The 72,089-nt window shown below is 35.5% G+C and overlaps 5 protein-coding genes across 6 annotated transcripts in view; 2 read left to right on the top strand and 3 right to left on the bottom strand.

Moving 5' to 3' along the window:
• LOC129264667 (probable ATP-dependent RNA helicase DDX28) overlaps nucleotides 1-3,533 on the top strand; it is a 17,864-nt gene extending 14,331 nt beyond the window's left edge. Inside the window, exon 13 of the mRNA XM_064102349.1 lies at nucleotides 2,261-3,533. Coding sequence (XP_063958419.1) covers nucleotides 2,261-2,377 — 117 coding nt within the window. The 3' untranslated portion in view covers nucleotides 2,378-3,533. The remainder of the gene's footprint in view (nucleotides 1-2,260) is intronic.
• Nucleotides 3,534-5,803: 2,270 nt separating this feature from the next.
• Nucleotides 5,804-25,145, bottom strand: LOC129265884 (zinc finger FYVE domain-containing protein 21-like). 2 transcript variants are annotated; one of them, XR_010294146.1, is made up of 8 exons: nucleotides 24,915-25,145; nucleotides 18,772-18,822; nucleotides 16,214-16,382; nucleotides 15,716-15,788; nucleotides 14,656-14,783; nucleotides 12,539-12,666; nucleotides 10,288-11,164; nucleotides 5,804-8,476 (listed from the first exon to the last, which is right to left on the bottom strand). XR_010294146.1 is itself a non-coding variant. In XM_064102350.1 (7 exons), exons 1-7 carry the CDS (start codon nucleotides 25,035-25,037, stop codon nucleotides 11,111-11,113), a joined length of 726 nt encoding a protein of 241 aa, XP_063958420.1. In that variant the 5' UTR covers nucleotides 25,038-25,145; the 3' UTR covers nucleotides 9,071-11,110. The 2 variants fall into 2 exon arrangements, 1 of the variants encoding a protein (XP_063958420.1); XM_064102350.1 differs by lacking the exon at nucleotides 5,804-8,476 and having other exon boundaries at nucleotides 9,071-11,164.
• Nucleotides 25,146-30,590: 5,445 nt separating this feature from the next.
• On the bottom strand, nucleotides 30,591-35,750 carry LOC129264664 (uncharacterized). The gene is made up of 5 exons (XM_054902580.2): nucleotides 35,331-35,750; nucleotides 34,462-34,855; nucleotides 33,756-34,139; nucleotides 32,323-32,483; nucleotides 30,591-31,214 (listed from the first exon to the last, which is right to left on the bottom strand). The coding sequence occupies exons 2-5, from the start codon at nucleotides 34,832-34,834 to the stop codon at nucleotides 31,008-31,010; spliced, it is 1,125 nt and encodes a 374-aa protein (XP_054758555.2). The 5' UTR covers nucleotides 34,835-34,855; nucleotides 35,331-35,750; the 3' UTR covers nucleotides 30,591-31,007.
• LOC129264663 (tRNA (adenine(58)-N(1))-methyltransferase, mitochondrial-like) lies at nucleotides 34,816-45,083 on the top strand. Its single transcript, XM_054902579.2, has 8 exons — nucleotides 34,816-36,073; nucleotides 39,057-39,897; nucleotides 40,242-40,344; nucleotides 41,126-41,316; nucleotides 41,893-41,984; nucleotides 42,428-42,621; nucleotides 43,424-43,495; nucleotides 44,506-45,083. The coding sequence occupies exons 2-8, from the start codon at nucleotides 39,076-39,078 to the stop codon at nucleotides 44,559-44,561; spliced, it is 1,530 nt and encodes a 509-aa protein (XP_054758554.2). The 5' UTR covers nucleotides 34,816-36,073; nucleotides 39,057-39,075; the 3' UTR covers nucleotides 44,562-45,083.
• A 3,539-nt stretch (nucleotides 45,084-48,622) lies between these two features.
• LOC129265881 (speedy protein A-like) lies at nucleotides 48,623-55,908 on the bottom strand. The gene is made up of 6 exons (XM_054903796.2): nucleotides 55,467-55,908; nucleotides 53,318-53,376; nucleotides 51,990-52,075; nucleotides 51,213-51,384; nucleotides 49,052-49,364; nucleotides 48,623-48,751 (listed from the first exon to the last, which is right to left on the bottom strand). The coding sequence occupies exons 1-6, from the start codon at nucleotides 55,744-55,746 to the stop codon at nucleotides 48,696-48,698; spliced, it is 966 nt and encodes a 321-aa protein (XP_054759771.2). The 5' UTR covers nucleotides 55,747-55,908; the 3' UTR covers nucleotides 48,623-48,695.
• Nucleotides 55,909-72,089: the final 16,181 nt, after the last annotated feature.

Below are 72,089 nucleotides of genomic sequence, written 5' to 3' on the forward strand. Positions count from 1 at the left end.
TTTTGTAACAAAGAGCTCATTAATTCATATGCTCCATTAATTCTCTAAGTGCTAAATCAATACTAAAAAAAAAAATCCCTTATTCTCAATATCACCCTAGAAGAATGATATTTCTATTAGGAAATGATTCAATCAGGTACATGTACTATGGATTAGTTTGATACTTTAATAGATGATTGGCTGAATGCTCATCTCAAGCTGTGTCTGTGAGCAGTGAAAGCAGAGACATACTCAGAATAACAGCCTGATGTTGCCACTAACAGAGGCATTATAAAGTCAACTGACACCAACAGAAATTAATCCAATACACTTTCTGCCCCAATGCACAGTTTCTAAAAATGTCATTATCTTTGACAGGGAAAAAAAATAATTATTTTTCCTAGGGCTATTTATGAGCTCACCAGACGAAATTTGCCACACTGTATTAAAGTTTACTGTGTAAATTTCAGGGGCTCCTTTTTAGTTTTCCAGGGCTCTATAGGGCATTTCAGGGGCAAATTCGCCCTGAGCCCCCGTGTAATTTTTTCCCTGATCTTTGATGTAAAATCCTTTTTTTTTCCCAGTAAATATTTGACAGTACATGTATGTAAGAAACCACATTAGCCAAAACATTCAAACCAATCAATAAACGCACTACTGAAATATTTGATTGATTGATACTTGGTTCACGTAATTGAAATTTAAGTTCACTGATTGATGGGATGGAGTGCGCTGGGAATGTTGGATTACCCGGTAATCACAGCCCAAATGAGTGAACCAGTGAACCAGTGATCAAGCTGGGGCTATGTACCATTTAACATTAGGCAACCCACATAACATTCCTATTTTTTTATTCATAGTACTCACAGACCATTAAGGCATAAACAAATTCTTTGTGACAACACACAATTAGCCTTCACAGTGTATCCAAAGTCATGTGCAGTTAGATATTTCTACTGTTTGGATTTACATCTCTTAACTCTTTCATTTACTTGGTGATTTTCTAGATATGATCGATATGGTTTTTGCAATGTTGTTAAAGTTTTTATTTCAACTTTAAGTTTGTTTCTGTTTTTTATAAGTGCTTAAACTTTTTCTTGCTCGTATAAATGGGCTTCTTTGTGTTTATAGTTTATTTTTCTGCCCATGATTTCCTCTCATTATTACAAGTATTTGATTTGACATCTCACCATGCATCCTGGTTGCATTCTAATCTGAACACATTTGGATCTGACATCACCACCCCCCATAACCAATGAAAACAGTTTGAATTTTTAAAGAAACAGGTTTTGTTACCGTAATGATTCAACAATATTGACTAAATATCTATAGAATAGTGAGATTTAATTACCAAGTCATGCATGGGTTAGCAGTATTAAAGCCAAATTGGATGAAGGATAAATATTTTGAATTGTGCACACTGAACTATAAATATTTAAAAGGTGTAAGGAGAGGTGTGGGGTAAAACTATCTGACAAAGAGGGACATTCCTTGTCAATTTACCCATTGGGCTAAATTGTACCAACTCTAAATTTACTCATATTTGGTATATAGGTTAATTGACATAAAAAAAGCCTAAATTTTCATTTTTAGCACTGTGCGCCTTCAAAGTTCTTGTGCTATGACGCACCCTTATTTTGCATTTTCGGTCAAAAAGGTAAGGTCACCCATTTTTGCAATGGTTTTTGCGCGGCAACGGGTGATCCAAATTTCATGCAAGTGGCATTATTGGAAAGAGAATAAATAAATCTAAATAACTTGTTACTTTTTACAGAGGGTTGACTTTGAATACATTGACCTTTAATTCAACCATGTGTTTCAGATTATTTTGGGCTGAAACTCATAATTATTAGTGGTGGATCTAATATTTTTGCTAAGAGGGGGTTATGACAAGTTGTCCCAATAATGATGAGCTGCAACGTAATTCGTCCTTTGTAATAATAGCAAAATTCTCGAATGGTCGGGTAAACTGGATCCAATGTTTCGGGAATCTAGGTGGTCCTCTTCTCAAATGGTCGGGTATACGCGATTGCCCAACCCGACGCGATAACCCGATGTGATGGCACAAGCCTTGAAATATGCATGTTATATTAAACATCTTCAGCCAGTCTTTAATGAGTGGAAGTATTCATAACACTTAAAGATATAAATTTCTATTCTTCTTTATACAGTCATAAGTAGATAAAAGAAGATATTTTTATCTTGAATGTGCAACAGCCCAATCAATGGTGTTTGTAACTGTACTTAAAAAAAAGAGAATTTTGTTTTTATTTTATTTCAGAGAGCTGTAAGGATCAGAGAAGATCTTCCCAGAGTGGATGCAAACATCAAACAGAAGCATAACAAGAGAGTGATAGACCAGGACCTACAGGATGTAAAACAAGCTCTGAAAGGTTGAGGATAGTCCAGTAACAAGCCCAGTAAAGATCTGTATGATCCACATTCACTGTGAGAAACCGAATCAGATGGTCAAGGCCAAGTTTTTTCAGCATCCAAACTTGAGGTCTACACTACAGGCTCAAGAAAGATCTGTCTGGTTTTGTACTGGCTCCTGTGTGAGATAGTACCAAGATTTTGCAGCAAGGATGCGATTGTCAATTTGCTTGTATACAGAAAATCAAGACTGAGAAAGAAAATGATGTACCCAATATATGATATTTTTTGGCAAGGACAAGTTGTCATTTGTTCAGAGACTGTATTTGGCAATACCATTTAAATATTACAATCACCGAATGGTAATAGCCAATTATTTGTTGCATGCACGGTTAGTTCAAATCTCTGAACGAAACCAGTCCGAATTGCTCTCTCATATCCTGAATCTATTGCAAACCTATGTGATATGGGATCCTGACTTCAATCACCCCTCAAAAGATTCTACGCATGATCAGAGGAAGGTCATTTGTACTAAAGTGACATGGTGGTTTAAAATCTAATGAGATAAGCACCAACTTTGATGTCTTGATTATTCATATATTCTTTTGAATTGTGGTTTTCATTTACATCCACAAAAAACAACAATGCGTCCACGAACGACTGGTATTTCACAGTTTGCCAAGTACATTGTGCAACATGCTATGATATGCATTCAAAGTAGGAATGCAACAAATACCTTCATAAAGTGTTCATTGGTGTGCTATTCTAGTCACCTGGTCTATTCAATTTCTTCATCCTGCTATGTAAGGCAAGCTTACGTAATATCTTGCTTTGAAATCTGCCTATCATAATGAAAGAAATGAAAGGTCATTTGACCAAAATTGTTCATGAAGTAACTACGAACTGGTCTCTTCCAATGATGAATGAATGTTCCTTTAAACATTATGCATACATGTATCATCCAACTGTTGTTAATTGGGAGATCTATATGGCTCATTCATGATGTGGAGTCTTTTGATTTGGGAAATCTGCCTTATTGTAAGCATGAATAAGGAGAAGATTCTGTGTCATGGGCTAGGTTATGAAATCTATCGCTCCCTTAAAAGGCTAATGGAGAGAATGGAAAATACATATTTTTACATGGTGTATGCTGCATTGAATAAAATATATCTATATTACAATGGAAGGCATAAGGGGTTTATATTTTTGTCTCAATGACCTGTTATGATTTCATCCATGTTCTTTGGCTCACAGGATAAAAGTAATGTCTAGCACCAATTTGATGGAAATTGGATTTATTTAAAGGACATCATACAAGATTCATTCTCAGATTATAATATGTTATAATAATGTTCCATCTTTAATATATGAAGAGCTCACTTGCAAAAGGGATTAGGTCCATTTTTCATCAAATTTGATTTTTTTTTTGTCTCAATGTATAGATTTTTAGTAGCTCTATAAGATGATAACAAAGAAAAGTTGAAATTCCCATTAAAAAGAGATCTAAAATGGCAAAGAAAAATCACTTTTTTTTCAAAAGGGGTTAGGTCCATTTCAGTTTGCTTGCAAAAGGGGTTAGGTCCACACATAATTTTTTTTGGAAAAGAATATTTCAAACAAGTGGAGCGCCTCTGGCAGTCTCACCTGCATCACGCGATTCAATATAGCAGCAGTGCTGACTTTGAAAACTACTATAAAATAATTATTCACAAAAAAACACCATTCATATAATGATACAATACTTTGTTCGTTGACAATAAAATGACATTTGACCTTGATCATGCAACCTAAGACTTGTCAGTGATACTTGATTACCCCTATATCCACATTTTATAAACTAAATCTATAAACTTTGAAAGTTATGACAGCAATCTAATAATTACCTCCAAAATGGCCAAAGTTCAATGACCTTAAATGACCTTTGACTTCGGTCATGTGACCTGAAACTCACATGAGATGTTCAATGATACTTGATTACTCTATGACCAAGTTTTATGAACTAGATCCATACACTTTCAGAGTTATGATGGTTATTCAACAAATACCCCCAACATGGCCAAAGTCTAAGTTCATTGACCCTAAATGACCTTGGTTATGTGACTCAAAACTCAGGCAGGATGTTCAGTAATACTTGATTAACCTTATGGCAAAGTTTCACGAACTAGGTCCATATACTTAGTTAGTTATGCTGTCATTTCAAAAACTTAACCTTTGGTTAAGATTTGGATTTGACGCCGCTGCGTCGGAAAAGCGGCGCCTATAGTCTCACTCTGCTTCGCAGGTGAGACAAAAATGTGAAGACAGGTAGATTTCTTTTATACCCAATTTTATGATCTAATGGAAGGGAACCATGATATTTTGGTTTCGCATAAGAATATTGCAACCGTTTATCTAGAATACTCATGAATATTCATAAGAGGGATATAAAAAAAAATATTTTCTTGGATTGGACCTAACCCCTTTTGCAAACAAACTCTTCTGAAGAGCCCATTTGTCAAAAGGGGTTAGGTCCATTTTTCATAAATTTTATTGTTTTCTGTCTCTAAACCTCTAAATTTTAGTCGCTCTGATGAAAACAAAGAACATTTGAAATTCACATGAAAACGTGAATAAAAGTGGCAAAAAAAATCGCATGGGAACATGAGCTGATTGACCATCCATTCTATTAAAAAAACATGCTATACATATATGGTATAAAAATGAAGCCTTAAAATAAATCAAGTTCAAAGAATTATCATGTCCTTTATCCTTGAATTATAAAAATGTGTAAGTGTCCAGTATTGGCAAATGGTGTTTCCCTCATAGACTGCTAAGTTAAATGTAAGGTACCACAGAACAGGGTTCCCAGCTTTTCATGAAAACAAATTCCCTGATGAAGTTTGAAAATTCAGATAATTATTTAAACCCATTCCCAGTTTCGCATGTTTTCTAAGTTGTTGCAGTGAATAAAATGTATTTTTAGTATTAAAACAATAATGTAAGACTAATTAGTACCACCATAACTAGTCATTCAATGGATGTAATGTTGTTTTGATATGCAACAAAATATAACGGAGTCTGACTACCGTTAATTCGACTTTTGGGCGATCAAAATTCACAGATTTTCCCTCTTTTGAGGCATTTTCCCCCGATTTGAGGTATTTTTCATTTTTCCCTGACTGGAAAAAAAAAATACCATTTTGTTTACTCAAGTCGTTTTATTTTTTATGAAATACCTCTTTTGGGCTTCTTAATTGTAATTGAAACACTGAAACAACTTAGATGTGCAAAACAAGTGTCAGATTTTTATGTCAGGTCATGCATAGAATTGAAGAAAAAAAAGGATCACTCAATGAAAATACCCAAGACACTTTTTATATTTTAACTTGGCAATAATTAGTTTATTTTTAACAATAAAGTACTATCAGACATTACTATTTTACAGCTACAATAAATGGATAAGACTTGTACATTACATTTTAGAAAGTTTAATTGCTAATAATAGTGCAGATAAAATATAAATAATATTGTTTGATGCCTACATGTAAATGGCACAATTTAACAGGTTAGCCAACAAATTATTAGACGTAATTGGGTAACTTTGAGACTACAATATTAACAATTTACTGATAAGTTCATCTGATCTGATATTAATTTCAATTAATGAACTAATAAAACGTATAATGTAGAAACAAAATCAATTTCATCATATGATCATTCAAGGGTGTACAAGTTGATTTCACAATTGACAAGTCTGTACCAATTTGTGCTCCTTTAGAATATCAACACTAGGCTAAACCACAAATTTCTGGCTGTCTAATGGGTTTTAGACTGCAAGCTGATAGTGACAGAAAGTAGGTAGGCCATGGTCCCGTAATATAAAGCCTAAGGTTAACGATTATTCATGGGGCTGGTTTATATGACTGATCATACATAATAGTATACGTACAGTAATTAATCCTAGAAATAAGCCCCACAATCGCTAAATAGCTTTATGTTAGGGGCCCATTCTGACATTGTACTGGATTTTATCTGCATTTGAGTACAGAATTTATTTTGAAGATAACACTGAAGATATATATATAAACATTATACAATGGTTTATTGGTAAGTATTCCTATTAAAATGACAATATATCTATGTCACGACTTTGAACATGACCAGATGAGTGTTCACAAAGATTTAACTGTAACTGAAAGTCGCTCTTAAATTGCTAGATGCATGATGAATACTATACTGTGCAGATTGATGTCTAAGCATGCCACACTTCATTCTTTCTGAAACAACTCTGCATCCTTGTTTCGCATCCCAATTTGCTCCACATTTTTAAAAGACTTACACAAAAAGTCTTTTGTGTACCAATTGTTTTTTATTTTTTACAAAGGACTACAGAACGTAGTGGAGAGCTTTTCTCCTATGACCAAACACGCTAATCAAATTTGGAAAGCAAAATTATTATTTGAACTATAATGGTACTCGAATTCAAATGTCTGACACAAAAGAAAAAGAAATTAATAGTGCACATAAACCTTCAACTTATGTATTATCTCTCCATACATGATCAACATTTATTTCATACTGCCATTACAATCTGTTACTTGACTTGAATGTAACTACATGAACATTATTGAACCTATAGGAATCCGAATATGAATGTGAAATAATCCCTATTCTGTAAATATACACCACTGCCAATACAAAATAATGCATAAAGTGGTATTCTATGGATATAAAACAAATGCATAGCAGCTTAAATAGAAATTCAGCAGTTGTCTTGTTGCCACATAAATTGGTGAATACCAAAAACTAGAAATTTAAGATTCAGACAAAATCATACTAGGTATCTAGAAAGGCACACATAAACATTGCCACGATTGAACAAAATTAAACTGAAAAATAAGGCATTATTGTGCACCATCTTCCTCCAATGTGATAAAGCATGCTCTATTTTTCAAAATATTTCCAAAAATAATTAGAATTTGAACACAATGAATATAGCATATATATCATAAATTGTATTTACAGGTATTTCATAATCATATTTATAACCTTTAAACAATAAACCAATAGTAATGGTTAATATACAAACAAATATCTTATCGGCATTTGCATTTTTAGTTTATATTCAATTGAATTTTACAAGCTGTTCAAACATTATGCAATTTTTTACTACTTATCCAATCAAACATAATTCCCAACTTTGCAATATTTATATCAATTAGAAAATTATGATTAATCCGGGAAAAGTAGGATAAAAACAATCCTAATCATGTAGACTTTATATCGTTCATGTCTTTTGAATACAACTTTCTTATACAACTTTCTTATATTTTCATGTAGAGTCATTTATATTTCCATAACTGACAAACGGACATCTACAATACCTATTAACGTGATCTCACAGGAAAAATGCTTTTTTTTTTTTTCAAAAGGTATAATTAAGGAATTATTCAGGTTCAATTAAATAAACTAATTTGAATTTTCTTAAATATTTCAAGACAGTGCATATGTTTTATACTATCATAATAACTCTCCACAATAATAGTAGTGACTGAGTTTAGGCATAAAAACCCTCTTTCAGATTCTTGCAAGAGATCACAAACAGACATCTACACTGCCTATTAACGTGATCTCACAGGAAAAATGCTTTTTTTTTTTCCAAAAGGTATAATTAAGGAATTATTCAGGTTCAATTAAATAAACTAATTTGAATTTTCTTAAATATTTCAAGAACAGTGCATATGTTTTATACTATCATAATAACTCTCCACAATAATAGTTGTGACTGAATTTAGGCATAAAAAACATTTTCAAGATATCATGATCACAATGAAAATATCTGAGAACTGATGTTACATGCAGGAAATAGTAGACCATAATCGTATTATTTACAACAAATACATACATCCCTCAACATTCTTCCTACAAAATCCATACAGTAAGAATGTTTGATAACAAGATTTGCCTGGTTTAAGAAAAAAAAGCCTGGGTAAATGAATATGGGCAATCAACCATGCAATCGATTTCTACAATAGAGCACTCCTAGATGACATCACAACAAAGAACAAAACAATAGCAAACCTGTCTATCATAAAACAATGATTATCGCAATTTTCATGCACAGGTCTTTAAAGGAGAATGAAACCTTTGAAAGATAGCTTATGTGAAAACAGAAAAATCAAAGAATAGGATCAACGAAAGTTTGAGAAAAATTGGACAAATAATGAGAAAGTTATGAGCATTTGAATATTGCGATCACTAATGCTATGGAGATCCTCAAATTGGCAATACGACAAAGATGTGTGATGTCACTTGTGAACAACTCTCCCCATTAGTTTAGTATATATTTCACTTAAATTGCCTCTTTTATCACATCTATCAGTAGATCATGTGTACTTTCTATAGGAGGGCATGTAATACAGCTTTTTGAAGAATACATCATAGATAAAGAGTTTGTATCACCATAAGAAAAAGCAAAAAGATACATTTTGTGGGTATTTTATAGTCCATCAAAGGGAAAGTTGTTCACATGTGACATCACACATCCTTGTCGCATTGCCAATGTGAGGATCTCCATAGCATTAGTGATTGCAATATTCAAATGCTCATAAATTTCTCATTATTTGTCCAATTTTTCTCAAACTTTCTTTGTCCTTATTCTTTGATTTTTCTGTTTCGACACACGCCTACTTGTTCCAAAGGTTTCATTCCCCTTTAACCATTAGTCCTCCAAAATGGCTGCTCATGAGAACCCTTAATTTTAATTTCACATAGTAATCAATGCAATCGATTGTAAAATCAATCCCACAATCAATCATGAAGCTTTTGTTACTGGGACAAGGTCAGTAGGTCACCAAGAAAAATTCAGGATCATCGTTAAGCTTGTGCTAATGTTTTATTCTTAAAAAGTGGTAGGGGCAGACCCAAGGATAAAACATCCATTCAATAGTATTACTATATTACAGACACATGGACATCCAGCAACTCCACTGCCAAATCAAAACAAAGGGGGAAACATTTACAGTAGTAAAATAGAAATCTCCCATTTACCACATTACAAAATTCCACTGAAATGAAACTTCTGTTTATGGTATGGCAGTCAATCTCTTTTTACGGGTTCATTACATTCCTTGTTCATTCTAATATACAAAGAAAAATACAAACTTGACAGATTCACCTCTAAAAATGTTGATGCTTGTGTCAAAGTTTTCACAGGTGAATAAAGTGTGCACTGTGAAATGAACACTCAATCAAATTTAATACAAAAACCACAGAATCTAGATACTAAAGATTCACAGAAAATATGGCAAGAAAGTAATTATTTGATTTCACACTCCTGTTTTACACACTTGTTTTTGTTCTGGACCTAAATGTGACTCGGTGTAGAGCATGCAATATAAATGTGGTATGAATCATTGTTAGAACTCACATTAGGTGCTGGAGGCGAAGAGCGAGTGAAGTTTATCAAATTTGTGCTTCAATATAACACTGATAACACCACCGACTTTACTGAGAACACCACCGAATTTGAATGGAGTTAGCCCAGTGATAACCAGCTTTTTGTATGTAGCGTGTACCAAATTTGTAGGTTTTCTCTTTTTCTCTCCCCTACCCCCCCCCCCCCCATTCCTCACAATCCTCTTCCTACTCATTTCTTTCTCTCTGTGATCAAACAGTAATTTTGATAGTCCGTCTAGTTTATATTTTTCTTTACTTGTATCAAACCAAAGTTAAATAAATAATACTGCAATTATCAGAAAATAATGTGGAAATTATGAAATAACAGTCTATTATTCCAGTAATAACTTTCAACCACATAACATATAGGCCCACTATTCATCTACAGAGTTGTTTAATGTTATACCAGAACGCATTACTCCAGGCATTTGTTAAGCAAATAATTGGCAGTTTTATAACAAAAGCCAAGAATAGAGAGACAAAACTGGAAATGAAAACTTTCATCTACTGTAAAGAGATACACACAGGCAATACACTTCATTATAGCGTTCAATATTTTCTCTCACTTTACATGTACATTACACCAGAAACAGAAGCGTTCTTCCTCACAAATGCACTGATTAGAACACCAGAGAAGAATAGAATGGTCTCCAATCACTTCTCTCACCGCCATCATCATTGTGGAGCTGTATGTGATACCCTGTGCAGTGTTTCACAAAGAATTTACCAGTCAGAAACACAGGGGTGTGACGCTGGACAGCAACAGAATGGTGTCCAATCATTTCTTACACCGCTGCTGCCAATGCCCACCTGTTTGCAATATCCTCTGTGTAGTGTTTCACAAAGGGTTCACCATTCAGAGATACACACATACAGGTGTCGGATGCCAGGCAGGAATTAAATAAAGCCTGATTGTTTGTTATCCTGCTGTGGCAATATCCAGTATGAAGTACTCTTATCACCTTTCCCATTCAGAATTAAATATTCAGAAACATAAACACAAAAGTATGTTGTTACACAGAAGTGAAATAGTGTCACATCTCTCTCCATATCACCACCATATTGCAGCTTTCCAGTGTCTTGTATCCACGCACAAAGAAGAGACACCGTCCAACAATCCATTCCCAATAATTCTTCTGCAAGTGTTTGTGTCTAAAGCTGACATAGGATGAACGTGAATAAGAAAATAAAAATGGTCTCTGCTTATTTCAATGCTCAGCTATATAAACTATAGTTTATATTTACAGATGATAATCTTGCAGGAGATGAGTTGCACAAAAATGGCCATGCCTGGATGAAATGTCTATTACTGTTAGTGCTTTTAAGGGCTTGGGAGCTCTTCTCGTCTCTTAGCTTCGTTCAGAAGTTTGTAAGCCTGTTGATCAAACAAAAACAAAAGTAATATTTCATCAAGAAATTATTCTACATCACAACAAATTCACACAAATACATGTATATTGCATCCAATATGGCATTTAGGCCCCTACGTGAGATTTACACGTATAATAGAGATTGAGAAGTCATTGAGTATAGTGTATGTCGGGACATGTTGTGATGTAGTCTTGAAAAGGAGATTTTTATAGAGGGATGAGGAAGAGCCACTGATGTGAGAATCTTATGCCTAATGCAGGAGACTTGTAGTGTCTGGCATATCGACAGTGTTAAATGGGTTCAGTAGGAACTAGAACGAATTGGATGATGTAGGATAAACCTAAAGATCCTGACCACAGCGAATAAGCTACATAATACAACCAAGATTTATGCATATCTACTGCTTGCCAGCTGAGTATTTTGCCCAAGAGTAACTCAATTATTGTTATTATTTTTTATTGTTGACTTATATTGCACTTCTCACCAGTGTGAAGTCAGTGACATTATTCTGTGTCAGGATTTTTGTGATTACAAAGGTTCTTACAAGGAAAAACTGTACTATTTTGTATTTTCCAGATTATACATTTGATTTTCTTCATGATTGTCAGATGGAGATATCATGAGTAGAATTCAGTCAAGCTTAAAATGATAAGACCTATAGCTGTGAACTACTTTATGTCATGCTTAATTCCTGCCTATTTGGTTCAGCTTTCCATTTCTATTTGCATTTAGATTATACACGATAGTTTTTCCTGGCATACCAATCTTGGTAAAGAGCTGCAAGTCTTTATCCATTTTAGCACTAAATATTGTCAGTGTTATTTTTGTCTACAAATTGTAAAAATATAAATTGTAATCTAGAAATCAAGAAAATAATCAATCTTTTGTATGTACAAGCCTATGTAATCAAAACCCTCCATAAACAATGTGACGGCATGTGTTTCAGGCTGTAAAGATGCACAATAAAGTTTACTTTCAAAACCCACTTATTTTATAGGCAAAATACTCAGCTGGCAAGCAGTCAATATGCATACAAATCGCATCGTTGTGTTTTGTAGTTTATAGGGTTCTGATTTGCTAATTTCACTTTTAGCTCCGGATGGGGTCTGTAATTTTGCCCAAATCACAAAGGAGGATTAAACAAAGAGCAATTACAAAACCATGGACCATGCAGATATTGTGTATAATTCAGCATGTACACTGAAAAGGTCCAATCGTAAAGACATGCTTTTTGCAAAGGGTGCTACGATAAGCCCGATTATAAATAAAATCTGCATAGTCCATAGTTTTGTTCCCCCTCCTTGTTTAAAACCCTTTTATAGTGAATTTGGCATATATGTATTGCATATAAGTGGTAATTCACTGAGAAAAATTATACCTTTTGTAATGCGACAATCCAAGCAATGGATTGTTTCCTGGATGAATCATCAGGGACCGTCATAGTAACCTCTCTCATCTCATCAATATACTTATATAGAATGGTCACAGCTTTAGGAATCATATGACCTGCAAACATAAGATCAAGAAAGAATTCATGGAAGTTTTGATTTTAACTCTATCTTGAATTATATATAGCCCTGAATTACAATGTGATGGGTAACAAAATCATGCTATGCTATTTTGATTTTCATTGCATAACAAAACAAACGTGAACGTTGCTTATAATGCGCGTGTGAAATGCAAGGAATGCTTGAAAATATTGCAAGCAATTACATGCACTAGGACAAATACAGATATCCACATTTGGGGCATGGCATAATGAAATAAACCATAAAGGGTTTTTAATAAATAACATGAAAACTAGCCAACACTTCACAAGTCAAAGAAATTTGGGGGAAGGAGGATCTTATCAAATAAATGGGTTGAATAATGCACTATCAGTATTTTTCTAATTTTTCAGTAATAATAACTGAAAATAAGTACTACTTTAGCAGCTCATAAGACGCACTGCTAAATTTGAAAGGAACAAGACATTCTATGACAAACAATGAAATTTAAAAAAATACAGAAACTGACATTGAAACTATAGTAATTAAAACATCAACATACATGAACACAACATGATGTTAAATAGTACTAATACACCTGCTTACCAGAATTCAAATTGCATGCATGCTTTTTACACAAAGTTTGTTAAAAGCTCTGGCAACCTGAAAACTGGCCAGAGAATGCCAGACATAGCAACAAGTAATGTATGCATACTGGATTCCACGTATTGTAGTTTATCAATGACATTTCAAATGAATACCATGTTACTAGGAATCAAAGAAAGAAGCCTTCATAAATTTGAATAACTTTAGTAAACAGGTCTATCTACAATAGGGTAACAACATCTACAAGTTGTAATAGAATCAGGAATGCATAACCAAGCAAGGATGGGTCAAGACAGATCACAATGCAGCTAAACCTGAGGGTATGATGCCCCCCTCTGATCTCAGTCACTCACCACAATGTCCAATGCGAAGTTAAGTGTGCAGAGGAAAATAAAAGTGAAAGCATTAGTGTGTGTTGGAAATGGTGCTACTGATGACTACATGTACAGCTGCAGAATCCAGTTTATCATATCAACCAGTAGGTAAGTTTCCCAAAATTATCTTAACACCACTACGGATTTTATAGACAGAAGTACTTGATTTATAGTCATGGGCACAGCCACTGAAAGCAATTAACATTAACAGCATGAACAATTTCTTATGCACACAAGTTAATAGGTGATATCACGGTTCCTCGAGACATGGCTTTGAGTTGCATTTAGCAAAATCACCGGCTGCAGCACATCTCTTGTGCGAGATTATTAGTGTACTATATACGATAGCATATCCAGCATTAACTATGACAAAGAAATGTATGGGCCCATGCACAAGCATAGTATAGTCACTAGTATTGCCCTAAACAATGGGGCCCATGAAATGTGTTGTAGGATCTGATGCTGGATAGGTGCCTAATTTACACTGTAAAACCTTGCAATACGTGTGAGTGGATCATGAGATTGAATCTGGAAGAACCATTCTCAGAGTGATTGGGAAATGATAATTATGATCAGATATTAACCTTGTTATAATGTAACTCATAATATGCACTGCACACAGAAATGCATGTTGGGGCTCAGACACAAGTTCAGCCGTAACATTTTAGCCATTTTCTGTCACATTTTTAATGTTGGGGCATCAGAAGGGCAATCCTTTTGTAGACGACTCTTCCCATATTTTTTTTCTTTCTTCATAACTTGAAAATCAGTTTGTATTGTCAGTGTGATGAAAGTTACATTTTTATGAATGCGTTTGAAGTTTTCATCAATACCATTGCTTCATCTTGAACTATTTCCCCCTGGAAATATCGTCTACAGTCTGCACCTTGATATTACAACAAGTTTCAATGTTATTAACTGAAAATCAATCCTAATTTCATCATAAGACAGAGAAACTGTTTTATTTTTCAAGTTCCTTGTAATTGTTTTCGAACTTTATCTTTCAACAAATTGGACCAAATTCTTACCATTGACGTTTGTTTCTGAAGTCATAATCTGTAGGTTTTGGATACTGAGTAGAGCTACAGGATCATGAACCCACATTGTTGTCTTTGTGTTCTCTTTATCAGGCTTCTCATCATTGAACAAGATATTCCTGAAAAATATGGATTAAATAATTATTTAACACAAATGAGAAAAATAAGAATAGCAACATAATTATTCTGTGAAAGACTTTTTCTACCCACAGGTACAAAAAGTTTTGCATTTACAATTTTTGTCAATCTCATTGCTGTGATTATGCAACCATATTTTCTAATGTGCTCCACACATTCCCAGACTGGGCCAGATTGATTTTCTTTTTCTTTTTCATACCATTTCATAAATCATAAATAAGAGCTATAAATCAGCAATACTCACTTGTATTAATCATCAACATTATTTGTAGTACGATTAATAGTACCAGTAGTCTCTAAATTCGATACACACCGTTGTACTACATCTCACAAATGAAACAATTTTCAAGATTTTGGGTTAGAGTGAACTGATGTCAATGCACTTTCATTTTTCTGAACAAAAACATTTTACAGCTACATTTGAAGCATAATGACATGGACACGAATGGAAAAACAACATCATGCTTAAAAAAGAAAAATAGAAATTGTGCTTTTGGTGGTCAACTTTGAAAAGAGAGGAACAATTTCATCATTGCCAACATAATAATCGTTATTTTCGAGCGGCTATTTTTTCCTTTCAAATTGGTGAGATTGCTGAATGAAGGGGCCTTTTCATCATTTCAAGGTCTTCTTTTTTGAGCATCAAACAATTGTGTAGTTAAAGCAAATATCATTATTCTCCAGTAAGTAGAATATCTATTTTCTAAATATTCTTGAATATTTTTTGTGGCAGATATTGGGGGCAACTGTAGAAAAGACATAAGCTAGTCACCCAGAAGCATTCCATTTGAGGAATCTTAAGGGTGATTTGGGCAGTGATGAGGGCAAGATCAACCGCCGCCATCATACATTTCCTTTAATGATTGCCAATCTGAGATAATATTCATTGTGGATGACTGTTATATATATATACCTATGATTTGATGTCAGCTTGCAGTAACTGCTGGTTTGTCCCTCTTCCGGGGTTTCCACTGAAAAGTTACAGCCTAAAAATTTAAAGATAATAGTTATTACAAATAAATGACATTGGCATCTTTTACATCAAGGAAATATCTTCATCTGTTGCAAAATGGAAATTAATTATACATTTTTCTATTTAAATGTCAGCTTTTGAAAAATAACATTCAACATAACCAATCATTTTCATCCACCCCCCCCCAAAAAAAAAAACTAGAGAAATTACACTTTTCCCTCAAAGGTATCAATGTATACTTGTTTAGCATTTATGATATAAAAATACAGCAGATTTGCAACTTGAATTTGCAACAATTGTAGTAGGTCCTAGAAAATTAAGCAAAGACAAGAGCTGAAATAATGTATATCAGGTACATTATTGTATGTCTTTCACTACCAGTATATCTGATTAATCGGTATGGGGATGAACAATACATAAAACGAACCCTGATCTTACCATTCATAAGTGCCTTTAAGTGCTTGTTGAAGAATTCATTCTCTTTCCTAGTGAAGGTTGCACACTCCTCACACAGTCTGACTGGATCTACAAAGTTCATTCGAGGAAGGAGAACCTTTGTTGAACAGCATGGCCCACAGAAACATTTACCACATCGCCGACAGTGATGCTATGGTAGATGAGAAAAAAAAAGAGAAATTAAAATACTGTGTGGTAATATGCTTCAGATGTTCTTTATGCAATATCAATTAATAGGAAATGACTGTTTTCTCTAATATAAAGGTAGAAATATAAAATGATTTTTTATTTTAGTGAGATTTTTCCCCTCTTCACTCCTTATACCGGTAACTTGCCTACATATGCTCTCTCTCTTTAACAGAAAAAAAAGAGTGAAGAAACAAATTGTAAAGGTTTGGATCTGTTTTGGAATCAAAACAGCATAATCATGTTCAGTCCTTACCTTTAAATATGTAATCAAAATAGTACTTAATAAGCATCATATTTTTCATAATTTTTACACTGTGCACTGTTTTTAAATCTGGTTTGACTTGAAACCAATCAAAAATCATCTGGAATTCTATGCAAATAACGTGTGACTCCTTGACCTGAGTGACTCTAGTTTATTTCTTCATCAATGTGAGCGTGTTTACACAAAGCAAAGAGGTATAATGAAGCCTGGTGATTTTAGGTCCAAAGTCCACAAATAAGGGCCTTGTAGTAAATCATGCCATATCATATCGCTTCAGTGATACGAATTTGAGACACCTTTTCCTTCCCATTGGCTAACATTTCTTATATAAAAAAGCACACACACATCTAGTTTTATACGTGAAAATGAGGATGACGCTCTATGAGTACTGGGTTGTAGTTCAAAATACCAACCATAGGACACTGTGAACTTGAAAAGTATTTTTATTTTTTAATAGTTAAAAATCCCAAGTAAATTTGATAAAGATAGCATTTTTTCAACTGTAATTTTTTGCAATTAGTCAATTACACATTATTTCATTGTTAGATATTTTAAATCAATGGTATTACTTAGTGTTTCACATATCAGTTAAAACTTATAAAAGACAAACTGATCTCACTACTACTACAGTGTATTATAAGGCATTTACTAATTTCCAAGTTTCATGAACTAGGTCCACATACTTTTTAAGTTATGATGAAATTTCCAAAACTTGACCAGGTTACGTTAAGATTTCATTGTTCATTCTATTGACCCTAAATGACCTTTAATCTTCATGTCATGCCATGTCACCTGGAACTCAGGCAGGATGTTCAGCAATCATTCATTCACTTTCTAAGTTGTGATGACTTTTCAAAATCTTTATAATATTTTTAATGTTGACGCCACCATTTGAAAAGCAGCGACTATAGTCTTGCTCAGCTAGATGTATGCAGGCGAGAGAGACAAAATATAATTTGTGTAAAAGATGCTACATAAATGCCCAAGCAACTGAAATTGGAAATGAGGCATTGATCTTTTTTACTTTCATGAATTAACTAACACAACTCCAGCCAACTACAAGCAAATATATCTAGAAAAAAAACAATATGATAATTTATCGTCCATAACAAAATCATCAAGTGGAAAAAAACAGTTACATAAATGCAATTAGCAGTGAATATCTACAAAACTACTACCCTTTTTACACACGCTAAAATTTCCTTAACCCCGTACTATAGGTGGGGCTAAATTGCCATTTAGCCCCACCTATAGTACAGGGTTAAGCTTAGCCCACTTTCTTTTTACACAGCATTTTTGCGAAGTGGGCTAACCCCACCTTTAGTACGGGATTATTTGGCCCTGCAAAAAAGCAGGGTTATCCCAGCAATTGCGGTGCTAAGAGCGATAGTACGGGGTTAAGATCGCTAGTGTAAAACGAAAGTGGGCTAAGCTTAACCCCGTATTATAGGTGGGGCTAAATGGCAATTTGGCCCCACCTATAGTACGGGGTTAAGGAAATTGTAGCGTGTGTAAAAAGGTACGAGTGCAGTACTTGTACTACGAATGATCGACAAAAACCACTAGTCCAGGGTTAGCGAGTTTCGTGTGTGAAAAGCAAGCATTCCTTATCCGGGGTTAGCAATAACAATTTGGCATGTGTAAAAAGGGAAAAAATAGTACGGGGTTAAGGATAGTACGGGGTTAGCGATAGTCCGGGGCTAAGAAAATCCAGTGTAAAAAGGGTATACATGTATTTCAGATGGTCAAAAAGGCAGACCCCCCCCCCCAAAAAAAAAAAAGCCAACAAAACTCAAGGCCCAAAATTCCACATCAATATCACATATTTCAATGACATAGAACTGGAGTTATGGATATTCCTCCCTCATGTGATCTAACATCAATGTTTTTATTTTTCTGCATACTTTTTAAAAACAAGGCATGTCAGAAAAACAACAATGAATGTACATTAACTGATCCCAGGCATTACATGGTTTAGAACAGGTTAAAGGAAGAACCCATAAGAAAGAAACATCTATCAATTTGAACCACTTTATTGGTAAAGAGGAATATTAAAAATGAAAAAAAAAAAGGAATGTGCAATACTTACCCTTCTTTTTACCAGATCATATTTAGCTTGGCATTTCATGCAATAATGACACTGTAAATAAGAAAAAGAAAAAGAGAATCAGTAAACAAAACTCTTGATAATCAATTTTTTCCCCCAATTTTTAGAGGTTCTATGTTACTCCAGAAGAGAGTATTAAATTGTAAAAAAAAATATGTAATTCCTACTGTATACTTATAATTTACTTCATGAAAATTTTTGTTATAAAAGAATGGTAAAGGAGATAAACATTGTCTCTGAAACACACAGCCCCATAGCCAGGGTTTTTAATTTAGGGGGTATGTTTCCTTCTCTTCCTTGCCTGAAAATGTGACGAGCACAAAATTTTTTAAAAGCCCTCACTCAGTAAATGCTGTTGGACACTTGGTCCCCTATAAACTGTTTTCCTTCCCTATGTTTTGTTGCTTTGGATTATTTTTTTTGGGGGGAGGGGTTCATTCGAGCCCCCTGAACCCCCTTGGCTTTGATGATATAGAAGCATGATTTAGATTTTCAAACTGACAAATACAATCTTTCCTCCAAGTACATTAAGACATTATTAGTAGCAAGTTGTTCTCAAACTATTTTTTAAAAATCACTATTAAGTTGGAACATTCCATGTGGACTCAAAAACAAGTGTTATCATAATTTTCACAACTTTAAATTAGGTACCCATTCACTTTACACATGATTTGTGGATTTTGATTAGAAAGGCTCTATTTCGAGGTTGTCACATGAAATGCCTGAAATTCAAATATTATTCCTCATTTTAAGTCAGATTTTATAATGAGCATCTGTGTATGTATTGCAGGTGTAAAAATTGTGGTTGTTGCATGTCTCCTTTTATTAGAATGGTGCAGATACACGTATGCGCAGACAAGGGCCACTGCGCAGACTTGGGGCACCTTTCTGCCAACCATATGAATGGGGTCCCATGTCTGCGCACCTATTTTTAAACTTAAGATTTAACATGAATTTTTTACTTCACAAAATAATCAGTTGATAATTAAATATTCTTATAAGTGTGCCAAAAATCTTATAAAAATTTGAAAGAAATATATGATTTTCTTGAGGAAAACCTTGGCCAGTCTTCTTCAGATTGAACAAAAAAAATGGTCCCCATGTCTGCGCACCCATTCACTTTAGTCACACGATTAAATTTATATGAGATAGACTTGGTCACATATTAATGAATTACTTGGAAGGGGGAAGAAAATGCCAAACGGTATGTATAATAATGATTTATTGTTAAATTTACGAAAAACATAATATTTCAATAAATATTTGATTGATTTGCCTTCTAAAATAAGCAAAGAAATTCCTCTTGTTCAAACATCATACAATGACTTTATGTCAGTTCAAAATCACTCCTCATCCTTGTATTTTCAACCAACATCTGTTTACAAAATTTCTAATCATGTTTCTACTTTATAATCATCAAAGGCGTACGGCTCTAATGATATTTCTCCAAAAGTCATTAAAAATTTGATTCATTTAGGGATGCCAGTTGGAATTGATCAGAGGGCCTGAAAATCACCTAGAATACAATATTTGTACACAAAAGTGCTAAAACTATGGCCTGAAAATTAATGGCGAGAGCCTGAATTCAGGCTTTTGCCTGAAAACTGGCATCCCTGATTCATTGTAATCCCTATGTGATATTTTCAATAAGTCATTGATTCAAGGTACTGTCCCAAAAAAAATTAAAATAGCTAAAGTAATCCCACTATTAAAAAAGAATGACGGTAAACTAAAAACATTGTGAATTACAGACCTGTTGCATTGTTACCCATATTCTCAAAAACTCTCATGAAAATAGTGTACAAAAGACTAAAGATTTCCTTCAACTTCATATCTTGATCCCACAACATTTTGGCTTTTGAAAGAATTGCTCTCCAAGTATGGGTGTTTTGAATTTGGTAAAAACTAATAGTGGACAATTTTGTGTGGGTTTGTTTTTTAAATATATTGAAGGCAATCGACACTACTGATTAATTACTGATCATGATATATTATTAAACAAGCTTGAGCATAATGGTAATCATGGGGTAGCCTTAAATTGGTTTAAAAATTACAATAATAGATTACAGCATTTAATGATCAATGGAGTTAAATCACAATCTAAGGCCGTGTTTATGCTTCCACTTTTCAGGCCAGAATCAGCGTTTCCATAAGTGATAAGTCCAAAACACGGGTGCATCTATGCTTACTTTCAGTTAAACAACGTTTAAAACGCCGATCGTACACTCACAAAAAGGTGCGTTTGTAAACGTTGTTTGACCAGAATCAGGCTTTCTGGGGAAGTATAAACAGTAACACAATCGTAAACGTGTTTAAATGACGTCCTTTGGTACATGCTTCTGGTGAGATGAAAATCCGTGAGCAAATACAGTCGCATTGCTCCATGGTCGCATGTTACCTCCATGGAATTACCTCTCATCTCCCTTGTTACATTTGCATGTGTGATAATTGATTTAAGTATTACTCTTCCAATTTGTCATCATGATGAATGTTGAGGGATAATTTACAAAAAAACCTGGAACATGAGTTATAATGAGACATCGCCAGATGCCCCAGTAGCATTTACGAATAGATGTTTTATTATGTATACTTTAATATTTTTTTTTCACTTTTATTTTATCCTCACCATAGTAGAAATTATATGGCTTTGTCAAGTAGCTCCATGCAATTACTAAAATATTGGAAATTGTTCGATGTTTAAATAACAGTCGATAGTACCTTCCCCATAACAACTAAAAAAAAAATAAAAAAATCAGTGTTGTTATGGGGAAGGTACATCGACTGTAAAATCGAAAAAGGGCGTGCCCAATTTGACCTCACTTTCCTGCTCAACGAAAATTACAATACGAAGCCAGCTGGAGTTCGTGATTTCGCCTCTGAAAAGTTGAGCATAAACAGCACTCCCAGAACCATGTTTACGATCGGCGCTGACGTTTGAAATTGCTGATTCTGTCCTCGCAATGGAAGCATAAACACACTCTAGGAAGGTAAATTATGGGGCACCCCAAGGTTCAGTCTTGGGTCCCTTATTGTTCTTGATTTATATCAATGACATTACAAAGTTCATCACAGTTGTTATCATTCACTTTTTGCTGATGACACTTGCTTTCTCTCCTATCACAAAATATGCATAATCTTATATTGTCGACAAATAATGAAGTTCAAAATAGGCTATATGGTCGCATGTCATAAGGTGGTCCAATTTCGCGACCAGGGTAAAAATGGTCAAAAATTTAATTTTTTGATATGTTATAGCTATTACCTTTCTCTAAATAATGGAAAAGTTTTAAGTCTCGAATACCTTTATTTTTTTCCTTAAAATGACTAATTAACAGCTAATTATTACATAGACGTCAATGTAAATGTGATTTTGAAATGTGTTTTTCTCAAATTGGACCTGCTGCACATAAAATGGTGTCAAAAGTTAATGCAACATTGGATCACCCTAGTAAATTGCAGTTATAATCTTGAAACATCAATAATTAAATCTGTACCAAATATTGAATAATTATCTATTATTGTATGCATATTAATTATACTAATTAATTAACAGTATTTAATTTCACATTTTTGCCCCCAAAATACCTGTCACTGTATTTATATGCTTGGCAAAATGACAACATCATGGGTAGAAATGTTTGTTGCAATGATACACAACATTTGTACTAAAAATCAAGATTACAAATTAGATAATTAACCAAATCTCTCCGGTTTACTAATTGATTAGGTTGCAGATCAGAGCTGACATACACATGTATTCCATTGCTGCATATATTCAAAATTGTCAAATTTTTATGACATTCAGTTGTTCCCTGCTTTAAAACGCCCAGAAATATGAGGATAACAGTCATATTACATATTATAGTAAGTTGTTAATTAGGTTTAATTAATATTTTATCATTTACCGCATCCACCGGCTCCGCCACCCCTGTTACTTCAAACTTAATGTGCTATAGTTTTTGTTCCTGATATTGTATTGATCTAATTCATAGTAATATATTTAGCCTATAGTTCTAGCTTCAAAATTAGATATTACTCAATAAATTTGGTCAAGATGCTGTGATGTAGCAACAATTTATCCACGGCACCGTGTGGAAAATTGTTCATACGCCACCCTTTTTGCATACCCAACTTATGAAATGCGACCATATACACTAGTAAAACACATTATGTTGAATTTAAAACAGGGGTAGAAGAATCCTTGATTCATTATCAATAGGTCATCAGATCAAACAGAGTCAAGATGTGCGATTTCTGGGAGTAGATGATCATTTATCATGGAAAAATCATGTCAGCAATGTTAGTACCAAGGTTTCAAGGAGTGTTGGCGTGATATACGTTCTTTTTACCCCAACAAACTTTAGTAACTCTATATAATGCTATCATTGTGGCTATTACGTTGTGCCTCATTTAATTTATTGTAATGTTGCATGGGGAAAAAAATACTTTGGAGGAATCATTTAAACAAACTACTAATCCTTCAAAAGAAAGTTATCAGATTCATTACATATTTGAATTATAGAAGTCCAAGGATTCCTTTATTTCTGCAGCTAAATATTCTGCCTCTTAATGATTTAGTATCCTTGAACTGTTTATTCTGTACAAATCACAATTGACTCAAAACTCTTCATATCTAACAGATCTATGCATTTTTTGTTAACTCCAAGATTCAATTCACGTCAGAGAAATCTTATCCATCAACCATTTGCATGAACAAAAACTGCTTTAAATTAATCTGTGATAGCTTGTATCAAAGAATGTAATAGATTACTGGTAGGCCTACCACAAAGCATTTAGGATCCAGTCCCACACTGCCTATATTCAAAAATGCATGTCAAAAATACTCATTTGAGAGCTTGCAAAATGTCTTAAATTAATCTTTTGTTTACTTTCTAGTCTATCTGTACTAATACTATCATGGTGTGGTAGGTTATTACAAAATGACTATCATTGTAAATATATAACATATCATCAATATTTTTATATAATGTCAGATCTTCCTTTGTTTTGTTGTTGTTATATTAATATCATTAAGGGGCCCTTTCACAAGCTCTATACATGTATTGTCTTTGCCAACCTTTGTACTAAATATTTGTACTATATCACCTGGGGCCTGTTGCATAAAACTTTTTACCTGAGAAAACTCTGGTAAAAACTGAAAACTAAGGACAAGTAAGGTTAGTCTGATTTCTGCCATTGACTTTAACACAGGGCAAAAATTCCAGTAAAAACAACCCGAGTTTTCTCAGGTAAAAAGTTTTATGCAACGGGCCCCTGATAGGTTTGAATAAACTTATATCACTTATAATATCTGATTCAGTGATTTTGATTGAATAACTATAAGGCTGCATTTTTAGGCCGTTAATAATTCAATGCCTGATATTCAACAATTTTCCATCATTTCGAGTCAGATTTTTTAATGAACATCTGTTTTGATTGCAGGTGTAAAGTTTGTGGTCATTGCGTATCTTTATTTACTAGAATCGCGCGGAAATATACGCATGTGCACAGACTTGGGGAACCTTGCCATACAATGTATGTATTAAGGTTTTGACATGAAGATGAAGGTCAACATGAAATAAGTCAAACATTTCTATTGTTATTGTTTGGATTTCATATAAACTTTATTTTTTCAGTTCACTGGGTCCATGATCTTTAGACTTTACAGCTCTGTGGCTGCCTCGGCAGTGGAGCTCTGTCTGATTATTAAATTTATTGCCATGTCTGCCTTCAGAGAAAAAAATTAATAAAAAAATAACAAAAGACAAACAGGACACATAATTTTTGACAGATCTATTTTTTAAAGTAGGCCTAGAGGCTAGAGTCTATCTATGTCTTAGACAGTTAGAGTAAGACTAAGTTAGACATTGACCCGGCCAGCTCAGTTCCGGTGAATATGAAATTAAATAAATTATTTTCACCTGTTCAGCAATCATGCAATAGCACAAGCAAAAACAAATACAAACACACAAACACCCTAAATTGTCAACCTGTCCCTCCCTACCCAGCACTACACTGTTACTGTTACTGTTACAGTGCATCATGCATCATCGCATCGCTATATCACAACACTGCGCGCCAGACTCCTGTGGCTGTGCAAGAATCAAACAATCAAGGTTCTCTACCTGTTCGTCTGGGATCCAAGGTGGTTCTTGTAGCTGAAAAGGACTTGTGTCTTTCTCCTCAACACTCACCATACGAAGCCCACTTTTACTCCTCACCAACTGTTTGCCCGACGTAGCCATCATTTTTTTTACATTTCTGGTTGAACTTCCAAGAAGAACATCACAGACTTGACATTGACAACATCAACACATTATTTTCTGCGTGCACCGTACCGCCTACTTTCGTGAATTGTCGCCCTCTCTCGACCGGGCGCGGCGCAAAAAGAAAATAAATAGCAGCAACCAATCAAAATCAAGGATTCCAGACCCCAGACAAGTTACCATTAGATGGCAAAGTTACCATAATTTTATGGAAAGGGGCCGAGGTCCCCCATGCAGGTCCATGTAATTTAAAACGTTCGAATAATTGCTTCTCTTTATTGTTTGACCTTAACACTCTGTATGTATTATAAATTTATTTTATTAAATGATATGGGTTTTTGTTTTCATTTACTCTCTGTGGAATTAGCTTATTTTGTAGCGGATCCATACAAAGAGGGGGAGGGATCGAGTCATTGAAAAGTTGACATGCAAAACAAAATAAATAAGTAAAAAATAAAGTAACAAAACAAAGGAGAAATAAAGGGGTTCCTCTCGAAGGGACCTGCATTCATTTTCACTTCCAAAATTGGGGACACAGTCAAGAGAGGCACAACATACCACAGGGTGCTATTTGTGTACAACTCAACCGATCGAAGGGGTGGAATCCATGTTTATAATCAAAAAGTTTTGAGGGGGCACATGAGGGCATGGGGCAAACTTTCGAATAATTCACATTTGATCCGTTAAAAAATAAAATCCCATTTTGTGAAGAATTTGCCAGTATATAAAAAAATATATATATTTCACCTTTTTTTCTTTCCTTTTCTTGATCATGTAGCCTTTTAAGGAGGCAGTGCCCTCCATCCATAAGCCAAGCAGTGGCAGGATCTATGGCCAAGTATAGTCAACTCATTTATATATTTCAGTAAATCTGGTCAATTTAATGATTAAAAGATTTTTCAAAATATATTTATATATGGGTGTACATTTTATACAAGCCACATTTCCTTGTTTCTTGAGAAGCCTGTAATGCATAATCACAAAAGTTTGTTTTCACCTGACCAATCTTCACTTATCTCATTTTACTTCTATATATATATTTTTTTTCAAACAACTTATTTAGGAGAATGGGAGAAATATGGATAGCTATTACACAAAATAATGGATTTCGGCAGTAGCGTATTCTATATTGAAATAAGATTTGTTTTTTTAGTATAAATCAGATTCCATCATCAATGGGAGGGGAAGACCTAGTTTTAAATTCACTTTCACCCTGATAGCCTGATCAATAGTAGTCTCTCAAATACAGCAACATCCTACAATTAAAGACAAAATCAAAGGGATAAACTGTCGCAATAGCTGATATTCAATCAGTAGTATGAAATGCACTATTTAATGCAATTCGGTAATTCCATCACAATTCAGAATATGTCACTTCAATAAATTAAATCCATTTCATACAAATTATCAATCTGATTCATGATATTACAAATACAAACTTCCAATAATAAATAATATATGTCACATTTCACATGACCATCAAATCTCTCAGAAAAATTAGTATTTTTTGCAATAATAAGCAGATACTTAGTACATTCCTCTCTAATATCTAACAAATATTCAATTACATTGAATTTTCAAACAAAACTTCAAAAAGATACACAATTGATTCACAATCATATTGCAAAAGAAAAAACATGAAAGAATATAGAAAATGTATACTTCTAGTCATGACATTCATTCATTATGAAATCACTGCATTGAAATAAAAAAATTATAAATCACATTTACACCTATAACACACAAAATAATTATTTAAAAAAATCGATCAATCAATCATTATATTTTAAACCCCAAAACGAGGCACTCATATTAATAATTTTGATGATAAAATGAATGCATTTTGGAATGTTAACAGGGTTATGTACTCTTCTTCATTATCAAAATTATAATCAAACATAATATGCTACACAACAAGACATACAAAGTCATTTTGATAACCAGGTGGGTGTTTCATAAAGCTGTTCGTAAGTTAAGAGCGACTTTAAGAACGACTGGTGATCCTTTCTAGTGGTAAATGATATATACATTGGCGATGGTTAAGCGCGTAAGAAAGGTTTACCAGCCGTTCTTAAAGTCGCTCTTAACTTACGAACAGCTTTATGAAACGGCCCCCTGAAATAACAAAATTATGAAATAAACATAATAGTAGACATGTTACAAAACCTGTTCTTAAATTGCTTGATTTTTTTGCCATTCAAAATGAGTATACTAAGCAATATGGACAAACACAACAAATCAAAAATACATTCAAAATGTACTGAAAATTACACACATACAAATAATGATAAATGATCATGAGGAACAAGTTGGTATCTAAGGAGAAAACTAAGCATTTGAGGGATTATATTTTTTTCATTCTACAAGATTGGATTAACTTAGATTCTTACAGGAGTATGTTTATTTTACCCTAATCAATAACAATGCCAAAGACATCATCTACCATATTTATATTGTTCGATCAATCACACCTGATCCTCCAATTTACGAAATGTTCCATATACAGTGGTGCTAAAAAGTTAGTGAAACCCACCAGAAAATGAACATATTAAAGTGTTCATGTTCTGTCATTCTTAGACATTTATTCCTGAATTCAGGTGACAAAATATTACATTCAATAATGTTTGTTTCTCTGGGCTCGCCAAACATTGTATTGTTATTGTCTACATTCAACACTCAGCTTAAGGGAGTGCATTTTCTGGTGGGGTTCACTAACTTTCTAGAACCACTGTAGCTAATTCAAATATGCTTTGTTTCTACATGTACATAATAATTGAACATATATTAAAGTTCATGCTTCTGAGCCCATTATTCAGTTTGCAACTGAACAAATGTAAAGTAATTTTTGTGTCTGCATCAGTTTTCTCTTGTTCAGACAACCAAACTGTCTTAAAGATTTAAACTGTTTATAGACTGGGTAACCCTATTCACATATGTCATCAAAATTTTTAATTTTATACCTGAGATAATGTCATAGAACAAATATACACAACATACATACATAAACAACTTCATGTTTCATGTTTAGGAGTAGACGGCACTCAGCAACTAATGATACTGCCACTAAGACACGTGTCTTTCATAAGCTGTCCATCAACTACATAACCAATTTTAACAGGCCAAGATGGAGGCTTGACCAAAATATTTTCTAATGTGCTTTTGCATGAATAAAAATTCCAGTGTATGAACAACAATATGAATGTAAGAACGGGTGTGTGGGGGTAGAAAATAGATAGGAAGATGGAGAGAGAGAGGTATAGACAGACAAAGAAAAAGAAATAGGAGAGATGGAGAGACAGGGGGTAACAAGAGAGATTGGGGGGGAGGAGACAGAAAAATAGAGAGTATGGAGATAATGGGGATATAGAGAGAAAGAAGACACAGAGAGGTTGGGAGACAAGACAAAGAAAGGTGGAAGGGGAGTAGGAAGGGAGAGAGGGAGAGATAGAGAGAAAGGGAGATGATTAAGAAGGGAGGGAAGGAGGGATAAAAATAAGGAATCAAAATTGTGTGTTTTCCAGAATACAATAACACAGAATACATGGTAATGATGGTATACAAGAAAGGGGAATGAATAAACATGAAATACACTTTTCTGACATAGGCAATAAATGTAATTTGTTTTCCTTACATTACAATGATGTTCACCCTTTTGTTTAAACAAAAAGAAACTACACTGAACATCCTAATCTATATGTTCTCAACAGAAATAAATCTAATCAATTTGATAAAATCAGAAAAGTCTACACATTAAGAAAGGAAAGCATCTGATTGTCTCTTATCCATCATGATTTTTCCGTCACTTGCATAATAACTTTTCACAAATGTTATCAGGCATTGTATTGTTGCCTGATTTTATAATGAGAAATGATGAGAGTAAATATACAGTAAATATTGCATAATTAGTAATAACGACCTGACCCTTCCCCTTTGGCATATGTTACCATATTTTAAACCATGATGTCAGTCAAATTTTGTATGAGACTGATCCCTTTTACTGTGAGCCAAGTAACCTTGATCACGGTGCTCAATAAAACTGTTCATAAAGGCCCTGTCACATCGCTTCTTGCAAGCGGTCCGGGTGAGTTGCAGGTGACTGCCCGCTACTCATCTGCAACAAAGTTTTCAGCAAGTTTGAAACTTTTTTACATGCAAATCAGACTTGCATGCACTTCTACGGTCAACTAGGTGTGAGATACATGCGAGATACTGTCATTGTTGGTGAATGTGGGTAGCATAAATAGTTACCCGCATGTCACAAGCAAGGCTTGCACGGAACGATATGACAGGGTCTTCAGTCACACGTAGCTTTACACAACTTAACGCATGACTGGAGACCTGGGTCCCATTTAAAAAAGACTTGTTATAATAACAAATGGACAGTTTCTATAACAAATTTATTATCAACCAATCAGATTGAAGGATTTCAGTAGCTTTAAACTGTTATTGCAAATTTGATATTATAATAGGTTTTATGAAACAGGTCCCTGTTCTTTGGTGCTTATAATCAGATTCTCAATCATTTTTTGAAATCTGGTCTTTGCAAATTAAAATGCTCATTTTTGTGGAAAATTCAACATTGGTATTTCAAATCTTTATTAGGATTAATTGATACACACTCCCATTAAATGGGAAATTTTGGTATCTCATTTACAAGAAAGGGCAGGGACGGATCCATGACTTTCCAAAGGGGGGGGGCACATATTTCAGAGGAAAATTTGACAAGCAAAAAAAAAAAAAAATGGTCTTCACTTTCAAAGGGGGGGGGGGCACACTTCTGTTTTAATGGCATTTTCACATTACAAATTCTTATTTTGATTCTCAAAAGGGGGGCACGGGCCGGCTGTGCCCCCCCCCCCTGGATCCGCCAGTGAGTAAGGGTCACCAGTCATGTGCAAATTCATGCATTAATTACAAATAGCTATATGAAACTAGTTGTAAGGCAGCCAAATATGACCAAAAAAATGAGATTTTGTGGCATGGAAGCCTCAACAAATGGAGACAATATATAACCTCAACTACATTATTAGAAAAATATAGATTTTTCATTCATTTCAGACATCAACAGAGGCTCAAAGTGCAATTAAACAATGAAAGCAAGCCACTAAATCCAGACCTCACCAATCCAACACACCAGTGTTGTAATGCAAAAAAGTAGTACTTTAAAGTCATAAAGGCATCGACCCTATCAAACTTTGATATGCATCCTATGCATAATAACTGTATGTTTTAATGTTGCAGAAAATATGTTATGTGACTATTGTTTGACAACTATGCAAGGAGGGGGACCTAATCCCACAAAGGTTTGGAGGTGAACCATTGTATGTTAACAATGGTTCAATTTCTCTTATCAGACTAAATCTTCTGTACGATAGGGGGGTGCTTCACAAAGATTTAATTATGATTAAAAATCACAATTATATAAGAGCATATAACCAAATTGGCCAGGTGGGTGTTTCATAAAGCTGTTCGTAAGTTAAGAGCGACTTTAAGAACGACTGGTGATAATTTCTTTTGGTAAATGGTATATTCTTTGGCGATGGTTTACCGCGTAAGAAAGGTTCACCAGTCGTTCTTATAGTCGCTCTTAACTTACGAACAGCTTCATGAAACGGCCCCCAGATCACATAAACAGGCTCTATTGTATTATTAATCTATGAGAATTGCACTTTGGCACTTAGACATGACATTCAGTTGGACTCTACTCTTGGTGAAATACCCCCCAGGATTTTCAGGCACAATTGTCAATGCAGAATTAAATAAATTCAGCATGTCGGTGCAAGATCGCCCTTAACAAAACATTTCCACGCACCACATCAGTGCAGAAAATCCCTAATGCAATGCACTTCAATATGCATACTGGCTGCTTAGGGCCTTTTCCGCGTGCGAAGTGTGGTATTAAAGGCGTTCTTGCACCGACACAATGAATCAGTGATTCACCTTCACTTAGTGTTAAGGAAATGGAGGAGGTACGGTGGTGGTGACATTGTTACACCAAGGATCAGGTTTACAGAACGGATCCAGGCAGAAGGTTGGGAATGAGCAGCAGGTGCAGATAGCATCGTGGACCAGACACGTCTCCGTTGCTAGGAAACAACATCCTCTGTAGTCTCCACAGCATCCCCAGTCAGACCCAAAGATGAACCAGCCATCGGTGTACTGCAGTATGGGATGGGCATTCAAAAAATAGAAGTTTTATTTACCTATTGCATGATCATTTTTGTTATTTTAGTGAGTTAAGTGACAATTCACTACAAATATGTGAGTCGTCCATGGAGTACAAGCCAATAATGCAAAATTAATATTTCAGGTTATAGAACTGTTATTTTGTAATTTAAAGGGATGGTCCGCGCTGAAAGTATGTATAGCTTAATAAATAGAGTAGAATTCACTGACCAAAATGCAGAAAATTTCATCAAAATCTGATAACAAATAACAAAGTTTTCGAATTTTAAAGTTTAGCAATATTTTGTGAAACAGCCGTCATGAATATTCATTAGGTGGGCTGATGATGTCACATCTCCACTTGTTCTTTTGTATTTTATTATATGAAATTAAGTTTATTCAAATTTTTTCCTCCAAGAACTAGAAAAATTGGATTGACAACTGATTTAGTGCATTAGATATTTATTGCTGCAACTTATTTCATTATAAGGGAGACATATTATTCACACAAGTATGAAATAATGAAAAAATTATGATTTTATGTAATAACATAAGAAGACGGAAAGTGGAGATGTGACATCATCAGCCCACCTAATGAATATTCATGACGACTGTTTTCACAAAATATTGCTAAATTTTAAACTTTAATAACTTTATTATTTGTTATCCGATTTTGATGGAATTTTCGGCATTTTGCTCAGTGAATTCTACTCTATGTATTAAGATATAAATATTTTCAGCCCGGACCATCCCTTTAAGTAACTTGAGTGATAGGTTACTCAGAATAAAACAAGTAGAAATATTGATTGATTCTCTTACATGTAGTTCAAACCATTCTTCTCTTGTTTTCCACTTAAAATATTTTGAAAACTAAAAATAAAATTGATAAGATATATATATTTTCTTCATTTTAACTAAATAGTGTTGCCAGAACATGCTGATTAGAGAAGTGACTGTAGGGGCAAGTCATTGACAAAACACCCTAAAATATTTAATCTGCTTAAAGTTCCAGCATACTATAAACCATATCAATTCTGTTTCTACAACGAATCTGGCAGAAAAATATGTAACAATCAATAGTTTCAAAACAAAATTTACTCACTATCCATGATTTGCACCCTGGTTCAAAACAGCTGATGTTGCCGCATGCAATCAACCTTGCTACTTCCTCAGCCAACTTGGAGTTGTTTCCAAGACCCAAGACATCCTCAACAAGCTCTATGGTTTCCTCAAGATCAAGGCCATCCTCACCAAGCAAGTGGGCTAAGGCCATAAATTGATGGGAACAATACAGAAAAAATAATGATTTATTATCATATTTCAATTGAATCAAGGTTGTATCATATTAACAGTTTTTAAACATAAACAAAATAAAGTGCCATATAATCTTGCCTATTATGATCAAATTTATGTAAAATATTAATGCACAGTTATAACACTAGAAATCCTGAAAATCACTATGGTGTAGAATGTAAAAATACAGCAAATTCCTTTTTTTTTTAATTAAAAAGAACTTTTATTTGGAATTCTCTTCCCAGTAACATAACAGATTTCATATCTAAATTCCTTTAAATCTAAGCTTACAAACTTTCTTTTCATACATTCAACATCTTAATTTGATTCATCCCATCATATTTCTGTTTATTTAATCAGTACAAGTCTTTATTTTATATTTTACTGTAAGGATTGCCTCGACAGAACCTTTGCTTTGTTTTTTTGCAGTTTCCCATTTCATGTTCATTTTTATGCATGTACTGTAAATAGCTTTTGTAAAATCTTAGCTTTCTTATCTTACTTGCATCTTACTATTTATCTTTGTTTATTTTTTCTTTACTTTTTGTGTGTTTTTATTGTTTTTTAAACATTATCAATGTATTTTAATGGACTTGAATAAATCAATAAATGAAACAAATGATACACACAAAAAGATTAACAGAGATCTCCATACATGTGAGCAAATAGATATTTGAGGAACAACTTTTTTTTCTTGGTGTCAAAGATTTTCAAACCCCATAAAAGTGTGATCATCTAGGGTTTGGGGTAAGGAATCATCGACATGAATTCACAAAAGACAAGAGATTGTAGCATTCATTTAACCCATTTTAAGTTTCTTATGTGCATTAAAATAGATGTAATATTAAGCTTCTATTTACAATTGGATCAGACTCAATGTGCCCACATGTGTGTTTAACTTTGAATTTACATTGTGAATTCAAGCCATTGGGTTTAATATGCAGGGAATTAAAAGATATATTTTTTTCTCTCTTAATACGCTTAATAAGCCAGATAACATATATCTTTTCAATGCATTTAAAGAATATGAATAAAGTTGATGTAACATTGAATAAAAAAATTACAAAGAGATGCCAGTGATTTTGCTCTCTGATTTTTTTTAAACATAGGCCTTCATGTTCACATGAAGTCCCTTCCCAATGCTGAGTTATGCAATGTTGTTTATTTGCAGATTTGGAAAAATCAAACCCAAAATGTAAACATATAAATGCAATCTGAATGGAGACTTCTCATTAGACATACCTAGATACCAGTGAATTTTCTTTACACATTCCACATCTTTGCAATCCAAGATTTTTGATGACAGGACCTTCTTCGCATGGTGGCTGTACTCCTGCTGACATGCAAACAACCCCTGAAAGTCGTAAGCCTGGTGAGCCGGACAAGCTTCCTCTGATGACACTCCCTTTGACAGACGAAGAGCTGTTCTGGCAATGGAGCCGTGGTAGATAAATGCTGCCCTCGCTTGGTTGAACTTGTTCTGCACATCAGAGATTGGAACCAGATACCCAATCATTGCATCATAAAGTTTGACAAGGTCAGAGAGGGCAAGTCCTGTAGATGTTGATAATGCCTGAGAGGCCAAAACCATGTCCTTGGCTGCCGATGTAATCTTTGCTTTCATATCTTGAACAAATAAAATCAAAACAAAACAACTCTGATAATATTCCAATGCAGTAATAGCTAGGTCAAAGTCCTGAACTTGATTTCATAAGTACTTTAGTCAAGGAAAACAAAAGCAAACACATCTACCAAATGAAATGTTTGTTTCACAAAAATCTGGGGGTTACAAAATAATACATTTTCACAATGCAGTTTCTTTTAAATCCAAAATTATTTTCAATAGATATGACCTCTCTTTCATCTTGAATTTTTTTAATAATAAATCAAGATACATGTATTTGTTCATGGTACAAAAGAGTTACAGTGCATGGGCTCTTGTAATCACCTGGAATTTTTCTCTGGTACAGAAATTTCTTTGGAATCTCCAGTTTTGACAGAACGAATGGCTGTCCATTCTTTCCCATTCTATCTTCTAGATCAACCACTGAGATGATGGAAACAACATTCCCTGCTGTTTCCTCTCTAGCTTTCCACAACGTTGATAGTACTTTGGGTTCTTCATCTTGGATGTCAGAACTGATGTTGAAGAGCAAACCTTCTGATTTGAAAATCGCTCCAATGCCTTCTGGAGAGTTGATAGTAAAGGATTGAAGCTCAACTTTCTTTCCCTTCTCCTCCTTGGAGATGAACTCTTTGGCGGATGCCACTACCACCAGCAGCACAATGGCAGTCTGAAGATGATTGATGTATTTTAGCATGTCTGATGGATGGTTTGAAGTCTGTGAGAGACAGATAATTGCATGATTGGATATTTGATATAAAAATGCCAAAATGAAAATAAATACTTTTTTACTGAAATGATTACCAGCAGCTAGTATCATCACAAGGAAATATAGACTCTATCCTCCATTAACATATTCACATTCCATTTCTTTAACCTTACGCCAACAGATATTTCATAAAATCAGGACAATTAATACTTTGACTTGGTCTTGGTTTACTTAAGTTTAAACCAAGTCAAATAATTTTCATAACAATTTCCATAATTAGATTTAGAACTCTACTGTTTGTTCTACTTGTTTTAGGCCTAATTATCAATTTTTGGGATTTATATTTATTAAATTATTTACTAGTACTACTACGGTATATTTTTCTGTTTCAAAAGTCATGGATCTGAACTTCCTGAACTTGGAATGGATTACATCTACAGACAGACAGAGGTACACATGCACAGACAACATGGACAAGGCTCACCTTGTGCTGACTTCTGTCACTCAGTCTCAGAGAGATCGAGTAAAAGCTAGTAACGAAAGGAAGCAAGGGGATGGTTGCTGGTTGCCCCGCCCGGGTCGACCACGGCAGGCGCGGTAAGACTGAACGCCCTCGGCCCTGTGTCGACTGTAGTGTAGGCTGTAGCTGTCAGTCTTGTTATGACTTGTTATCTTCTTCACGCCAATTGTATCCCGTCCACCAAGAGCCCAAAACGATAAAAAAGACGTGCCACTTGTTGGAGTAAAACTATGGAAACTATTAAGGTTTTTAATTAAAACGTACTACTATTACGGTACTACTAGACTTGTGAGTAGTGGTATACTTCACGGAAATCTCGGCCCGGGACTCTTGAGCTTGCACTTGCTTGATTACGCAGAGCGCGCGCTGTACACAGTGCAGTGCACATGCACAGTGGCCAATACCAAAGATACCGTCGAGTCATCATGTGATCACATAACTATATCATCACGTGATCGCCCATGTGTTGCGCGTAAATTAATTACGGACTCGACTGGAGGAAATCAACAGAAGAAGAAGAAGAAGAAGGTTACCGTAAATTACCTTCATTCATCGTGATCGCAAACAACGTCCATGTGAAATGAAGTTTGTCAAAATGAACGTCTAACTTTTAGATCAAAGTCTAGGAAATCAACAGACTGCCCAGACCAAGCTGGTGAATGATTGAACAGAAGACCGATGATTTAAAAAAATCAAACCGTGAACAGGTAAGCCAAGGCAGCCCAAGCCCACTCACAGTCACACTAATACGATTACGAGGTGAGCCAAGCCAAGGGCAAGGCTTATTATATTTATAATATTAAATGCCAGTGGCAGTGGCACTCATTCAATGAACAAGGTTATCATATAACTGCCAGTGGCAGTGTGTGTAGGCTGTAGCCAGGAGGCTTCTAGAGAGTAAAAATCATTTACTAAACATGCTAAAAAGTAAAAGTAACGTATGCTTACTCTCAATGAAACCACGTATTCCTTCCCATTTATCTGCGTGTACCGCCAAAAAACCTGAAAATTTCGCCCCCGAGATTTCTACTTTCCTTCTAAAAGATCTAGCCCTAAATCATGTACATGGGATAAAACTTCATTTCCGACATTTCTACGCTCTCGGTTTTATTTTTAAACAAGAATTCATCAAAAAAATGAGAAAAATATTGTGAAAAGACGGAAGAGACTTGCCCGATGTTTACGCCGCCATCTTGTTTCCTATTATACTTCCCCAACGTTACGGATGCGTGCGTTTAGAAGGAAAGTAGAAATCTTGGGGGCGAAAGTTTCAGGTTTTTTGGCGGTACATGCAGATGAATAGGAAGGAATACCTGGCTTCATTGAGAGTAAGCATACGTTAGTAAATTATTTTTACTCTCTAGAAGCCTCCCGGCTAAGTGTGTGTGGTAGACAGCTGGCAGCCGTCCGTTTCGAGGAGTTTTTTAACATTTTTTTTTTCTCCTCGTGGAGCCAACAGAGTTCAGGGGAACAGCCAACATAACAGAGACCCTAGCTTTGTTTTGGTCTATATGTGTGGGCACTCAAAATAAAATTGTATTTTGATGGGGGTGTGCCTGGCCAGGAGGCTTTCTAGAGACTCTTCATCAAGATCTGAAAAAATCATACAGTTTAATGAAGTGGTTGATGAGATAGAAATATCTTGCTGTCTCTCCATAGTACAACTACCTGCAGTAGCTATGCTAGTATTAAGTACAGCCACAGTCATGCTGCGCTGGCCTGCTCTCCTTGTTTAGGGCATGTGTATAAAGATAGTCTGATAGACTAGATGGCATATTTAGTTACTCGACTTTTAATGAAGGTACAAAATATAAGTTGGAGACTGGAGAGATCACAAATCAAAAGATGAAATTTATGGAGATCTTCCACCTATCTCCACCAAGGTAAATTAGTAAACGTATGAGATTTGCTGGTCACTGTTTTCGTAGTGAAAAGGAAGTTATGTCTGATGTCCATTTGTTGTGCCTCCCTCTTAAAACATGAGGACGGAGACCTTTTTTTCCATCAGATAATGCAAAGTTATTTCCTTTGTTCCAAGTTTCTCAGCAGACCCTTTGAATGTTTTATTGTGACTTATTCCAAAATAAATGTACAAAACCCTGGAATTCCATTCAATTGCAGAACATATCATGTGTTACATACATTTAGCTTGGAACTGCAATCATTCTAATTGAAAGGTGGGGCAATCTATTTTTCTAAGGGCAATCCCAACTTTCCAGACTAAAGGTGAATGAATAACTCACCATTGGAACAATTCCTCTCCCAGGACAATGACAAAATCAGTTTGCATAGAACCTTCCAGGGGTGGTTAAAACAGTTCATAGCAAGACAAGTCTGTCCAAATCAATCTTTATTGTTGATTAAAGATGTTGCTTAACTAGGGAATTCCAGTTAAGTCAATTTGAATATGTACATGTATGTATTTTTCCGGGGTCCTTACTCCTTATTATAGTTGCCCCAGAATACTTCAAAGACATGTTTATGGTACCAGACTTTACAATAAAAAATGGACAGGCATGCATCTGGTAAATTTGCCATGCGTCCGGTAATTTCTTATGCATGGCGAATTTACCGGATGATGCATGGCTAGCCATGCATCGTAATAATTATGCATCCATGGCTGTTAAAAAAAATTGAATTTTAGCCAAAAAATTCCACCATTCTATAAATAAATGATACACAGGTTTGTTCTTGCAACAGTAAGACTAGTGAGCATGCGGTAACTATGGAAACTAGTCTAAAGCCACTCGGCTGTGCCTTGTGGGTTTAACAGTTCCATAGTTATCTTATGCTCACAAAACCTACTGATGCCATCTCATCTGTGCATCATTTGTATACAATACCTGCACAATTGACATTCCTTTTATAACAATCAGGGCACCATAAGCACAGTATGTCTTTGGCATCGTTGAATAATTCTTATTACTATTGACATCACCAGTCATCAATATGACATATTTTGCCATTATGTTATTAATAATTAAATTGCTCTGAAAAGCTGACATTGCCTAAACATTTGTTGTCATTGGAGTTGATGACAAGAACTGAATAAGTGGCTAAATATCTGTCAGTAATTATTTACTGGATTGATAAGTTGGGAGTTTATCTGTGATCTTTTCCTATACCAGTTTATTTCACAGAAATTCTTAAGAAGTTTTCAATTCAATGCCTCTAAATGCCTCTCTTTACAAACCAGGTGAAAAATTTGCTACTTAACATTTAGGTGCAAATATTCAAATGTTTATTTATATACAGGGATGTGCTGCTGGAATGGGTCGCTTTTTTTTAAGAAATCTTTAAACATGGGGTATAGTTTTATGCTGGAAAATCCCTAAACATGCCCCCAATTTTGAGTGATAACCTTTTTTTTTTTTTTTCTTTTTTTTTGCTTGTCAAATTTTAATAGATTACTAATAATGGGTACCTTTTTAGCCAAAATGACCCGTAAATATGGGTATGGGTTTTGAAACTTCAGCCGCACACCCCCGTCCAAACCAAATCTAAGTACCCCCCCTCCCCCCCTTCCCGGGATGGATACTGCATCATTATGCAGGATTAATCCATTTCTCTAGAAAATTAGGAATAGTCACATACAGTATGTATGTTTTTTTTAATTCTGATCATAACATCCTTGGAAATCCTTCACATCAGTTTAGATGTGACATCTTGATCTTGTTTCCCATATCACAGATGAACAATATAACCGACGATGCTGTCAAGAAATCGTTTGATGTGTCTCCTACATCAAACTCTCCACCATGGAAGGCTTCAGGATGTTTACGGTACCAGTAGAGGAAAATCATTTCAAAGAATCTGTACCTGCCCTTATGACAGCTCTTCATTTCAAAGACTACAAAATTTGGGCATGAAATCAAGACATTTCCATTTGACTGCTTGTAGAAAAGGTACAGATGGTTACAGTTCTACAGGTAAGGTGGATTCAACTCTGAGTGATGGCTCTGAAACAAAAGAGAGTTATCTTGAAGCAAGCAGAAAAGGTGTTCTGAAGGGCAGACGGACACTCTCCCCAATGGAAAGAATTGGTGGTATGATAATGAATAACCCTGAAACTGAGGAAAGAACTAAAAATCAGAATACTACTAGTGACTCCAAAACTTCTGGTATCAGGGATTCCAAAGATGTCATCAATGCCGATGAAATAAAGTCAGCTCAGGTATGTGACTCCAGTCATGTGCAAAGATTTAGAACATCGGTAGATGGTGAAACTTCTGTGAAAGTGAGTGACTTTGATAAAGCCCAGCACCAGGGGCCTCCTCTCGTAGATGGAGAATACATCATTATCACCAGAGAGAACTTGAAGAGGCAGGAGAAACTTGTTCGCCTGATCAAGCTTGATGCTTCCCAGGACTTCAAGTGCAAGTTTGGTAACCTACGGCATGCAGATATCGTCGGACATCAGAGTGGCAGTGTCTTTGTGACTGATATTGGCATTGAGCTTCTGATTAGGCGACCAAGTCTGGATGAATATGTGCTCTACATGAAGAGGCATCCAACCATTGCATACCCAAAGGTAATGACACAAGGATTGATTGCTTTGAGCATATGAACAATAACCTTGGGAATATTCTGCTATTCTAATTTTTTTCAATGGTGAATGTTCGATATTTTTGTATTGACAACTGGTTTGTATATATTTTTAGGGTGATTACCCTGTATTGATATTCACACTGCAGAAATCTTCAACTTAAGTACCCCCACCCCCTCCTGAAAACTACATTGTAAAAACCCCTTACGACTATAGGAATTTGGGAGAGATAAGGGGCTCACTGCATACTCCCTGATTATCAATTTTCTACCAGTGATACACTGCCAATATTATCTATATTGCTGATTTTTTTGTTTTGCTTGACATAGGATTGTTGTACAATGCTAATGATGATAGATGCTTATCCTGGTGATGTGGTCTTAGAAGCGGGTTCAGGGTCTGGAGCTATGACGTTGTTCCTTTCTAGAGCAGGTAGGAACAATTAGTGATGATAAGACTAATGATCATATCATTGATAGTGATAATTATGAATAATCCTGATGATGACAATGATAATGATAAAATAATGATAATAATAAATCATAATATTGATAATAATTGTATTTAGCTTGGTAGAAATAGCAACAAGTAATGTATACAACTGGATCCAAAATATAATTGTTCATTTATTGCTGACAGGTAAAAGAAATACTTCACTATTAGGTTCCAGGGAAGAAAAAAAAATCACAATTCAAATTACTTAGTAAACAGGTATATATTTTCATAGACCAAAAGCTTCCATCTGTTGCTTGTTCCAATGGACTACACCTGGCTTGTTCCACTGGCTCCGGAGAAATTTTATAAAGTTAAAAAAAAATTAAAAATTTCCTCCAAACAGATGGATTTCAGCTGTCTAAAAAAAAATTAAGAATAATTGCTATATGTTCCAGTTTCTTCGTTCTCATTTCTTAGAAGGCAAGCTTTTGTCTACACCTTCCATTTCTGTGAAAGTTTAAGCCAACTGATCAGTCACACATTTGCCTGGTGCCACCTGCAATCTTGCAATGAGTTGGTAGAAGCTTGAACATTTTCCAACCAGTAAATTATGTCTGTATTACTCACCATTTATCTTTTCTTTTTCTTTTTTTACAATTCTTTGAAGTTCTACAAGGCTAGCTTGAACAATTTATTATTTAATAATCCCCAACCAATGAGAGATTTCTGAATTAATTGCTTTTTGTTTAAATATTTCTTTTTGAATTCTTTATTGCAGTTGGACACAATGGCCAAGTTCTTTCCTTTGACAGAGAACGGAACCATCAGGTCAGAGCGGAGAAGAACCTCAGCCTGTGGCAGAAATCCTATGACATCAGCCATGAAGTCAAGTGGCCCCAGAATGTCTTATTTTACTCCTGTAGATTGCAGGACTGTGGACAATATATCAAAGATACTCAAGTGGATGGGGTATGATGATTCTTTGTGCATGGTATATCCTTTAACCCTCTCCCCTTCCCCTCCCTCTTCCCTCCCCCATCCCTCTCCCTCTTCCCCTGGGAAAAAAATTGAATGAGTGAAAAATCTGTATTAGATAACAATATTCCTGACACGACAAAGACAAATTTTTCTTAGTACACATAGATCTTAACATTCCAAATATTCATGTATATCTGGTCATAGTGACCATTTCATTCTGGGTTTCAACTATTACACCCTTACATCATGGTTTCCAAAGGGGCAGGGTTATTTCTTGATTCCATGGTTTGGCAGAAGTTGCCCTGATGGAAAGCCGGCACATTCAAGACAAACTTAAACCTATAAAACCTCAAACATAATTGTGAATAATCCCGATCCTGATACAAATAAAATACCCTCTAACAATCTTAATCCTAAAAAATATATTTTGTATGTTCATATGATATGTTAGGCCATTTGAGAAGTAATTTATTGTAATTGATAATTGCAAGAAATCTGAATGTTTATGTGTAGTAGAATGTTGTTAATGCACCAGTATGATATTCAATATATTCATTTTCAATACAGGCAATTATTGATATGGAGGAACCTTCCAGAGTGATGTCTACTATGTCTCAAAGACTTAAACCAGGGAAGGCAATGGCTGTGTATGTGGCAAAGTAAGTTGCTCTTGAAAACCTTATCCAACTCTATTTTCCCCTTAACACAACTTCATTCTTCGAAACTGAAAATGCAGATCAGTTGCCTTTCTAAAGCCATGGTTATTACATGTATGCGGCATGGTGATACAGCATTTGAGACTTCTGATAAAGCATCGTTAGTTGCTGTATTTAATAATTCTAATCTATATTTTGCCATGAATAAATGAAAAAAATACCGATTTGTGTATTGCTTCCATAGTATTTATATTGGCCTTTTCTGTGACTCCAGCTATATGAATCTATTCTAGGTCACTATCAAGGTCACTCCATATTTTATCATTGGATTCAGCCGTCAAAGGAACATCCTACCAGTGTATTTTCAGTAGTTCTTTTTTCATGATTTTAATGTATAAAATTAATGTTTTGTTGTTTTACATCCATTATTTCTCTTTCAAATTCAGTCTGACCATGGTGATTGAGATAGCTGAAGCCATTCGCATAGAAAGACTCCCCCTTTTCATCGAGACTACCATAGAAGTCACCCACAAGGAATGGGTTGTAAACCCAGCCAGGCGGTATGGAGGGATTGTTCTGCAAGACCCAAAGGCATCCGACGAACAGGAGTTTGAGAATGAGGTGGTAGGAAAAAGCAAAGGTAAATAGCTTGCAGCTGGTATTGCATTGTGGGTGAATTCCATTGTCACGGGATGATGTAGTGATTATCTACATGGATGGTTGACCCAATATCTTCTGAATGTTCCTCTTGAATGTAACAATGTTACATTTTCTTCATCCTTTTCTGGTGGTTGTTCATAAAGATTGAATTAAAGTCTTGCTTACGCATCAACACACTTGATTTTAAGAATTAATATCAACAAATGCGCTATAGCATGCTAGCATGCATCCCCTGACCAATGTGGCAGTGCATTATATGCCACTCACAACTGAGAATTGAAGTGTGATTTGCAAACAAACGTAACTCTTTGACAAAATGTGGAGTGATGACATTCATAAAGTAGATTTAAATACCTACGAATGGATACAGTTAATATTCCAATAAAATTCACTATTTTATTCATAGAACAGAATCACCGACTTCTCAATGGCACATTCGGACAGGTCTTAAACTAGATTTATTGTGCTTGAGTTTATGAATTGAATCATTTTATCAATTAAAAAAAAAAACTCATCAAAGACCATTGAACACATTTTTTCTTTAATAATATTGTACTTGCTTATATAGGACCAAACTTGCATTTTATCACAAGTCTTTACAATATCTACAATAGTATAATTATCCTGGCCTATCATGTGTTCATTGTTACACCGTTTCAATTGGCCTAAATCGTTATTAATGTTGTATTATAGGGCTTTACTTTAAAGACATGTAAAAGTTATTTGTTAAATAAGGATTTGTGAAGAATAAACTTTCAACTTTGAACTTTAAACCCCTTCAGGAGTGCGATACATTGCCGATGAAATACCCAAATATCTTGCAAGACCACATCATATTCAACCTTCTCATACAGGTAAGATGATTCTGTCCATAGAAGAAGGCTTGTTCAGATATGGCATTGCCAACCCCCCCCCCCCCCCCAGAAAAAAAAATACAAATGTAGACTTTATATATGGTGCAACAAAATGCCCAAATACATGTATGTTAAGAACATGCTTCAACTTTTTTTGGTCAAAATTTTGTGCAAACATATTACGCATTTTAGATGTGTGAATATCATCATCTCTTAACAGCCAGGCACATTAAAACAGATATGTCTCCCTTGGCAGCTTTGCAGGGGTATCATTTTATTTGTGTTTGGGGGGAGGGAGGGGGGTCCTCACATCTTAATTGTACACCGAAATGTTAGTTGCCTCATATCTGAACAGAGCAGAGAATGCTTTTGTTGTATCCCTGAAGTGGTTTTGATTCTCTTTCTCTTTATACTTGCTATCTGCTAGTGGATGACAAATTTTTATGTCTTTAATGTGGACCAATAAATGAACCCCCCCTCTCTCTCTGGTTGTTTGCTTAAAAATGCATCAACTTTTTTTAGTAATAAATGAACCCCCCCTCTCTCTCTGGTTGTTTGCTTAAAAATGCATCAACTTTTTTTAGTAAACATCAGGCATAAAATGATGGTCCTGTTCCATAAAACATCAAATTGGTTTGCAAACTTATTATAGAATTTGCTTTTATTTCTAGCATCTATTAAATAGTTACCAGGATTTATGAAAGCCAACCTTGTTCGCAATAGTTTTTTTGTCTACTTGAATGTAATTGAAAATATCCATTGAGCTTTAACACAAAACAAAATGTCTTTGACATATTTTGGCATTTAAGAATATTAACTACCAAAGGGGTAAGTTACATTTAATGAGTGTGCCTTCAGAATGTAGCTAAGAAAAGTAGGAAGGGCAAATGAATATTTCAGAGTACCTGACTGTCCGACTCCCTTGCTATTATTTTTTTTAACAATCATTTCTTTCAATGAAAACTAACTTAGCTTTCTGTTCTTGCTTTATTATTTTTCTCTCACTGCAGCATTCTTGGTAAAAATTAGGAAAACAAGGAAATCATCGTCAACATTTAAGGTTTGAAACTAAAAATGGACAATTAATAACACAAGTTAGCTTTATCGTTGTTTAAGTTTCTGCTATAAATCTATTTTTAATCTTTGATAAATAAACGTACAAATATTTCAAAAATTCACAAAGTTTAATAAAATAAATTTAGCACAAAATCATTTTGACAAATATATACAACAACGATATTGAAATTAAATTTTGTCAGTTTGATAACTTATTTGTGTGCAGAAAAACATTTCAATAAATAAACCATATTCTAATTACATGTACTAACAATGAGAAAGAAATCAATTTCTGGATTATATAGAGCGATAATTTGAGGAGATTAATAAAAGGTTTTAAAGTCTTTTCCAAATATTAGTTACAGTCAAGCATTTTCATTGTGACCTGCAACCAAGTTTATTTTTCATCCATCAATTTAAAAAGTGGTACATTGTACTCTATGAACAGAATATGTAGTTGAATTCTCTACTTACATGTAGGTGGTAATTGTGAAATTCAAGTGAAAATTAATAAATTGCTGATTTTAAATAAGTATTTCAGTCTGGGTTTCTTTTCTGCGTTTTTTAATATTTTTAAACAAGTCGCATCTTAAAAATCTAAAAATTTTAGGAAAACAGGAGATGAATATTAGATTGGTGAGATTATTAATGAGATCACAACGTTATAATCAGTTATGTTGAGGAGGGATGCACTGTACTAGTGTGCATTGAGACTACAGGGATGTGCTGCTAAGCAGTGTGATTTTTTTAAGAAGGATCCATAGACATGGGGTCCCCTTTTCATTTGGTCATTGCATCATATTGCAGCTGGAAATGTCATATTCAAAGTTTGAAATCCGTAGACATGCGTCCATTTTTCGCAAAAAAAAAACCTTTGACATGGTTGCCTGTCAACATCAAAAGGACCATTGGATGTGGGTATTTGCTTGGATTTCTCAGTCGCAAATGCATGTCCAATCAAAGTGCCCACCCCCTTCAAATATGAGCTCCTCAAAATTAATGAATTGCAATATCTGTATTGGAATGACAGAATATCTGTTCTTCCAACACGCAAGTTAATTTAGAGGGACCTAGAAAAGGCTGACTTTGCCATTGAACTTATTAAAACATATATTGCATTTTAATTTGCAGTGACATTATACCCCCAAAAGACTGGGTTTTCCCCCTTTTTTTAAAGCCTGCAATTTAGACCAAATTGCTCAAAATTGTTATTTAATGTTCAAATCCAATATACATAGGTATTCAGTCAATATTCATAAAATGTGTTATTTTTGCTATTGGTGATCAAAATCAATTTTAGAATTAATAAATAGATAACATTTTAGGTGATGTTGTGTGCTAATTTTCGCCATTACCATCTGGTCCAAATGACCCTTTTTTAATCTCATCATACTTCTAAAGGTCCAGTGCTCAAATGTACTACATAATAAATACAATAGTTAACTTTATTTCAAATAACCTTTTCTTTTATCAAACCAATATCATAACTCATGCATTTTCAAAAGTTTTGGATATCAGTGTTTTGAAAACCTCTGCTGTGAATAAATTGATATCAAACATCATTGTAGATACAGCAACACCACATAACCATTTCTGTTTACCTTATTCATTGATGAATACGATATAGACATTTTAATATTAAATAAATAAATATTTCAATAGAATCATGAAATAAGATATTAATATATTACTCCTGAAGTTATACTCTATATATTAGAACAATTTTGTACAATATATACTTCATATAAATAAACTATGGTTTCATTTACAATATGCTCAATTATTTATACACTAAGGATATAGCAGCAGAATAAATATGATCTACTAAGTACAGAAATAAACTTTGTCTATAAAGAGTTGGGTCGAATGAACAGATGTAATTTGACAAGCAAAAATAGAAAATTATTCTCCAAAATCAAAATTAAATAAGAAAATTCACTAAAATTTTGCCTAAGGCTGTTTCACAATTAAGGTATGTAAGTGCCGTGAGCTTAATAGGGAAGTTTCCCCTGACAATAGAATGGTTTTAACAATAGTAGAAAAATTAAAGATATTTGTGAAGGTTTGATGAAAATTTATGAATAAAAGAATTAAGAAGTTTTTCATTTGTGACATCATATGCGAGCAGCTCTCCCATATATCACATAATATGAATTCAATAAATTCCAATTTTTAAAAGGAACATGATGAAAACAAGTATATTTTCTTTTAGAAGGGGGTCATGAAATGATGCGTATTATATATTCCCCGCACAAATAAAATCACTTCCAACTTTTTGTAATTTATATCACACAATATATGGAGGAGCTGCTGGTCTATTCAAAATTTTGGTATTTAATAAATCTTGTTATTCTTTGACGGATTTTCATCAAACCACCAATATTTTTCATTTTTTACCCTTCATTAAACCCAAACTAACATCTTGGTGAACTTCCTTTAAAGAAATTCAACGGGCCAAATTGTAGCCTCTATCTGATTTTCATTTTCAAAACTGGATTTGAAAAATTTAACAGGTTTTTTGAAAATTCCTATTGTATCACAACGTATTCTAAATAATGACAATCTTTCACATTCCATGTAGAAACATTTTGACTGAAGTTATGACATCGCTTGCTTTGTAATATGTCCCAACCCATTTTAAGAATAATGTAGTTACTAAAGCAATTCAAAACTTAAAGATGCAATTTTCAGTTGAGCTCGTTTCTCTATCTGTTCAACTTGACTTGTCTGAATGGACATTTGAATAACGTACCTGAGGGTATCAATAAATAAATTACATATATTTTCTATTCATATCTTTTCTAGTTTACAAAACACATTTTGTTGTCAAAAAATATTTGACAATAGTCTAAAGAGAAGTGTGACTTCAGACACGTTACTCTATTTTGACATAAACTACATTCAAGTACACTGGTGTATAGATGGACAGGGGACGGCCATGGACCCCCAAAATTTTCACAAGCAAGAAAAAAGGAAGGAAACGAAAAAAGAGGGAAAGGGGTGTCAGAATATTATAATTATACAGTGCGTCCCAGAAAAAACGAAACCGAGATTTATCGATGATTTATCATAACTTAATCACAAATACAGTAGACAAATGACCTACCATTTTAAAGCTTAGAATCTCCTCTTTCATCTGAAATTACTTAGTTTATTTCTCTTTAATGCATGAGTGAGCAAGAGCAATTTGAAAAGGGGATACCAAAAAGTCACTTGGCGGGCCGTATCTGGGTTTTCAAAAGAAAACCACATTTTTAAAAAGTTCAATATCTGCTCTTTAATTTGATACCTCAATTACAGAAAATGGTCAAGAAATAACAAAGTTCTGGTTATTTGAAATAAGGCTTGAATTTCAATAATTTCATAAAATGAAGAGGTTTTACAGGCAAGCGTCTAAACTCGACACTCCGTTTTGTTGACGATCAACCATGCATTAAGTCTTTTGTTACCGTGCGATAGCTTCTGTGGGAAACCGGTGAAAACACGTTTATTTAATGAAATTATGGAAAAACAAGCATTGTTTTGAGGGATCATAACTTTTTTACTTCTTGACCGTTTTCTGTGATTAAGGTATCAAAGAAAAGAGCAGATATTGAACTTTTTAGTCATGTGATTTTCTTGTTGAAATTCAGATACCCTTTGCCAAATGAGTTTTTGGCATCCTTTCTTCGAATTGTTTTTGCTCACTCATGCGTGAATGAGGAATAATCTAAGTAATACCAGATGAAAGAGGAGATTCTAAGCTTTGCATTGGTAGGTAATTTGTCTATTTTATTTATGATTAAGATATGATAAATCATCGCTAAATCTCGGTTTCGTTTTTTCTGGGACGCACTGTATAATATAGTTAAGTGGGTTATCCCCCACCCTTTCCAATTTCTTACAAGCTGCTAGATGTTAATCATTAAAATTTGTAATTTTAAAAATCTTACACCAATTTTGAAACCTCTTATAGGTGATGGATGTGAATGCTTAATTGGTTATCAAGCAAAAAACTCTTCGTCAAATATACCTATTTTCAGGGTGGACTTCCCCTTTCAAGTGACAAATATTTGACCACTTTTTTGGGGGAGCAAGTATAGGTCTACAAGATAATTTTACCTGTACACCCATTACTGGCATTGATTATTTGATGTAAACCATATCACTCATCTCTGGCTGCCCAGATGGACGCTTCCTCAAAGTTGAAGTCCCCATGACCTGAAATTAACAGATAGATTGTGAAAAACACTTGTTTTATTAATTATTGAAAAACAGACATTGTGAGGATAATGGGTTTTCATGTGAAAATGTAAACAATTTAAGAATGATAATGTCCCATCTTCATTGTGCAACTTCTGCTGATGCAGTTTAACATGACTGATGATCCAATATAGCCATATTTAGGTCATTCATGACATCATGAGTAATTTTACAAAGGGTTATGAAAACTGGTACACAACCATGGACTAACAACAAAGTTAGCATCTGAGGAATGTTTCCACAAAGAATGAAATGTACCTTTCATAGGAAGCTCTTCCAACTTAGGATACGATGAGCTGTCCATTTCCTCAATGCTTCCTGCTGAATCAGTAGAGCTATCTGTGCATGATGATAGGTAGAGAAAGCCACTATCTGGACTATGATGAATTTCAATGTCAAAGGCAAATCCCCCTGCTTTCTCACATGCTCTGCAGTGAACAGGTGTTGCATCAGGTCCCATAGGAATGGCCTCTTCATCATCGTCATAGTCTGGGTATTTCCTGACAGCTCCGGCATGGTGCGGCATTCGTTCACGTTTCCAGATGATATGGTCTGGGACCAAGCTCATAACCTACATTGAAACATAAAAGATGGTTAATGGTCTGGTGGCTCAATGTGTTCATAAAACTACCATTTCATGAACATCCCTTCTGATGAAACCTTCTGCCTTCTAATGTAATACTTGGGATATTAGAATGGAAAATGGTAAAGATATTTTGATGAAATTCCCAGTGTTATGCTTGTTTTATTTTTTCTCTTTTTATTAAAATCATCATTTCTCCCAATCATGCGAACTTGACTCAATCCCAACAGATTTGGTTAAGAAATGTGCCACAGTATTGGCCCGTCATTACTAGAATAGAAAATCCAAGTCTTAGTTTGGGAGTTGTCCCACAGGTCTGTATAAAAGCTGTCATCCATCCGACGCTGAAAAAAATCAGGCTTAGATCAAGAGTGTCTGAAAAATTACCACCCAATATCAAACAGTAAACTGCTGGATAGAGTTGTTTTCTCACAGTTAACATATTTACAAGAGAATGAGTAATTTGACCCATGTCAATTTGCCTACAAGCTTGGTCATAGTGTAGAAACACTACAAGTCAACTTAGTATCTTTCGTGAAATGGATAATGGTAACATTACAGCTCTTATTATGCTTGATATGAGTTCAGCATATGATACAGTAGATCACACCATCCTAATTGAAAGGCTGAACTCATTAGGTATCAAGGGGACTGCCCTTCTTGCTTGGTTCATGTCCTATCTATCAGAACGATCTCAATATGTCAGAATCGGTAGTTCTATCTCAGGTTCAATTACTCTAAGGTTTGGTGTACCCCAGGGCTCTGTAGGAGGTCCACTGCTCTATATGCAACCGATCAACAAGATATTTCGTAAACATGGCATTAAATACCATTGTTATTCTGATGACATACAACTCTATTTGTCCATGTTTTGATTTTCTCCCATTTAGATTTCTCAAACTCATTGTTTTGTAGCCTCCCACAAAAAGGTTAGACAAAACTTCAACATCTACAAAACTCTGCTGCCTGTCTCCTAACCTACAAAAAAAATATGACTCCATCTATCCAATCCTCCAGTCCTTAAATTGGCTGCCTTTTAAAAAAAAGAATCACCTTCAAAATTCTTCTAATTCTACATCATTTAGTTTATTCTCTCTCCCCCACATATCTGCGCAGCTCTATCTCAAAATATCAGCCTTCACGTAGTCTCCGCTCATCATCCGATGCTCTATTGCTCCAGACACCCAGAACAAAGCACAAATGAGGGGACCATGCATTCTCTGTTATAGGACCAAAGCTATGGAATCAACTGCCTATCCAATTACGCCAAATTTCATCAACAGAAACATTCCCAACTGAAAACTTATTTGTTCCTCTCCCATTAACAGTTTAGTGTGTTTTATTCAGAATTCATACTTCAAAATTCTATTCATTTTTTTCTATTGCTTATGTGTATGTTTATTGATCTTGATTTGGAGCGCCCTGAGCACCGAAAGGTGAACCTGTATGCTATATAAGTAGCCACCATTATTATTTTTCTGGAGTTGACTTGACCTTTGAATCCGAGGCCATGGGATGCAATAGCCCTGGATGCCCTGTTAGCTTTCCTCAATGCTCCTCTTATACTCCTTTTTTTATTCTTCCCATTTGTGTTGTAATATAGGCATATGCTTGCCCCAAAAGTATAAAAGAATAAGGCCTGTTGATTGCTATACAAATTGGTATTAGTTATTCAGAGCATTTGTCCCAAGATGAATATTAAGTCAGTAAAGGGCTAGATACAGAAACTGAAATTGAGATGGAAGAAAATTTTCGACGTAGAAGTGGTAATAAATATCTATGTATAATAATCTGGTCTGCAAAAATTTATTTTAATTTAAAATGCATCATTTATACCTCTTCACAACACTTTCTACTGACTGCAGCCCTGTACTGGATAGTCCTTAGGAGTCTGTCTCTCTTGCGCAGAAAGCCAGTATAAGTGTTTCTCCAGTTCCTTCCCAATGCCCAAGGGAAGATATTGTACTTGTCATCCTCTTCATCTTCTTCCATATCACTTGCTAAATACCTGAAGGATTATGCATGAACAGGTACACTGTTACTCCCATAAATGATTCAAAGGATACTTGAAGATCAGATATAGAACTACATGTATCTTGAGTGATGTTGAATCCCTGAAATCATGAACAGTTTGTGGAAGATTGACCCATTCTGCCATGATGCTACATGAATACTCTGTATTTTTAGATTGTTGCAGATTTTTAGCTATTCACTGTAAATTATGAATAAGACAAAATTATTTGTTCAACATTTTTCCCTAAATAATTCCTAGTTTGGGGATAATTTAGCACCAGTGTGAGATAATTGTGTTCCACATTTGCAGTTATTACTTCATAATGATGTTCATACATGTGTATGTGTATTTGACTATGATACTTGGCTGTAACCAATCAATATGCCACAACCTTTCCAAATTGCCTGGTTTCCTTTATTCAATACACAGAAATAAATGGAAAGTGTATATTTTGTTTTTACACAATTTGTGTTATGATGTACTTGTTGAATGAGAATCACACTTTACTGATTATTTTAATTTTAAAAGAAATTTGCCACCATAACAATTTGATTTTTGTCATACTCATGTAAGTCTTTTTTTTCAAATGGCATACTTACAGTGCTACGAAGAAATTCATTCTTGTGTACTGCTTGATAGTGTACTGAGCCCTTTTGAAATATGCAAAGACCATGGCCAAAAGATACTAAAATGAAAAATGACAAAAAGAAGTGAAACAAAGCTGATTTACTTGGGAATACAACACTGCTGGGAAGCTGGGGTAACACTCTCATTAACTTCTATAGCATCTGGGTTTTTTTTTTCAGGATAGTGATAGCACATTGATGCAATTAACACTATGAAATGGGATATTGTTCCCAACTTTTTTCCATAATCTTGGATTTGGACAGGAAATCCCTTGACAGATCATTCACTAATAGGAAAGATTGATTTTCCTACATTTGCTGATCTAGATATTCATTCACCTGTTTTAACAAGAAATAAGATTTGCATTTGTCAAATGTATTTTGCATAGAATTCTCCAATAAAACAGACAACAAAATGCTTTACATGAATTATATCCAGTCCAAAGTACTACAGACAAGACCCTAATATTCATTGCTGTGTGACATAAAATATGTTAAGATCTACTGTAGATTTCCAGCTGACCACATGGTAAATTTAAACTACCGGTACACTTCTGTAACGCCTGGGTCCCATTGCACAAAATTGTGAATTCTATGGTAAGTCCCTTCTTAGCACAATTTCAGTACCAGAAGCTCATGTCGGGAACTTGAGACCATAAATCATGTTAAGTTTTATGAAATTGGACCAAAATTCTAACTCTAAATAAAGATGCACATTTTGCAAAGGGCTTTTTTATATTTAATTATCAGGCAATCAGGCTGTTTTTTTTAAATCAATCTTATATCTATTATGCCAGTAACCCTCCCCCCCTTAAGGCATTAGGAGCGAAAATTTGCAAAATATGTCTATGTCCGAACTTTGCATAGTTGGCATGGAATTTATTTCTGTCACACATGCACAGAATGTCCCCTTAGATGCCATCTTGTTCAAAGTGGGTGTCATCTACTACTACTTTTAGTTTGACTAACCTATGCCAACTTGGGAGATATATAAACGAATGACAAAAAGACTAGGAAAATATACATATTTACATGTAACTGCAAGTGATAGATTTAGAAGTTTAGTGTGCTGAGAATTCATGAAAGCCATGGATCAAAATAGGTTTACATCTCCTTTAGATATGAAATGAAGTTATTTTTAATTTTTGAAGTCCAGTAGAAGAGACTAGTTTACATTTAGATGTGAATTCATATACCAGCACATGTTATAGATCTAGGTTCATATTAAGACCTCTACAAGGTCCAGGAGCATGCAGAATCAAGTTGATTTAGATCTACTAGTTTTGAGGGTTTTTTTTTACCTTGTCAGCAGTTTTTGCACAACAGTCCATCCACAGGAAGTCTTGGATAAGATCATCATCTGAAAGAGTGAGAGAAGGTTAAAGAGACAAATAGATCTAGAGCTAGAAGTATACATGTACCGTATATCACCAACACAGCTTGCCCCGGGGATGTAGCCACAAAGCCCAAACACATTGTGTTCAGGCTGCTGCAATAAACAGAGACAGATGTTTGACTGGAATGTTCCTTACTTTCAAAATTAACAAGAGTAGATCTAGAGGTCAACAGTTTTCCAAATTACCGGTAATGGAAAAGTTGGGAGCCATGACCAAGGGCTGCAGAACCAGAAAGAGGGGGGGGGCGGGGGGCTTCAGCCCCCACTTTTTTCCAAAACCAGCGTGTACAAAAACACAGAAATTACCATCTGATTGTGATTTTTTGTGTGGTCAACGCTTGGGTCAACCTCCCCCCCCCCCCCCCCACTTTCAAAACCGTTCAGCGGCCCCTTAGAGTGAGGCTGAGAGTTTTTCAAACTAACATTTTTCATTAGTATGGCAAGTTACCCTAAGTCTGCGCAGTCCCCCTTGTCTGCGCATACGCGTATCTGCGTGATTCTAGTAAAAGAATATACGCAATAAGCACGAACTTTACACATGCAATACATAGACAGGTATTCATAAAAAATCTGACTCAAAATGGTGGAAAAATAATGAATTTAGGGCATTTCATGTGACGGCCTCAAAATGCAGCCTTTCTCATCAATCGTGTGCAAAGTGAATGAGTGCGCAGACATGGGGTACTATTTATTTTTCAATCTGAAAATGACTGCCCGAGGTTTTTTCAAGAAAATCCTATATTTTCTTTCATTTTTTAATGAGAAATTTAATACTCTAAATAATATAAGGAACATTTTTAATTGAAAAATTTTGTGAAATAAGAAAAAATTCATGTTAAATCTTAACTCAAATTGTTGGGTGCGCAGACTTGGGGCCCACCATCATACTACGGTACGGGGGGGGGGGGTCTAATGTCCGGACTGTCACTGTCTAAGCACTAAGTTAAAGATATTCCGATGTCCACTTAACATTTAAAAACATAGGCCCATATTCTGAAGTCGGGTTTAACTTAAACTCAGGTTTAAAGTTGTGGTTTAAGTATGGACAGCCAATTGTTACATAAATCACTAACAGTAGGGATATCATATTTCAGCTCATTTGGCTCTCAAATAATTCATAATTGTCTAGGAAATATATATAGATTATTGTCTTCACCATCGATGAATCAAGAAAGAGCACAGCAAACATAAGAAACGTACAACTTAACAAAAAAATTGATACTTTTGGCTGTCCATACTTAAACCACAACTTTAAACCTGAGTTTAACTTAAACCCGACTTCAGAATACGGGCCATAGCCTCTGGGGTCTAATCTTTTGCTATGGATTTTCTCAAAATAATAAATATTTGTGCTATGTAAATAGATCTAGATCTAGCCTACATCTTTCAATCGATAAATGAAATATTGGCATAGATCTAGGTACCGGTAGGGAAAGATCAAACGTTAATTCTCGTTAGATTGAGACTTTAGACTTGTCTTACTTAAGAAATGTAAGATGATCTCTTGAAAATAAGTCAGATCTAGATATAGACTAGTCTAGATCCTAATTAAAAGTTAACACTAAAGACAAAGTTTACTAAGGTAAAGTTAAGTAACAGAACAGATAGATCTAGGCCCTATAAAATTTTGGTTTACCGTGTAATTTAAACGGTTTAGGTTCTATAGACTCAAGATATCTAACGTACGTTAGATCTAGAAAGTCTAGATTAGACAAATCTAAAATTAACTAGGCCTAATAGTGTTCTAAATCTAACTCTAAGTAAGGCTTAACGTTAGACCTTTTTTGAGAAAATCCAGAGCAAAAGCGTTAATTCTTACTACTGTAGGCCTAGCCGTAGGCCTAACGTCAATTTTGAGTGACAAATCTATAACTTGGATCTAGGCCTAGTCTTACTCTTAGTCTTACTCTTAGACTAACAGTCTAACGTTATAGATTGAGACTGGGAGGAGTGGAACTGAGGCTGACTCAGTCTCAGACTGAGATTGAGTCTCACTCAATCTGTCTGACTCTGAGTCTGAGTGAGACTGACTGAGACCGAATCTGATTGCTCACCAAAAAGTCGGAAAAATGCTGTTATTTCCTCCGATGTAACGACCATTTTCTGTGGTTGCTTTCTTCTGAAGAAGGAACTGAATTGTGCAGATGTGGACATTTCATGTTCATTTTCGGCTGTAGTAAATTTATTATAGAATGTTCCTTTGTCTGGTTGTGCCAAAGTTGTCGAGGCTGAGCCGGAGGCCGATTTGCCAGTTCCAGTTCCGCGAACAGACAACATTTTCGCCGTTTTCTGCAGAATTCCAGGCAATTTAATCGGCTGTTGAGTGCCTTTCATGTTCCAGCTTAGGCCTGAACAAGACTGTTCTATTTAATACCTCAGTTCGGTTCCTGTGTATCTAGTAATAAAGCCTTTTCCCCCCTTTTTTTGCAATGAATCAGTCTAGCTCGGTATGGCAATGGGATCTCGAAGGATGGCAGACGGGGAAGTTGCGGGGCATGCATGGATCGGAGCCAATACACCCGAGCAGCAGTCAAGAAGCAGCTAGTTTCCAAGTTAGCGCAGCTAGCTCAGCTGATCGATCATGACGTCAGTGCAGTGTGAGCATGCGCGCATGTGTATCGCGTATATTATGACATGCGCACTGGATTATTATGTGCACAAAACCAATGTCATCGCGTATGCATCATCAATGGATAGCACTTCTTTATTACGTCATAAATTTGTAGTGTTTACACAAAATTGGTTTCGCGCCTTTATGAAGGAATGATGGTTCGAAGTTTCGATCCCATCTTAATTGGCTCTAGCGCTGGATACATACCGGTAGTCAATTCAGGCCAAGAAACCCCGGGACAGAAACGAAAGTTTCTTCGGTGTTTACTCCAAGCGAAAACTCGGTTGAACATGCTCCCAACAAACACTAGGCCTAAAAAGACAATTGTTTTGTTGCCCTCATAAGCCCCTGCACATCGGAAAGTTGGTTCGGTCGGCTACACGTTACAGTGTGGATGACAATGGTTCCCTTTTTAAGTGAAAACCTTTTTTGCACAGTTTTAGTACAGATGTGGGTCGTGCCCAGCCCCCCCCCCCCCCCAAAAAAAAAAAAAAAAACCAACAACAACAGATCTTTGATCATAAAATAAGGAAGAGAAACAGAAAGAAACCGTGGTGAGATGATTTTTTTTCTTCTGAAAATTATGTCAAAATCTAAAATTATAGATTTTCATTTGAAAAGGTCACATTTTGTTCACTGCCACCGCTCGTTAGTGATTTTTAAAGAAATTTTGTCACACATATTACCATACATGTATGTTGTGTCCCTCATGTTATGGCTCATTTGGCCACTGCTTTTTTGTCAATTTTGTTTGAGAATAAAATTAATAAACAATTTTAGAGCACCGACATTATTCATTCTGCCCTGCACCCCCTCAAAAAAATGTGTAGTTATAACGTGATGTGTCTGCACATTTTGGTAACAACTTGATTTGACGGTTATAATGGAGTAACTTATTGTTAATATGGTAGGGCCTATTGGGTTAGGGACAAAGTCAGGGTTAGTATAATGTCTGTACATGTGCGGAAATCCCAGGGGGACGTGTCCCCCCTACGCAAAATAGAAGGGGGACACAATGTCAAATGTCCCCCCTACTATTGTTGGTCTTTTATGATGGTAAGAAATATACATCATTCAAAATCGAAATAAAACATCATTTTGGGACGAGATGACCTTACTTTGGGGATGATAACTTTTTTTTTTTTTTTTTTTTTTTTGCTTGCTTGTCTTTATTTTCATCGAAATGACCTGAAGGGGTGATAACCTTTTTTTTTCTTTTCTTTTGTTTTGATTGTCAAATTTTCCAGCCCCTCGTCCCCCCTACCTTTTGGGAGAGATTTCCGCCCCTGTGTCTGTGTGGGGTGATTTGCCACTACGTCCAATGCCATTTCTTCCAATGACCATGCCATATAATGCTGTCTGGTCCAACACCATTTTGTTCAATATCCATTTCGTCCGATAGCCACTTCGTCTAGCTTTTTTTAAGAGTAATTTCGTCCAATAGTCAGTTTCTCTTAGACCCATTTCGTCCAATGGCCACTTCCTCGATCTAAGCATGCTCTAAGAGCCATTTCGTCTAAATCCCACTTCATTTACTAGACACTTCTTTCAATAGCCAGTTCGTCTAACTTCTTTATTTTGGTCCAATACCCACTTGTTCCAATAAATGACAGTTGGTCCGATATCCGCTTGGTCCAATACCCGCTTGGCCCAACTGACAGTTCGCCAAATTGGTCTAATACCCGTTACTGGGGGCAGGCGCTGATCCAGGGGGTGAATGGGTCCCCCATCTAAGAGCCATTTCGTCCAATAGACACTTCTTACAAGGCCATTTCGTCCAATAGCCAGTTCGTCTAACTTCATTGTCAGTTGGTCAAATTGTCATTTTGTTCCAATACCCACTAGGTCCAATTGACAGTTCGGCCAATATCCAATAGGTCTAATACCCGTTACTGGGGGCAGGCGCTGATCCAGGGGTTGAATGGGTCCCCCATCTAAGAGCCATTTCGTCCAATTGACACTTCTTACAATAGCCATTTCGTCCACTAGCTAGTTCGTCTCATAACCAGTTGTTCTAATGTCCATTTTATTTTCATTCATTTCGCCCATTTAACACTAATTTTAGTCCAATGAGACCTAATGGTAAATGGCTATTGGACCAACTGGTTATAGACGAAATGATGAGTGGATGAAATGGTAATTAGACCATGTGGAAAGTGGTCGAACTGTCTATTGGACCAAGTGGGTATTGCACCAACTGTCAATTGGACCAAGTGGGTATTGGAACAAAATGGCAATTTTATCGTCTGGCAATGAAGTTAGACGCACTGGCTATTGGACGAATTTGATATTGTAAGAAGAGGCTATTGGACGAGATGGATGGCTCTTAGACTATTGGCTATTGGACGAAATGGCTATTGAATGAAATAATATTGGACTAAACAGCATTAGACGACATGGTTATTGGACAAAATGGTATTGGACGTAGTTGGTATCAGACCATGTGGATCTCAGACCAACTACTGATTAGACAAAATTAATGGAAAACCAAATGGGTTGAGCCGATGTGGTTTTACAAAATATAGAGACCAATGAAGTTCCTAGTGTCGATGAAAGGTATTTTGTATTTTACTTAATGCATTGAAAGAGCACAGACAACTGAGCGAATAATCCCAGAAGTTACCAAAATATGCCGTCAATGTCCTGCACATTTTGGTAGATTTATCAAACTGTGCCTTGTCATCTTTTCGGCTACTTTAACATCTTTTTATAACACCTCCCCTCTCTCTTTCTCTATTTTCATTGATGTCTGTTTCATGAATTTAATCACAATTACAATATCAATTTTTTTTTCATTTGATTTGATTTCATATGGGAAACTTGCTACCTATTATATCCTTTCCTTTTAAGTATATTTTGTCATTAAAGTTTGGTATATAAACAATAACAATTTGGCTGTAATATTTTTACTCACGATTTAAGTTTACATAGCTTTTGTTTTCTGTTAAATAACGACGTGAATATTATTATTTAAAAGAAACATAATTGCCTAAATGAATAATGCGAGTGCAAAACGCGAGCCGACATTTTCACTATACACTGACTTGAAAAAGGGTCATTTTAGGCCGGGGCCGCTACAACTTGCATTGTCCAATTTGGGAGGGATTTTTCCCATGAAAAATTTCCATAATCGGCTGCTGGAAGGGCTTTGAAAGCTGTTTTTTAATTCCCTCTTTTTTTTCTTTTTTTTTTGGGGGGGGTAGTCCCATAGGCGGCGGAAGCGGGGGGGGGGACGGGGGGACGTGCCCCCCCCTAAATTTTAGGTGGGGGACGGTCCCCCCTAAATTTTTTGTTGATAACCTTTTTTTTTTTTTTTTTTTTTTTTGCTTGTCAATGTTTTTTCTTGCGTCCCCCCTAAAATTTTTTGTTGATAACCTTGTTTTGTTTTTTTTTCTTGTCAAAAAATTGTTGTGGTCCCCCCTATAATTTTTGGCTTCCGCCGCCAATGGGTAGTCCTAAAGATTTATGTTTATGTACATGTTAGCTTTATTTTTACAAGATATGATTGTTTCGTAAGGAATTAAATATGATGCATGCGCTAAGCGCGAGCTAAATTTGTAAAATTACTTTAGGAATTCATGAACAGGATGTTGTCTCACTAATCCGAGCGCGAAGCACAAACTGAAAATCCACTCTAAAAATGAAATGTAAAATCGACATTTGATGCCCATGAATGTCAATCCCGGGGGTGGGTTTATATTTTATCACCCCACCCCAATATTTCAGGTGGGGGGATGGCCTGTGTTATCATCCCCCATTAAGTTCGAACATCATATTTTAACACAATGAATCATTTTGACAAGTATGATCATAATACTAATATTAGTTATATATTATTATTATCATCATCATCATAGTGATAATAATGATTATCATCGTGATGGTATAGCGATTCCCATAAAAAGGGACTCATTCATGGGTATCAATCACGGGATGGGGGTGAGGGTGGGAGATATATCTCCATATTTCAGGCGGGGGAATGGCGTGTGTTATCAATGGTAACATTGGTTGTCGTATATATACGCATGATGATCTTTTTTCTCTAGCTCTCTGAATTTACTTATGTTGTTATTGAATGAAACCATTCCTTTCAGATATATATATTTTTTTTAAAATCCAGGATCCCATGGCCGTGCGAAGCGGTGGGGGCAGTTACCCCCCCCCCCCCAAAAAAAAAAAGAATAACATTTTTTACTGAAAATATTCACAAAATTAACCCCGAGTGTGCACGAAATCCTTCAATTTCACTTTAGGAAATGCAAAAGTGCCCCAATGGCAAGATCGGTCACTTCGCTCCATCGTTTTCAAGTTTCATTGAAAATGTGTACGCATCCCTCTCGGAAAAATATCTGCTTATATGACCATGGTCATCCCCCAAATATATGAACACAAATCGACACCCATGAATTTTGGAAGGTTGGATTTACCACTTTAAATTGTTCGATCCAACACTTTTGTTGGATTCAGCTTTATGCAAATTTTGGAAAAGGTTGTCACTCCTCCGACCTTTCAGGGGCCCGTTTCATAAAGGACTTGCAACTGTTGTAACTTTGCCATTATGGCAACTGCCATGGTAACATTGATTTTGATTGGCTGCTGAGCCCTGTTACCATGGTATTTGCCATTATGGCAAAGTTACAACAGTTGCAAGTCCTTTATGAAACGGGCCCCAGATGTTGATTAAACATTCCATTTTTAGAGTGTTATTGATATTCAGACCTGAAAACTGAAGAATTTAGGCACTTAATAAATCACAGTCAGTATCCTTGCTTAACTGAATACCTAATGCCGTAATGCGAGTCCGAGTCCCGAGCTGAAAGTTTATTTCGGCCTACATGTATACAGAACCTAACCCGAAAATGAGCGTTTTACATTATGCACTGTTAATTTTGACATTATGAAGAGGATACGTTTCTCAGTAAATGAAAAAAATTATATACGAGCTCAATGCGCGAGCGTACATTTTTTTACCTAAGAACTTAACGCACTCTTTGGTAATCATGTAGAGAAGCCTTTCTAACAATCAACGCGAGCGTGATATATATACGAACTGAATTTTTCATATACTGAGATTTAATAAGGGACATTTCAGGAACTGTTTCTTGGGGTCATCAAGAGGACACTAATTATATCACTAATCACAAGTAATGCGAGCGCGAGCTTATTTTTTATATTCAGACATAAAAACTGAACTTTCAAACAACTTGAGAAAAGTTCTGGTGAAGGGCTGGCTTGATGAAAATCCGTCAATTAAGAATAACCGAGTTATGAATTAAAAAATATTAGATTAAATAAAAAGATAAATAGATAATGAATTAATAAATAATTAAAGATATAAATAAATAAATAACTGATGCCCAAGCGTCCAAATGGGGGAAGGGGAAGGTTGGGGCTACAAGCCCCCCCCCCAAAAAAAAAGTTCCACGACCGAAAGGAAAATAAAGAGGGATAGTGACAGAAGATATGTTAAAACTTAAAAGCTTTCACAAAATGAGTTTCAATTTTAAAAGTTAAAATTTTGGCTCGATTTATAAATCCCCTGTGCGACATATTTACCCCTTAATCGTTTTTTTTTCTTACTCATATACGCCAATCGACGCCAATATGCATTATGATTTAAGTGTCCTTCATTTTGTCCGAATATAGTCACCAAATTGTAAATTTTAGATTCCTGATCTCATCTTTCAAACAGTCTTAACTTTGTTATTCATACTGATCCTATTATTTTCTAATTTATCTAATTAATGTCCACTCCTACATACACAGATGTTCCAGTACATGTTCGTTAATCCGGAGGTGTTTGTTAATTTCGAAAACGAAATCCTCCTGTAGCCATGGTAGCGCCGCCCCTGATAGTCCTAATATAGCCAATTTGACCCAAAATTTTAACTGCACAAAGTCTTACAAAATATTGTTCAGAGGTTTAAAGCTGAATTAAGCCACCCCCTCCCCCTCTTCCATGGACACTATGCCACCGGAGAACCAAACTTATTTCCATTTGAGCTGTGAACTGCTGATTATGTGGAGTGCTAATCCATTTAACAAGTCATGACCGCCGCCGATTCGAGCGCACGTGAAAGTTCGGCTGGTTGATATTTTTCATGCAGAAATATGATTATCATATTGCCAGGGTGCATGTATAATCGAACACGCACGCGCAATAGTTCGGCGGGACACCGAGTTTCCGAGCTGAGGTTACGGTCGGTATAATTTCATGTGTATCCACTGTATCAGTTACAAACGATTCGGGATAGCTTGCGAATGGGAAGCCAAAACTGCTCGCTCTTCCGCCTCGGATTTTATACCCTTTTCTAATTTCTCGTCATATTTTTACAATTCAGACTCTCGTGTGGAGGGACAACCAAGGCGGCAGACAAAAGCTAGAATACTGGAATCATTTTTGGTGTGCGCTGCCGAGCTATCAAGATTGAGAAATACCATCGGCAGTGAGTGATGGGAGAAAGTTTCAGTAAAAGTTGACATGCTCTTCAATCTTTGTTTGGAGTCCAATCTTGTGAAGCGGAGTCGGGCTACGAGGGGGAGGTGGTATTGGTAGCCTGTGCTGGTCGTGGTAGTGCTAGAGCCTAGATAGGCCCTAAAGTTTCTTCCAAATAACTTGGATAATTTGGACTCCTTCAAGGAGAGGATAATAAAAACAATGTATGTGTTTGAGACTGAAATCGAATCGAAAATGACTTCCTTATGTTGTTTTTCGCGTTGGAGCGGCAGAAGAACACAATCACAATTTCCATCACCTCTTCAATCAAAATCCACACACTCGTGTCATTACAGATTGCACATTTTTGTGGTGTTATATATTCTCATGAATGTACTCGTTGGTTTCGGGCAACAAGCATGGGCCAGTGACACTTGTCCGACGGAGTACCATAATTGTGACTGGGAATGCCCAAGCTTGCCCGATAGATGTCCGGGCGAGAGGAACTTAGCAGACCCATGTGGATGTTGTACAGTATGTATGAGGCAAGCCGGTGAAATGTGCAGTATTCCAAAAAGACCGTGTGATGCTGGTTTTGAATTAAATTGTGTCAATGGAAGGTGCAAAGGTATGTTCATATTTAATTTTCCAATAATCAATTGGCTTTGTTTTATCACCTTTCAGGCCGACTGGCCGAGTCTGTCATTGAAAGTATTTGTCACTTTATGCCTTGATTTGTTATGTTTCCAATGCTTCAGTACAGCTTGCATGCCTTTACCAAGTTATGGATAATTATTGTTGTGTATGTGGTTTGATTCTTTTTCCCTTCAACTCTATAGGCCTATATACTAGTAGTTTCTATCCTCTGTTTTATACAATCATCCAGAGATTCCAGACGAACTGTGGATCCCGATGAATTTCTGCATCAGATCTATATATACATCAACATAATTGTGATATTTATTATGTAATTGACAGGCCAATTTGACCCATCAGTGAGAAAGCAAATCGAACTTATAAAACGACTGAATCATGATTATTCTTATGGTTTAGGCCCAAAATGTAAAGTAGTTCTCGAATGGGGCATTGTTATCAAAGCACATCGTGACCTCCATTCCCCCATTACGTTCCGAATCACCCGTCCCATGTGGAAATGTTTTTATTCCAGACCAGTTGAGCTGAGAAAATGTTCTCATCACTATAACGTCTATCGCTTTGTGTATTGATGGTAGTGGGGAGTTCGGGTCCCCGTTGGTGGTGTTGGTGGTGTTGCAAGGTGGCGTTAATGGTGGTGGTACTGGTGGGCGAGATGGTGGTACACAAGTAGTGGTATAACTTGTAATGAATAATATGGTGAGGAGGAGGAGAATGTTGACTAGTAATTTTTTTTTTCTTTCACTCATAACAGAGGCATTAATAATATTTTCATCAAAATTAATTAATTAATAATATTGATGTCGATTAACATAGCATGTGTAATGTATTTTGAACAAGAGATAAGACATGTCTATCTACATGGGTTACAGAAAATGAATCTCTGCGTTTCTTTTGGTAAAACATTCAATTCAGCCCCCAAATCAGCCCAAATTACATTTCATAATTACATCCCACGCGTTCACACTGAAAGGGGTGAATTTAAATGAAGGTCAACCATTTATAATATGATTACATCTTGTAATATAAATGTACATGTCAATGTTATAACCTTTTCTGTTCATAACATGATCCGATTTCGCAAAAGTTTTCCAAAGCCGGCCCACAACTCATTTTTTGGAGGGACTGCAAAAGTCATGATGAAATGGCTCTAAATTATTTTATTACACTAGTCGTGGTTGTGCAACTGTGGAATTTTAATCCCATTGCTGTTCACCCGAGCAATAACGTGTAATTGTCAAATAACATTTGCACAAGTCGATCGTCGTTTATAAACTTTCCATTTAATATAAATGTTTTTTTTTAGTAAGAAGCAGTCATCGACTTTCTTTGAGCATAAATGACAAATCTCAAAGCTTTCTTGGATATGCCTGAGTCACTGAGTGCAATGTAAACGTTTTTTTCCCCGAACATTACGTATGCAATTGATCCTTGTTTTCGTGAGGTTGTTAGGATCCTCGATATAATGACAAGGAATTCGGACGCAAGGATGAAATGATTATACTTTTTGCTATAGACGGAATGAAAAGCAAAAGGAAGACTTCAGTCCTATTGAAGTCCACTCATACAGATCAGTGGCTTAAAATACGTTATCCGATTTATCAAACCATTAAGGTTCTCATGTCTTCTTGCGTCTCACTCAACATGCAAAGTTTTACAACCACGATTTTCAGTGAGAAAAACTTCTGCTAAAAGGTGTTTTATTGGGGATTTCTCCAGTACTGGATATTAAAAAATCGCCAGTGATTTTAGTTAGGCCGAATTATAATCGGTAACTGATATGAATACATCCAGACTTAAATTAACTATGATATTGTTTTTTGTGGTGCATATATATTACTTTTTAAATCTTATTGTCAACGGCGTAGCCTACATTTTCCAAATTCCACTAGCGTAGCAAACATTGAAGTATAACCATGAAATCCAACATTCTTGTGCAGATAATTCGTGTCATGAGCTCGGAATAGTCAAACTCCTAAATATTTTGGCTATTTTTTTTTCAGGCCTAACTTGTAAGATGCGAATGTGTACTTATGTACATCTTGTTTTCAACATCTGTTTCGGGATCTGTTTCCAGAATCCACTTGTAAAGGGGTCTTTATCGTCTACCTGCAGTTAGTAAATATTTTCCAATTATCAACAGGTATATAATTTGCCACGAATGTGTTTTCATTATGGGGTCCTCGATTCGACCCCTGTGGGCTAACCACACGATTTGTCTGTCGTTACTGCTATCGTGACCGCAATCCATTCGAACGCAATGTGTTATCCACATTGAAAATCTGGTGTCGTCTGCATCCTGCTGCGCGCTGGTGGTGGCAGAAATTACGTTACCATGACGACCAATTTTCATTTTTATTCCAATGTGTTGAAATTCCTTGAATTTGGATCAATATTTAGTGGGAAATGATTACGGTGATTATGTAGTTTGAAAGCTCTAGATAGGCCTATTTGTTGAACTGGCAACCTTGTATCTCCAATTGGTTGAGAAAGAGAGAAAGGTCGTTTGAAAATGTGCTGTTATAACTATAGATTGGGGATATCAATTTGAATTGAAGATCAATGGGCAAAATAACAATACAAAAAAAATGATGGAATTTCGACTGCGTACAGCCGAGACAGCCTCCGACATTGTCAGACTAAGAATATTCACACTTTTCAAACTTTTTCAAACGATTTCATGTCTGTGAACTTTGACCTCGTGTCACTAAAATCGTCATCCTACATGCAGAATTGAGCCAATCACTCGAAAGGTTATGTGGTAATAGCAAGAACAAGATATTTTTATTTAACTAATGACACGACATAGGTTTACAGAAAATTAATTGGCGAACATAAGCGAATCGGGATAAGCCATTCAGCCATTGGAGGAGCCGTGGTGTAGTGGTTCTGACTCTCGCCTTGTAAACAGAGGGTCGTGTGTTTGAATCCCACCGCGGTTTGGCGTCCTTTGGCAAGGCGTTAATCCACACTTTGCCACTCTCGACCCAGGTGCTAAATGGGTACCCGGTAGGATATGAAAGTCATTATAGCTTGTCCAGTACTGTGTGCGCCTCACCGGCGACTGACTGGAATACTCCCCAGGAAGTGGAGGATGTGCACACAATGTGTGCGGGAATGACTGATTGAATCCGATGACCGGGGTGATGATAAATCTGTAAAGCGCTTAGACACGTCGTTCCGATGTATTACGCGCTTTATAAAGCGGATCATTATTATTATTGAATGAAAACAAGTAAAATTAGAGGTTTTAGAATCTTTTGACTTAAATTCAAGAAATTCAGGGGTAATTAAGTTGACCTCGGATTTCGGGGAAGTTCATGAACATTCTATTAAAGCGTGATTCATCTGAGAATAGTAAAAGTTTCCCTGAACTAGATTTCACTAAACCTCTTCTTCTTCGAAGGGGCGTCGTGGTCTATTGGTTAAGACTCTTGTCTTTCAATCTGAAAGACGTGGGTTCGATTCCAAGCCGTGACTTGTTTTCCTTCAGCAAGAAATTTACCCACACTGCTGCACTCGACCCAGGTGAGGAAATGGGTACCGGCAGGATGTAATTCCTCAAAAAGCTGTGCGCACCGGAATCGTTAGACGAGCTTGGCTATAGGAGTGCCTTGAGCACCGAGCAAGGTGGATACGTGCGCTATATCCTATATTACTATTTTATTTTACTTATTGCACAAACCAGTATAGTTTTGCAGTACGCTTCGTTAGCGTTCACATCACCTCTCCCGATCTGTTGGTTTCCAAGACAAGTGCACATAAATGATCTTACCCATTAAGGCCTGTATTCTGCAATTCGATTGACTTCAGGCTGTTGTCTAACTCTGTATTAAAATTGTGGATAGCCGAAGACGTTAAAATCATATTAGCATTGTTTGATTCTAATCTGGCTATAAAAAAAATATAAAAAATGGCGAAAAAATTGTAAATCAGTCATAATTCCCAGACATATCTGAGTAACAAATGAGCTGATAAATCGTATATATTTTTCTGTTAAAGATTTTGTGCCACAACTGGCTATCCCTAGGTAAACCACAACTTTAGACCGGAGTTTAAATGAAACCCGGGTTCAGAATAAGGGCCCTAAGTTTATGGAAAACTATGTAGGCCTAACTAACTGCCAATGTTGACTGCGATGCCGGATAGTGTATTTTCAATACACTGAATGTTCCCAAACATCACTGCAGTTATATTGTATCTCTAAATATTATTACAAGGGGGAACTTCCTCGGGTGCCACGCCCAGTTCTTTGACTCTTCGTTTGGAAACATGAAGGTTCCTTGACAGTTTTCACACGTCGTCGTACAAAGGGTTGGCGAACATGGTCGTTGATTTATCGCCGACAGTATTTATGTAGCTGTATTGTTCAGAACTGATGTACGACTGATGATGAACGGACTGGGATTTGTCATGATGTTTCAATATCAATACACATCCATGAACATTTTGACAGGTATGACGAGTGTCATATCTTACGAAGTAGGTTTTTTTTTAAATAAATTTGGTCTATCTGATGGGTAAACTAGAAGTTCCCGGGGAGAAAGTAATATGGATGTCCTGGTTCGATCTTTGCACGACATCCAGATGATCCAGTCAACATTATTACACTGTTTTTGAATTTCTTTATTACATCCCTTCATTCCTCTGAAGTATGGACTAGTGGTGGAAGTGCCGACGCATTTTTCCCTCGTCGTTTTACAAAGGTACCACTGTGTCAATTATTGTCATTGAAACTTTGATTTTGATTTGATCTTGACTCGCTGAGCTCTATTTCCATGGCAGTTACATTTATCACAATCATGGCTATCACTAAGATATACATTTTATATGTATCACTTATGCACATTATATTTTGAACCTTGCAATTTTTAATGCAGTTTTGTGGATTTCATCAACACCATGATCGATTTGGATCCCTGAAAGTGTTTAGTCAGTATTGACGTATTCGGACAAATGCATTTGAAGTACCAGCCAGGTATCAGTAGATGTGGAAATTCAGGAAGAGCATTGACAAGCTCTGTTGTGGGTGATATGGGCGTAAAGGTTTCGTATGAAAGTTCCAAAATTGATCAGTTATTGATGAATGAGGGATCCAGAGGGAAGGGAGGGGGGGGGGTGTTGCACCCACAAATGTAATAACGCCCACAAATGTAATAACACTTTACCCACAAATGTAATAACGCCCACAAATGTAATAACACTTTACCCACAAATGTAATAATTTTTGATCGCCCACAAATGTAATAATGACTTTACCCACAAATGTAATAAATTTGAAGGGATTTTTGCGAATCCGTTCTAAACTAAAATCCTATAGTAATGCGTTCATATAGCACAAAAGTACAAAGTTTTTTTTCCAGACCCGATTAATTCAAATATTATAATATAATTTAAAGTCTTTTTTCCAGACCCGGTTATTTCAAAAATTATAATATAAGTCCAAAGTAATTTTTTTCCAGACACGGTTATTGAAAAAAATATAAAAATAAATCCAAACTAGGATACGATAATGATATTCCAGTGGAATGAAAATGAGAATCGAGCTAAGTCTTTTCTCCAGACCCACTTAATTAAAACTGATGGAATTAATGTCTTTGTTGTTGTTTGAACTTACACGGTGCGTATTGTGAATATATGCGCTAAGAGTAAATTGAGAATCAAGCGTAGTCTTTCTCCACACCCGGTTACTTAAAACTAAGAACTAAATCCTTATAGTAATGTGTTCATATAGCACAAAAGTTAAAAGTCTTTTTTCCAGACCTGGTTAATTAAATATTTATGACATAAGTCTAAATTAAGTCTTTTTTTCCAGACCGGTTGTTTCAAACATTATAATATAAGTCCAAACTAAGATACCATAATGATATTCCAGTGGAATAAAAATAAAAATCGAGCTTAGTCTTTTCTCCAAACACTGTTATTCGAAAATTATAAATAACAATACAACAACAACAAAAACAGTATAAAGACCCCATAATCTTATTAATGCTGGATACCATGGACATATAGCATAGTCTTTCAGCCAGACCCAGTTACTTTTTTTTCTTCAAAATAACGCTAACAGTAATAATAAGAGAATTCCAAATCTAAGACCAAACAATCCTTCAACCTAAGAACCTGTTTTAAAAAGAGGTTTAGAGCATTGTCTTTATTCCAGACCTAATCATTAAAAAAAATTACCAAAAAAAAATCTTCTAACGTAAGACTATATCAAATTCTTATTCTTCTGGAATAACACGAGTTTTAAAACGTATTCTTTTCTCCAGACCCGGTTATAAAAAAAATGAATTAAAAAAACTTCAACAGTTCAAATCTAAGACCAATCTTCAAAAGTTACACCCTTAATGGGTGTAACTGGGTGTAAAAATATGTATTAGCCCCGCACCCAGTTTTTTTTTATAATACTAAGACCCCTACAAAACATTGTAATAATGCATGGGTAAAGCAAACATCCTTTCTCCAGACTTGGTTATTATTTGAAAAAAAAGATAGTTTTTACAAATATTCTAAAACGAATACCCAATAATCTAATTACTGTGGAATAACATGAAGATCGATTGTAGACTTTCCTCCAGACACAGTTATTTCAAGAATAAAAAAGCAACAAAACCCAACCCCAACAACGAATCTAAGAACCAACAGTCCTCCCAATTAAGACCATGTAGAAAAGCACATGTTTAGAGCGTTGTCTTTATTCCAGACCCAGTCATTTAAAAAATAATTCAAACAGTCTTAAAAACACAAGACTTTGTCATATTCTTATTCCTGTGGAATAACACGAGTATTATGCTTAGTCTTTCGTGTAGACCCGGTTTTTTTTAAAATAAAGAAATATTGAAAAAAAAAACTAAGACCAAATTTCAAAATTAAGCCCAGTTAAAATGCTTGGGTTTAGAGTTTTGTCTGTACCCCACATCCAGTTCTCTGAAAAATACAAATTAAGCGAAACTTTAAACTTTGAACTTACAGTATAATTTTTTAAACAACCGGGTCTGGAAAAAGACATTGGACTTATAATAATTTTTGAATTAACCGGGTCTGGAAAAAAGACTTTGCACATTTGTGCTATACGAACACATTACTATAGGGTTTTAGTTTTTAGTTACCGGGTCTGGAGAAAAGACTATGCTTGATTCTCAATTTACTCTTACCGCATATATTCACAATATGCGCCGTATAAGTGAAAACAACAACAAAGACACTGATTCCACCAGTTTTAATTAACTGGGTCTGGAAAAAGACTAAGCTCGATTCTCATTTTTATTCCACTGGAATATCATTATCATATCTTAGTTTGGACTTATATTATAATTTTTGAAATAACCGGGTCTGGAAGAAAAGACTTTGGATTATATTGTACTTTCTTTATTAACCGGGTCTGGAAAAAAAGACTTTGCACTTTTGTGCTATATCATGGACCTATTACGAATCCATGGCTATATGAACGTATTACTATAGGATTTCAGTTTAGAACGGATTCGCCAAAAATCCCTTCAAATTTATTACATTTGTGGGTAAAGTCATTATTACATTTGTGGGCGATCAAAATTATTACATTTGTGGGTAAAGTGTTATTACATTTGTGGGCGTTATTACATTTGTGGGTAAAGTGTTATTACATTTGTGGGCGTTATTACATTTGTGGGCGATTATTACATTTGTGGGTGTAACAGGGGGTGGTTACATCATCAGTGAATTCTTCGTAAATCACCCTCTGAACGGTAGCCTAAACGAAGATTGAAGTATAGAATAACATGGAAATTCGATATACATTTCAGATTTTTAGACTGTAAACAGGAGTTTTTCATCTTGCATTTTTGAGAGACATCTGAACATTTCCTACTTTATCTGCTTGTCTCACTTTTCTCGATACCACTGAATTTCATTCCCCTATTTGCAGATCTTTCGCGATTTTGATATCCTACACGCGATATGCGCGTTACGCGACTGGTGACGAAAACGATTTTACGCGTAAGACGGATGATGTATGGGCCTCATTGAGACATACCCCCACCTCCCCCCCCCCTTCGAGAATACGGGGGTTAAATTTATCAGCCTCTCTAGAGCAGTGGACATTATGTATACCATATAGTAATTACGGATTCGGGATGAATATGATGATGGTGATTGCACTATTCTTTCTCTTGTTGGCTTGGCCTGGGTTGTTTAAGTATAGTCATTAGAACTAGAGTACCAGATGGCATCGTTTAATTCTGACGCCGGCTTATTAAAAGAAAGTTCGGCTCGCCTTTGGCCAGTACTGCATACTGTGCTGTGTCAACGGACGGGACGCGTAATATTTGACATGAAACACTGTCACTTTTAATATATTAAATACACACAGATTTACAGAACCATGGAAATTAGGGAGGGGAGACGGGAGGGAACAAAAGGAGTCGTGGAGTAAATGGACTGGGGTAAAAGAGGGGGTAATGGAATGGCAAAGGGGTAGGCCTAATTTATATCGGGGGCAGATAAGGGGGTGATAATCCACGTAAAACACCAGGGGCCCGTAACACGGAGCTTAGTAATTATTTTTTTAACGTTCGATTGCATTGATTACAATGTACAATCAATCGTGAAAATCAAGTGTACAATTAATAGGTAACCTTTGTGTTACGGGACCCTGAAAAGCTTGTAAGTTAATAGCACTTAACCCTACTGTGTTCTGTTTTAACACTCTTCTCAAGAAATTCTTGAAATTTATAATAACTCTGCGAGTTAGGACATTTTAGAAGTTTTGTTTGTCCATTGAGCACAATTCGCGTGTTCGTAAATTTGTACCCATGAGTTAACAGTTTACATTGTAAAAAAAAATCTGTATTTATCATATTTATAGCATCTATTTTGCTGAATGGCTTGCACGCTTCACATCGGTGATCAAGAGTCCCTTAATGACTATTGAGACCGGAAACATTTCAAAAATAGAAAATAACAACCTCAAACAAATTGCATGCTCCTTTCGCAAAATGC

Source organism: Lytechinus pictus, chromosome 7 (genome assembly GCF_037042905.1).
Source record: "Lytechinus pictus isolate F3 Inbred chromosome 7, Lp3.0, whole genome shotgun sequence".
Classification (NCBI taxonomy): Eukaryota; Metazoa; Echinodermata; class Echinoidea; order Temnopleuroida; family Toxopneustidae; genus Lytechinus; species Lytechinus pictus.

What these genes read in the sequence shown, in the direction of transcription:
- LOC129264663 (XM_054902579.2), top strand. Translation starts at nt 39,076, where the DNA reads ATGCTGTCAAGAAATCGTTTGATGTGTCTCCTACATCAAACTCTCCAC. An exon ending in GTTGTTCCTTTCTAGAGCAG is followed by an intron (nt 40,345 to 41,125) that starts GTAGGAACAATT and finishes TCTTTATTGCAG; the next exon opens with TTGGACACAATGGCCAAGTT. An exon ending in TATTCAACCTTCTCATACAG is followed by an intron (nt 43,496 to 44,505) that starts GTAAGATGATTC and finishes CTCTCACTGCAG; the next exon opens with CATTCTTGGTAAAAATTAGG.
- LOC129265884 (XM_064102350.1), bottom strand. Translation starts at nt 25,037, where the DNA reads ATGATGGCTACGTCGGGCAAACAGTTGGTGAGGAGTAAAAGTGGGCTT. An exon ending in AAGCTGACATCAAATCATAG is followed by an intron (nt 14,784 to 15,715) that starts GTATATATATAT and finishes CATATTTTTCAG; the next exon opens with GAATATCTTGTTCAATGATG. An exon ending in GGATTGTCGCATTACAAAAG is followed by an intron (nt 11,165 to 12,538) that starts GTATAATTTTTC and finishes TTTGATCAACAG; the next exon opens with GCTTACAAACTTCTGAACGA.
- LOC129264664 (XM_054902580.2), bottom strand. Translation starts at nt 34,834, where the DNA reads ATGCTAAAATACATCAATCATCTTCAGACTGCCATTGTGCTGCTGGTG. An exon ending in GTACCAGAGAAAAATTCCAG is followed by an intron (nt 34,140 to 34,461) that starts GTGATTACAAGA and finishes TATTTGTTCAAG; the next exon opens with ATATGAAAGCAAAGATTACA. An exon ending in GAAAATTCACTGGTATCTAG is followed by an intron (nt 32,484 to 33,755) that starts GTATGTCTAATG and finishes TTATGGCCTTAG; the next exon opens with CCCACTTGCTTGGTGAGGAT.
- LOC129265881 (XM_054903796.2), bottom strand. Translation starts at nt 55,746, where the DNA reads ATGAAAGGCACTCAACAGCCGATTAAATTGCCTGGAATTCTGCAGAAA. An exon ending in ATGAATTTCTTCGTAGCACT is followed by an intron (nt 51,385 to 51,989) that starts GTAAGTATGCCA and finishes ATAATCCTTCAG; the next exon opens with GTATTTAGCAAGTGATATGG. An exon ending in GGAAGAGCTTCCTATGAAAG is followed by an intron (nt 48,752 to 49,051) that starts GTACATTTCATT and finishes TGTTAATTTCAG; the next exon opens with GTCATGGGGACTTCAACTTT.